This window comes from Odocoileus virginianus, chromosome 22 (genome assembly GCF_023699985.2).
Source record: "Odocoileus virginianus isolate 20LAN1187 ecotype Illinois chromosome 22, Ovbor_1.2, whole genome shotgun sequence".
Classification (NCBI taxonomy): Eukaryota; Metazoa; Chordata; class Mammalia; order Artiodactyla; family Cervidae; genus Odocoileus; species Odocoileus virginianus.
The window spans coordinates 32,572,284-32,644,372 of record NC_069695.1 but is presented as its reverse complement, the minus strand read 5'-3'; the positions used below and the strand labels follow the sequence as shown (position 1 = coordinate 32,644,372).

General features: G+C 40.1%; 1 protein-coding gene and 1 pseudogene across 3 annotated transcripts; one reads left to right on the top strand and one right to left on the bottom strand.

The window, feature by feature from the left end:
• Positions 1 to 26,031: 26,031 nt before the first annotated feature.
• Positions 26,032 to 63,973, bottom strand: MEP1B (meprin A subunit beta). 3 transcript variants are annotated; one of them, XM_020909857.2, is made up of 15 exons: positions 63,799 to 63,973; positions 61,571 to 61,589; positions 60,688 to 60,732; positions 60,558 to 60,601; positions 53,290 to 53,368; positions 43,833 to 43,950; positions 42,144 to 42,322; positions 39,778 to 39,996; positions 38,714 to 38,866; positions 36,004 to 36,219; positions 33,032 to 33,475; positions 30,928 to 31,107; positions 29,444 to 29,567; positions 28,016 to 28,220; positions 26,032 to 26,200 (listed from the first exon to the last, which is right to left on the bottom strand). In XM_020909857.2, the coding sequence occupies exons 1-15, from the start codon at positions 63,859 to 63,861 to the stop codon at positions 26,186 to 26,188; spliced, it is 2,103 nt and encodes a 700-aa protein (XP_020765516.2). In that variant the 5' UTR covers positions 63,862 to 63,973; the 3' UTR covers positions 26,032 to 26,185. The 3 variants fall into 3 exon arrangements, with proteins under 3 accessions (XP_020765516.2, XP_070308893.1, XP_070308894.1); XM_070452792.1 differs by lacking the exons at positions 60,688 to 60,732; positions 61,571 to 61,589; XM_070452793.1 differs by lacking the exons at positions 43,833 to 43,950; positions 60,688 to 60,732; positions 61,571 to 61,589.
• Positions 63,974 to 66,985: 3,012 nt separating this feature from the next.
• Positions 66,986 to 68,288, top strand: LOC139030441 (large ribosomal subunit protein uL22-like; annotated as a pseudogene).
• Positions 68,289 to 72,089: the final 3,801 nt, after the last annotated feature.

Here is a 72,089-nt window from a genome sequence, read left to right as displayed (position 1 = left end):
AAGATTTTAAAGTCCATCTCCTTCCATTTTCTGTCAAAAAAGAAGGGCTAGCGGCTGCTAGTAATAAGATACAGGTAAGAATTCCATGAGTAAGAAGACTAGATGTTTCCATAAATCTCAGAAAGTATTTGTCACTTCACACATTGAGTTATAATACATTGGTATTTTATATGATTCTAAACATAAATACAGGTCAATGAAAATCAATTAACAGTCTACCTCCAGTATGCTGAAACACAAAACAACTAATCATTCACTGCCATTTGGCAATGAACTATAGGTGATAAACATTGCCATTTTAAGAAAGAAAACTCTTCTGTTTGAAACTATTTGCTGAATGAATGTATATGTGAATGAATGGGCAGATGAAAAGAATCACGCAGTTGCATTCAGTGGCATTGAAAATAATTTCTGGGTGAACCTGTAAACAGAAGTTACACTGCACTACTGTCCTACAAGGACACCCTTGGGCCCTGAAATGTGAGTTGGGCCTCAAGGTTTACTAGGCATCCTCACCTGTAAGACTGAACAAAACGAAGCAAGTCTAGAGGACAGTGGAATTGGCCAACCAGGAGATTGTCATTAACGGTCACTGAGGCCCTGCTCCAAGAGAACCCTAAAGGGTAAGTGTTAAGACCCCATGATTGGCTTTTGAAAAGGAGTACTATGTTTCTGGAAGGTGAGGTAGAATTCAGTTCTGCACATCCTTACTGATATTTTTCCTCTTGAAGCTCTCATGGACTCACATCAAAGTCCTTGGGACATGGTAAAATCCAAAGGAAAAACCAAAATAATTATCCTCATGTAAGATCTTTATGCAATACTGGTAACACTGCCACCCACTCGCACCCAGTTTTAGAGAATACAGGACCGCTTCAGCTCATCAGTAGCAGTAGCAGCCCTCCCCAGAACACCTTCAGGGCAGCCACAACCTGGCCTGGCATCACAGCTCTGCCCCCACGACACAGCCGCACCACCAGAGTCCACGGGCAGTGGCAATGAGTGATACTGAGCATCTCGTCTCATACTTACTGGCAGTCTGTATGTCCCATTTGGGAAAATGTCTATTCAGGTCCTGCCCATTTTTAAATCTGATTAGCTTTTTGCTATTGGGTTGTATGAGTTCCTTAACCCCTTACCAGATGAAGTTTTCATATATTTCCCCCCTTTCTATAGGTTGCCTTTTCATTTTGTTAATGATTTCTTTTGCTGTTCAGAATCTTTTTAACTTGACGTTGTCCCACTCATTTCTTTTTGCATTTGTTGGTTGTGCTTTTGGTGGCATATCCAAAAATTCACTGCCAAGACCAATGTCAATGAGCATTTTTCTTATGTTTCCTACTAGGAGTTTTACAGTCTCAGGTCTTATGGATAAGTCTTTAATCCACCCAATGCAAGTTAATTTTTGTGAGTGGTGAAAGACAGAAGTCCAGTTTCATTCTTTTGCATGTGAATATCCAGTTTTCCCAATATCACTTATTGAAGGGAATATCCTTTCCCCACTGAGTATTCTTGGCCCTCTGTGAGGGTTTATTTCTGGGCTGTCTACTCTGTTCCGTTGACTTATATGTCTGTTTTGATGAAAGTACCATATTGAATTGATTACTAGAGCTTTGTAGTATAGTTTGAAATCAGGTAGTATGATATTTCCAGCTTTGCTCTTCTCAGGATTGTTTTCATTAGATTAAATATAAGAAATTCAAATGCTATTTGTGCCAAGCATGCACAATTTGCCTCAGAACAGGACAACAAATGGAGAGAAGAGTTGTTGGAGTAATGAATAGCAGCTTTTCTCAGAGAGCCAGCAGACCAAGAAAACGATGAACTCATGCCACGAAGAACCGTCTCGCCTGAGTTAGAATTCAGGTTTCTTTTATAGCAAAAAAGGCAGGGAGTAAAGTCAAACATCTCCTGGCCCCCATCAGCCTCCAGAGCGATGTGTTCATTTCATCCTTCCTGCATCATCGCAGTGGGCCTAGTCAGGATGTTTCTTGTGAGAAAAACAAAGGTATTTTAGCTAAATGGTCATTAGATGGGAGGCATTAGCCCAGAGATAGGCCATTATGTGTAATTTAAGCTTATAGGCAACATTCCTTTAGTGATTAACTTGTAACAGAACACAAAGGTTCTTCCCTATAACTACAATTGCCCAGTGTCAACATCCATTCTGTAAAATTGTGGGGAAAGGAATCAAGACTACTCTGGCTACTTATAGAGGCAACAAATATGCCTTGGAATATTTATGTCAGTCCTTTATCTACAACTGTTTGAGCCCGATGAACCCCCTAAGCACTTTGTTGCCTAATTGGTAATTCAACTTGGGGTTTGAGTTCCAAATCCCTATATATATATATATACATGTATGTATGTATGTATATGTATGTATATATGTGTGTGTATATATATATGTATATGTATATACACACTAAATTCCTGTGTTATTTATTTGGGCAAAATTAAACTGATTGACGCTACAATGAAATTACCATCTACTTCAGTTAGATAGGCAGACCTGTTGGAGGTAAACACATGAACAGAGGTTGGTATAGTGCCCAAAACTTTAACATAACTGGCAACTGCTAGGTCAGCTGGTAAAGAATCTGCCAGCAATGCAGGAGCCCTGGGTTCAATCACTGGGTTGGAAAGATCCCCTGGAGAAGGGAAAGGCTACACACTCCAGTATTCTGGCCTGGAGAATTCCAGGGACTGTATTCCATGGGGCTGCAAAGAGTCAGATAGGACTGAGCAGCTTTCACTTTCAGGTCTTTTAGAACATTTGTAGATTCTCTCACCTGGGCAGACACCTGGAATGGGCTACCATACAATATTTCAAAGGGGCTTAATTTAAGCCTGCTTCTGGGGGCCACCGATCCATAGCAAGGCAACTAGCAAGGCTTTATCCCAAGTTGTTAGTGTTCATTTTCTTGGTTTTTCCTGTTGATTGTGCTCTCTAGGATGAAGTGGTTCTAATGTCTTAATCCAAATCAAGGAATAATTTCCTTAAGAAGGACTTTAACCAATTAAAAAGTACTAATTTTTAAAAATAACTAGAAGACATACAATGGCTAAAGGCACATGAAAAAATTATCAACAAGGCTAATCATTAGAAAAATATAAATCAATACTACAACAAAGTATCACCTCACACTGGTCAGAATGGCCATCATCAAAAAGTCTACAAACAATAAATGATGAAGTGGGTATGGAGGAGGAATCCTCCTACACTGTTGGTGAGAATATAAACTGGTACTGCCACTATGGAAAACGGTATGGAAGTTGCTTAAAACACTGAAAATAGAGCTACCATATGATTCAGTAATCCCACTCCTGGGCATTTATCTAGAGAAAACATTTTCATATATATGAAAATATACATGTATCCCCAATGTCAACACAGCACTATTTACAATAGATAAGATATGGAAGCAACATAAATATCTTATGACAGATGAAATGGATAAAGATGAGATACATATATGCAATGTAATATTATTCAGCCATAAATAATGAGATAGTGCCATTTGCGGCATCATGGATGGGCCTAGAGATCATACTAAGTGAGGTAAACCAGGCAGAGAATGACAAATATAATATCGTTTATATGTGGAATCTAAAAAAATGATACAAATGAATTTATTTCCAAAACAGAAAGAAACCCACAGACATAGAAAAAACTTATGGTTAACAAAAGGGAAAGAGAGGGAGGGATAAATTAGGAGTTTAGGATTAACATATACACCTTACTATATATAAAATAGATAAACAAGGACCTATTATATAGCATAGGTAACAGCACTTAATATTTTGTAATAAAATTATAAGAGAAAATAATATATATAACTATATATATATAATCTAAAATATATATAACTGAGTCTCTTGTGTACACCTGAAACATGTTATAAATCAACTTCAATTAAAAAATTTTAATAAATAAAAATAACTTAAAACTGCCAAACACAGAACCAATGGCCCACAAAACATTCTTTCCTTCTGAAGATTTTATGACACACGGTTATCATTAATCAGTCTTTTACTATTAAATGGCCAATTGAGACAAGCAGTTCTGAGACCTTCTTCCACCACTGATCACGATGGCACGATTGCCAGAGTGGCTGGGGCACATGGCTCAGAGGGAGGGTTAAGTTTTGAAGCAACATACCCTCCTGGTCTCATTCCCTTCCTTTTCTGATTTTCCCTGATGTAACAGCCCAAATACTTGCATGTAAAGAATTTCATCATCCATCCTTGCTTTTTCACAAAACAGCTCAAGAGTCATTCAAAAGCCACTGTAAAACCATAAATAGCAATTGACCATCTAACCATCAAAAGGATGTCTTCTTGCTTTGGCATCAAACAACAGAATTAGAATGCAATTAAAAAGAAACTTGGTTACTGCTAAGACATACAATTTAAGACAACTACTAAAATTATCACTGATGTTATTTATCAAATATACTTGAATTTTAGGGGTTGCATATGATTTCCAGAATGTGTACATTAATTATGTTTACATACACAACTAAAGAAGTTTTATCAATCATTTATTTGATGATGCTTTTCATGTAACTTAACATAACAAATTAGCCTAATTAATCTTCCCCTCTCTGAGATGGAGTATAATTTGAGGTGTCCCAGGGACCCTTCGGAAAACTTCAAAATTAGCCAGAGATCAAATGAACTCCATTTAGAAGTTGATCTTTGGAAAGTTTGTCAAAAATATCAAAAGGTTTTAACCAACAACAATAAGAGCTCAACAGCAAGTACAGATCACTTAGAGAAACTCACAGTTACCAAAAGTGGTTCAATATTTGAAGAAAATTTGTCCTTTCAGAGAACCAAATGCAGGTTTTGTGCCATTTTACCTTTAAAATTCATTTTCTTACATTCAATCTTAGCGAATCCTGATCGTTCACCAAACTCTTTCAGTGTTCCTCCTCCACAAACCTTCCACAACTTTCCATATCCATATTACTATGCCCCTCCCTTTCTTTCCTATTCAGAAACATTCTAGCACACATCCCCTCTTTGCATATTGAAATGTTTCCCTTATAATTCTTAACCTTAAAACCTTACTCCCTAGTAAAAACCAAGAAGCAAGTACATGTAAAACTGTCATACTAGCATTTCCCAATTGACAAGCTTATGCTTCATTCTTCCTCTCTGGAGAAGGCAAAGGTAGGCAAACTTAGTCCTGCCCAGCAATTAATGTTCTAATGTTTTATCTTATTTGAGATGACCCAGATAGTCAATGAATTCTTACCATTTAACTTGGATCAGTTTCAAGTTATGAAAATCTGGAGAGACTATTTTTAGATAGACATTCCCAAAATAATTATTCAGATAAAGTTTACCTAAAATGCTTAACTCATTTACCTCTATTTTATTTACTTCAAAGTTTTATCATATTGTTATTTTTCTTGCTGACAAGCTTTGTAACAGGAATAAGTTCTTATTTAATTTCTAGGAAACCTAGGTACAATAAATTATATTTAATGTTGAAAAGTCTAAAGGCATGTCTGTATTAATCAAACCAACAAGCTTAAGTTAACTCTAATACCAGATATTAATTCAATACTTCCTAGAATGGACATTTCCTAGATCATATGAACCTGAAATTCATTCCGGCCAGTTTTTTTTATATTTGAGTATTTTACGTAAGCACTTAATTTCCTTTGAGACAATTAGATAGAACTCTTTTTTACCAATTAATTTTGGCAGTGCCACAAATCTGTAACACACACAAACACAAGGACCTCAGTTTCCATTTCAAAAATTTTAGCCATGAATCATGTTCAGTTCAGTTCATTCTCTCAGTCATGTCTAACTCCTTGCAACCCCATGGACTGCAGCACACCAGGCCTCCCTGTCCATCACCAACTCCCAGAGCTTACCCCAACTCAAGTCCATTGAGTTGGTGATGCCATCCAACCATCTCATCCTCTGTCGTCCCCTCCTCCTGCCCTCAATCTTTTCCAGCATCAGGGTCTTTTCCAATGAGTCAGCTCTTCACATCAGGTGGCCAAAATACTGAAGCTTCAGCTTCAACATCAGTCCTTCCAATGAACACCCAGGACTGATCTCCTTTAGGATGGACTGGTTGGATCTCCTTGCAGTCTAAGGGACTCTCAAGAATCTTCTCCAACACTGCAGTTCAACATCAATTCTTCAGTGCTTGGCTTTCTTTATAGTCCAACTCTCACATCCATGCATGACCACTGGAAAAAACCATAGCTTTGACTAGATAGACCTTTGTTGGCAATGTCTCTGCTTTTGAATATGCTGTCTAGGTTGGTCATAGCTTTTCTTCCAAGGAGCAATCGCCTTTTAATTTAATGGCTAGAGTCACCATCTGCAGTGATTTTGGAACCCAAAAAAATAAACTCTCTCACTGTTTCCCCATCTATTTGCCTTGAAGTGATGGGACTGTATGCCATGATCTTAGTTTTCTGAATGTTGAGCTTTAGGCCAGCTTTTTCACTCTCCTCTTTCACTTTCATCAAGAGGCTCTTTAGTTCTTCTTTACTTTCTGCCATAAGGGCAGTGTCATCTGCATATCTGAGGTTATTGATATTTCTCCTGGCAATCTTGATTCCAGCTTGTGCTTCATCCAGCCTGGCATTTCTCATGATGTACTCTACATATGAGTTAAATAAGCAGGGTGAAAGTATACAGCCTTGACGTACTCCTTTCCTGATTTGGAACCAGTCTGTTGTTCCATATCCATTTCTAACTGTTGCTTCTTGACCTGCATACACAGATTTCTCAGGAGGCAGGTAAGCTGGTCTGGTATTCCCGTCTCTTTAAGAATTTTCCACAGTTTGTTTTGATCCACACAGTCAAAGACTTTGGCCTTTGAATCATGTACAACAAGGTAAAACCCATCAGTTACAGAAGAGATCAGATTCAAATCAAGTTTCCAGCAGATGGGACAAATCAAGGTCACCTGTCTAGACTGCTAAACCTTTTTTACTAATACTCATGGAAAAGACACTTCTATTTCTATTTGCGGCTTTTGGTGATTTTAAAAACCAAGCAGAACCTTTCTCTTCTTCCTGGGAATGTCCCACTGTTGGATAAGAACAGGTTTTATTTTGGGGCTTTTTCATGTTCCTTTCCTCCATTTGATACCAGTAAAAGTTTTAAATATCACAAAACTAATTTGGCTGTAAATGGAGAAACAGTACCAAACAAAGTGAAATAAAAAACTCAAAAGACAGAAAATCTTAAACCCTCCAGTTTGGTCTTGGTGGTTTACATACACCTGTGACACAGGAGACCATAACTGATGTAATTAATGCAGCGAAGATAGCAGTTCATGGTTCCCCAGGATCCCAAGATAACCTGGCCTAGACCCTTTATGGAGAGCCTCACAGATACTGTGGCCACACATTTTTTCCAACAAAATGCCCTCCTCTCACCCATGAGTTCAGAGCTGTAATCACTTATCCACAATATGTGTCCAAGAACTTTCCTTAGGGATAGTTGAAATCTTCCCTCTTTTTAGAGACAAGTTCAAAATAAAACACAAATGGCACATACAAATGCTAGTACCGGAAAAACAAACCAGTTCACAAGTCAGGTAAAATCCAACAACTCTTTCCTCTCTCCAGCAGGGTACCCCACTCAAATAGGAAACAAACTGGGCTTATTGTAGGAGGGGAACAAAAAGCTCAAAACAGGAAGGAAATTCCCCTGGCTGTATACACACCAGAGCAACTTACCCTACTGGATGAAGCTCGTCAGGTCCTTGCTCCAACCGCCAAGCGCCGGGACAGCCAGGGCCACTTTGAAGAACTGTGAAGGGAGGATCCTCAGGATGGGCCTCGAGAGTTGCTTGGGTCAAGCGGGTCTGCTAAGCAAGACAGCAAGACTCCTGGCTGGCTGGGCCAAAACCCACTACTGAGTCCAAGAACATACAACTTGCCGCAGGGCGGGCCAATAAACGGAGAGATGGGTAGCGGAGTGGCGGGGGCAGGAATGACAACTTTATTCAGAAAGCCAGCAGACCAAGAAGACGATAGGCCTGTACCCCAGAGAACCAGCTTGCCTGACTTAGAATTCAGGCTTCTTTTATAGTGAAGGGGAGGCGTAAAGTCAAACACTTCCTGGTTCCCATGAGCCTCCCTGCTCTCAGTCACAGCTGAGCCTTGTCAGGATGTTACTTGTGAAACTAGCAAAGCTGTTTTAGCTTAATGCTCATTAGCTGGGAGGCAATGTTCTCAAAGACAGGCCGTCACTTATAACTTAATCTTATAGGCAACATCCCTTTGTAATAGAATACAATGTTCTCTATTACATTTGGGGTCCTTTACAATTTCATATGAATTTTAGGATTGTTTTTTTCTACTTCTATAAAAAATGGCATTGGAATTTTGATAAGGATTGCATTAGATATATAGATGGCTTTGGGCAATATGGACATTTTTTACAGTACTAAATCTTCTGACCCATAAACACATATCTTTCTGTTTACTTGTGTTTTTGAGTTCTTTTATCAGTCTTATAGCTTGCAGTGTACAAATCTTTCACCTCTTTGGTTTAATTTATTCCTAAATGTTTTATTGTTTTTGAGGCTATCATAAGTGGGATTGTTTTCTTTGTTTCTCTTTCAGATATTTCACTATTAATGTATAGAACTCTTCTACATGATTTCTGTAGTTAATATTATATCCTGCAACTTTACTGAGTTTGTTTATCAGTTCCTTGGTGGTGTCTTTAGCATGTTCTATCCTATCATACAGGAACATATCATCTGAGACAGTTTTACTTCTTCCTTTCCAATGTGTATGCTCTTTATTTCCTTCTCTTTCCTGATTGCTCTGGCTAAGGCTTCTGATAGTATGTTGAATAGGAGTGGCTAGAGAGGGCATCCTTGTTCCTGATATTAAAGAAAAAGCTATCCACCTTTCACCATTGAATATGATGTTAGCTGTGAACTTGTTATGCACACGTGCTAAGTTGCTTCAGCCGTGTCCGACTCCCTGGACCGCATGGACCATAGCCCACCGGGCTCCTTGGTCCACAGGATTCTCCAGGCAAGAATACTGGAGTGGGTTGCCATGCTGTCATGATCTTCCTGAGCTCAGGGATCGAACCCAGGGCTCTTAAGTCTCCCGTATTAGTAGGCAGATTCTTTACTATTAGCACCAACTGGGAAACTCGTGGACTTGTTTTATATAGACTTTATTATGTTGAGGTCACTGTTAATGAGACCTTAATTTTACTACCCAGAACAGTGAGATATGTTTCATATGCTATTCTGTTTTCCTCTGTGTTGACTGGAGGAAATTTTAATGTTTAAGTCTCTAAACAGTTTCAAATTCATTGCAGTATATAGAATAAGTATAAATCTAAATTAATTTTCCCATTCTTGACATTACTTTGTCAACAAAGGTCTGTCTAGTCAAGGCTATGGTTTTTCCAGTGGTCATGTATGGATGTGAGAGTTGGACTATAAAGAAAGCTGAGGGCCGAAGAATTGATGCTTTTGAACTGTGGTGTTGGAGAAGACTCTTGAGAGTCCCTTGGACTGCAAGGAGATCCAACCAGTCCATCCTAAAGGAGACCAGTCAAAAATAAATAAATAAATAAATAAAGGAGACCAGTCCTGGGTGTTCATTGGTAGGACTGATTTTGAAGCTGAAACTCCAATACTTTGGCCACCTGATGCAAAGAGCTGACTCATTTGAAAAGTCCCTGATGCTGGGAAAGATTGAGGGCAGGAGAAGGGGACGACAGAGGATGAGATGGTTGGATGGCATCACCAACTCAATGGACATGGGTTTGAGTGTACTCTGGGAGTTGGTGATGGACGAGGAAGCCTGGCATGCTGCGGTTCATGGGGTCGCAAACAGCCGGACGCGACTGAGCAACTTAACTGAACTGAACTGAATCTTGCTATCCAGTTACCACAATAATATTAGTAATGACTTGAGAAGAATTTGTAGTGAGTTCATATTGCATTATAGTCAGAGAAGGAGGAATTCTCATATCCACCTCTGTCAACCATATCCATCCAAGCCTTCCCTTCAGTCTCCCCAAAAATTTGCCGTGAGAAACAAAGAAGAAAGTATCTATTTGATAGAACTGAACAAGTGCCTAATACTCCCAGTGTATATCTATGATAAAACTGGGCTGGAACATGCAATCCTGGACCTCCCAACGAAAGCCTGCAACAGGACTTCCCTGGTGGTCCAGTGGTTAAGAATCTGCCTGCCAAAGCAGGGGACATGGGTTCAATCCCTGGTCGGGGAAGATTCCACATGCCGCAGGGCAGCTGGGCCCATACACTGCAACTACAGAAGCCCCTGTGCTCCACAACAGGAGAAGCCACCACAATGAGAAGCCCCCACACAGCAACGAGAGAGCAGCCCTTGCTCACCAAAACTAGAGAAAGCTGGAGTATAGAAACAAAGACCCAGTGCAGACAATAATAATAATAATAAATAATAATATATTTATTTTATATAATATTTATATTACATTTATATTTATATATTTATATATATTAAATATAAGTATATAAATATAATAATTATATTATTAAAAATAAATAATAATAATAAAAGCCTGAGATAGTGCCAGATGCAGGGTACAGCAGCGCAGCGATCCCCACCTTCAGACGGGTACACAGAGAAGAAAGAGACATGGCAGGCCCTGAGTCCACTTAGCCAAGCGCGTGGGAGATGCTTGACCCTGGAAACAGGGAGGCGGAGAGGTGAGCTGAGGGCAGAATTGCCCACCGGCAGCTTGTACGGCTCTTGTTCTGTCATACATTAATTTTATAGTAAATGAGCACGGAATAGAATCCCCTGGGCAATGCGTCTTCTTTTAACTCAGTACTATAATGTTTTGGTTTTCATTGCTTTCTAAAATGTTTCACTATGATCAATTTTATGTAAATATGTACACATTTATAAATTCATACTGAGTCCTTTAGTGCTCCAGGTGACTATCAAATTGTCAAGTTCTATTTTTTATTCTGTTATAACTTCCCTTGATAAAATGCATCAATGATGCATAAACCCATGTATTATACTTAGGATGATTGTCTCCTTTATTTAAAATTCTCAACTGGGAATATTACATGTCTGTCCATTTATTCTTATCCTCTTATTTTTCATGTTAAGGTTTATATTTTAAATGTTGCATGTTCTTACTAACATATGTATGGAATTTAGAAAGATGGTAATAATAACCCTATATGCAAAACAGAAAAAGAGACACAGATGTACAGAACAGACTTTTGGACTCTGTTGGAGAAGGTGAGGGTGGGATGTTTTGAGAGAACAGCATCGAAACATGTATATTATCTATGGTGAAACAGATCACCAGCCCAGGTTGGATGCATGAGACAAGTGCTCGGGCCTGGTGCACTGGGAAGACCCAGAGGGAGCGGGTGGAGAGGGAGGTGGGAGGGGGGACCAGGATGGGGAATACATGTAAATCCATGGCTAATTCATATCAATGTATAACAAAACCCACTACAATATTGTAAAGTAATTAGCCTCCAACTAATAAAAATAAATGGAAAAAAAATGGCAAAATGCTTTAGTGATCCATACATATCATGTTGATAGAAATTTCTAATATTTGTTCCCACAGTCATCTTATGAAATTGTATTTTCATAGTAAAGTTTCTCTAGACTATAAAAAAAAATAAATGTTGCATGTTCTGAGTTAATTCTCAGTAATTCAATATTTGCACAAACAACAACGACAAATAATCTTTCATTATCATTGTGTATTTTAGCATTACGGCTGCTGCTGCTGCTGCTAAGTCGCTTCAGTCGTGTCCAACTCCGTGAGACCCCACAGACGACAGCCCACCAGGCTCCACCGTCCCTGGGATTCTCCAGGCAAGAACACAGGAGTGGGCTGCCATTTCCTTCTCCAATGCATGAAAGTGAACAGTGAAAGTGAAGTCGCTCAGTCGTGTCCGACGCTTTGTGATCCCATGGACTGCAATCCACCAGGCTCCTCTGTCCATGGGATTTTCCAGGCAAGAGTACTGGAGTGGGGTGCCATTGCCTTCTCTGAGCATTACAGCACACACATACAATAATAAATCTTCTATATTCAAGTTATATATTTTTATATATACACATTTAGGAAAACTTACTACCTCTGAAAAATTTTTATAGATTATTTTTAATTCTTTTGCAATAAGTGACTCATAAAACCTACAAAATTAAAATGTTTATTTCTTTATTTCCATTATGATTATTTTTTCCTTCTTAACTATCATTAGAATTTTTAAATGGTAACTGAGGCTTTTCTGTGTCTAATAAGACTATCCCTAGTGCTAAATTAAGCAATTCTTTTTATTTCTACACATCTTAACATAAGCAATTTTTAAAACTAAATGGAAAGAACATGTGTTTAAATATAAAAAAATTCAAATGGTAAGTGGGAGGCTTTGATTCCTTTTAATGAATTAGAAAATAGTTATCTACCTATTTCTAAAGAATAACTATTTGAGATGGATCTCATAATCACCAACTTTGGGGGGCCATTCACTACTTTCTTTTTCCCTGAAGTCTTCCAGAACAACACAGCCTATAAATGGGGTTAGAGGGCAGGGGAGGAAGGCAGGAATGGTGAGAAGGGGTTCAGAGACCTGAGTGAATTGTGTCCAGAAGAAGAGAAGAGCAGCAGGAAGTCACGCTCCCAAACTCCTCACAGTACCTATATCTTTTGTCTTTTTTCTTTTGTTTTAAGTGTATAATTTGATAAATTTTTAAGAGTCTCTTTCTTTTAGCTATATATATAACATTCTATCATAGACTTTCCTGGTGGCCTAGTGGTTAACACCTCGCCTTCCAATGCAGTGGGTGCAGGTTTGATTTCTGGTCAGGAGCTAAGATCCAACATGCCTTGAAGCCAAAACACTAACACATAAAACAGAAGCAATATTGTAACAAATTCAATGAAGACTTTTTTTTTAAGTTATATTAGTGGCTTTTAAAATAGAAAAGAGGATAATTAATGAGACTAGTTGCATGATCAACTGGTTGGCCTGTAGCATAACTAAACACACCTTATCCTTTTTAAAAATTTTTAAAAAGTGTTTTTGGTCATTCCAACATTAGTTACCTACAGAAGGTACAAAACAGAACGGACACCCAATTGATGGTGATTTCCCAGCAGTCATTCTCTCTGCTCCTTTTGCAACAAGGGTATGCACTGAACCAGACTGGACCAAACAGGGCACCTTACCCCTGGCCACAAGAAACCAGCACATAACCTAAGCCATGGCAATCAAAACCCTTCTCCGTGATATTTCAGAATGGAGCTGGAGGCAGCACCATGTCCTGTCCGGGACAGAACTCCGAGGACATGAGTCTGGTGCACTAACACCACATCCCCTGCCACAGACAAGTAGTTTGGCAGAACAATGCCAACACACGCAGAGAGGTGGAATTGGGATGGCCGAGGTTGAGGCTTGGTTGTACATATGTTCTTGATTCTGTTCATCCCTGGGACCAGCTCAAGCCCAGCCTCCTAAGGTCAGAATATGCAAGCCAATGAAGTCCCGTTTGCTTAAGCAAACTTGTCACCTCTTCACTTATAAGCCAAGGAATCCTGAATTCTACAACCAAAAGTCAAGTTTCAGCAAAGCTGTTTCTTGAATTTGTCTTTCACACTTCTCTGGAATCCCACAGGGATGTCTGTGACTCAAGAACAGTGATGGTGCTTCCTTAAAGACAGCTACACTTTCTTTCTCCTTTCTCATTGACTTTGCCAGGGAGCCATGGTGAAATGCCTGGGGTCTTGAGTCAGAAAGTCCTGGTCAAATTGTTACCCCAAAGTTAGGTTTGCTTCTTGGTATTTGTAGAGCCAAAAGATGTAACCAAGATGAAGAGAAGAGGAAGGAAGAATAACTTGAAGCAAGTAGGGAGAACTCCAGGGATCTTTCCCAGACCAGTGTTTCCCCAAAGAGAAAAACTGAGGAAATTTCAAACTGTATGTATGTACGCATTTATGAAGGGTTTGGGTTGTGTATGCATATTCATAAAGGGGCTTGAGCAGAAGAAAATGCAGCATAGAATTGGGGGAAATGTTACCAGAGTCCAAGCTGAAGTTGACTGAAGTCAGGAGGATCAAAAAGATCAACATTATCATCCTTTAAGTTCCAACAAGTTTGGGGTCTCAGCATGTTGCTACCATCCTCCACCTGGATGGGGGGACCTTAGCTCATGGAGAACTCAGACATGTATCAGATTGATGTTATATCCCGTGAGGAGAAGCAGGTACTTGTTTTATCATCGAACTTTTGTTTCTTGGACCATAAGGTAGGTTGAGCGCCAAAGAATTGATGCTTTTGAACTGTGGTGCTGGAGAAGACTCTTGAGAGTTCCTTGGACAGCAAGGAGATCCAGTCAGTCCATCCTAAAGGAAATCAACCCTGAATATTCATTGAAAGGACTGATGCTGAGGCTAAAGTTCCAATCAATACTTTGGCTACCTGATACAAAGAACCAACTCATTGGAAAAGACCCTGATGCTGGGAAAGATTGAAGGCAAAAGGAGAAGGGCCTGGAAGAAGATAAGATAGTTAGATAGCATCACCAACTCAATGGACATGAATTTGAGCAAACTCTGGGGGATAGTGGAGAACAGAGGAGCCTGGCGTGCTGCAGACCATGGGGTTGCAAAGAGTCAAACACAACTTAGCAACTGAACAACTGTTTCTTGATTGCTTTTCCTTTGTTTCTGCATCCCCTCACTTCCCTTAAGATCATTCATTACTGAGACCTGTGCAAGGGCAGGCATGCAAGTGGCCCAGTTTAGATCACCAAATGCCTTAGGCCAAAAATGGTTTCTCTTCTGTCAAAAAAACTATGACTGATTCTCTTTCTCCAGGGACCCCCTACCCTATCTGTTTATAAAATCTCAGCTCGAGGATTTACTAGCTGAGAGATCAAAGCACAGTGGTGACTCCGGGAGGAAACAGTCTGTTTGAAAGGGTTCTATAATGGGGAGTCTTTCTTTACTTATCCTTTCTCTACCCTATTCCAGCTTATATTGTTGCTATAAATGATCCAAGAAATTTTAACCAGAGGCAGCAGCAGCCAAGAGATGACACAAGTTTGAGGGAGATTAAAAATAGAAAACAAAGTTTCTTGGGACTGTTAGAGCTTCCAAGGAGAGAAATGTATTCCATTCTTTTATAAGTTTTTCTTTTTTTTTTTAATCTTTGGCTGGACGAGGTCTTCGTTGCTGCACTCAGGCTTTTTCTAGTTCCAGCGAGCAAGGTCTACCTCCTCCTGGTGTGGGGGCTTCTCACTGCAGTGCCTTCTTTTGTTGCAGAGCATGGGCTCTAGGCTCATAGGTTCAATAGTTGTGGCTCACAGGCTTAGTCGCCCCGCAGCACATAGTATCTTCCCGGATGAAAGACCTAACCTACATCAGCAGGTGGATTCTAACCACTGGACACCAGGAAAGCCCTATGTATTCAGGTCTTTTCTGATATTAACTACCTTTTTTTATAGCTACCTTAATATTAGCCTAGGAGCTTTCAGACTATGGAAATTAATCCATGAGATACTGCTGAACTGTGGAAGCGGAGGACACACTCGTGAGTAGGTCGCTCCTATGGCTAAGGTTTACAGATAAGCAAGGGTTTGTTGTACATTGATGACACTGCAGCTACCTTATCAGTTAATGCATTATCTCACCATGTGTCCCTTATATGTGACAGTTCTCCAAGGCTCCATCTAAAAGGAAATATTGCATAATCCCAGTTGCTTTTGAGGGTACCAAATCATCCTCATTAAGATTTATGAAGAAGGAGTCACTCCCCAGAAAGGGGACACCTTTGATCTAAAGCTACTAATCCAGAAAGGAAGTTCTTGAGGACCTGGGGATGACTTTGGTTTTGTTCCTTATATGATTATCAGAGAATGATGATAAAAACGTAAATCTTTTTATTGTGACCATTAGAGTAAGCACACAAGTCAACCCAAAAGAACATGTAATATTGGGAAATACTTGGAAAGGGTGGTGGGGAACCAGACAGTTAATTCAACACATTATCTGACATTAACTATACACACTTGAGGTACTTACATGAAAAATATACAAATAAAATTCCTTTAAAAAAAATTCTCCTCACAGTGTAGATGTCCTATTGCAGTGACTGGGAACCTGTGGACAATTTAATCACTTCCAAAATTAAAAAGAAAAATATCTTACCTTTTTTCCTCTTTCTCCTGCTCCTGTCCACATATGCCTTTTCCAAGCCTCTGGGAGACCTATGTGGGGTCCGCATGGGTGCCCGGAAAGGGAGCAGGAGAGGAGCTCTTAATAGCCTTGGAATCTGTTATGGCCACAGGAACAGAAAGACTCAGGAACAGAAAGACTTCCTGAGAGACAGTACCTGGAACCCAGGCCTTAGGTCTTTGGAAGCCCAAGAGCAGTTAAAAGCAGAGATGAGGGGGACTTCCCTATTGGTCCAGTGGTTAAGACACTGAGCTTCCACTGCAGGGAGCATGGGTTTGATCCCTGGTTGGGGAACTAAGATTCCTCATGCTTCATGGTGTACCCCAAAATTATAAAAAACAAAACAGAGATGAGGAAAGACCTTAGGTCTGAGTCCCAGTCCTTGGACTGGCAGGTCAAATAGTAAATTTCTTGGTAAAGCAAACTCTGCAGTTTGAGGAACTCAATTGGAGTCTCAGTGAAACTGTGAGTTGGATTTTCACCCCATGTCCCCATCGAAGGATTCTGCTCCCCATTCCAATGTCAGGAGTGGGGGAGGGGGCAGGAAGGGCAGGTGTTCCACAGGCCACCAAGCACTTCTACACCAGCTGGGTGTCCTACAACTCAACTCAGTTCTGACACTCTCCACCTGGAAATAGCATCAGACTCCACAGGTTAAAGACTTAGGCCTATTTCAGAAGTCAGTTGCAAACCCAGGTTATCACTCATGCTTCTGATCCAATGACCCCCTTTGTTGGGTTTGATTAATTTGCTAAAGGAGCTCACAGAACTCAGAGAAACATTTTACTTACTAGATTACTGTCTTATTATAAAAGGATATAACTCAGGAACAGCAGATAGAAGAGATGTGTCAGGCAAGGTATGGGGAAACGGTGTGGAGCTTCATGCTCTCTCAGAGGCCCACTCTGCCCACACCACCCTGTGTTCACCAACCCCATCACCTTTTGGGGTTTGATGGAAGCTTCATTACATAGGCACAATTAATTAAATCACAATTGATTAAATCATTGACCATTGATTTTTGGCCATTGGCCATTGATTCCACCTCCAATCCCACCTTTCTCTGGAAATCAGGGGGTGGGATGAAAATTCCAACACTTTGATCTTGGTTGGTTCCCCTGGCAACCAGCCCCCATCCTTAGGTGAGTTTTGAAAGTCACCTCATTAACATAAGACTCCTTTACAGTTCTCATTGTTTAGGAAATTCCAAGGTTTTTAGGAGCTCTGTGGCAGGAACAGAAAGACCAAATACATGTTTCTTACTAGAAATCACATTATCACTCACACTTAGCAGAAAATCTCTTTCTGTTTCTTCTGCAAGTAGGGGTTTCATTTAGTTGGGCTTTGCTGGATCATTCCACCTTAAAGATTTAATGGAGGTTCTGCACAGGTTGCACTTCAAGGGCAGACCAGATGAACCATCTCCCTCTCCCGAGTTGTAGCCTGTTCCTCAGTGGTGTGAGGAGACAGAAGGTCCCAAATGTAGTCACTTGTGCTCAACTTGCATCACCAAGCCAAAACTTAATACCTGACTTAATTGCAGTTTCAACCCTTCTGGGAAAGTAACCTGTAACCCAGTCAACCTGGAAATCACCTGGTTAGCACTGGTGAGGTCATCTACCTCTTCCCATCCCCTTAGGAAGGTGGCCTTGCCTAAAATAATGCATTCTTTACTAATAATTTCCTTATTCTATCTCTTCAAGCCTTTAATACCCTTCCCTGGGACTAATCTGGTTGTCCAGTGGCTAAGACTGTCAATGCAGGAGGCCCACGTTCAATCCCTCATCAGAGAACTAGATCCCACATACTGCAACTAAAGATTCCACATGCCTCAACTAAGACCCAGTGTGTATAAATAAATAATTTTTTAATAAAGTTGCCTGTGTTAAAAAAGAAAACCCTTCCCTTTCCTACAACTTGGTGGAACTCCTTTCAAGTTTACAGATGGAAAGTGAAAGTGAAAGTCACTCAGTCATGTCAGACTCTTTGTGACCCCTTGGGCTGTGTAGTCCATGGAATTCTCCAGGCCAGAATACTGGAGTGGGTGGCCTTTCCCTTCTCCAGGGGATCTTCCCAACCCAGGGAACAAACCCAGGTCTCCCGCATTGCAGGCAGATTCTTTACCAGCTGAACCAAAAGGGAAGCCCAATTTATAAGTCATTTAATAAAGCCAGTCTGAGCTTTAAATTTACTCAGTTGAATTTTCTGTTGTCTAACAGATGGGCCACACTGGACATAACAGAGTTAGAATAACTACAAGTTGAAAGCCAAATTGACCTAACTATAAACATAATATTTTTTACCTGTCAAATAAGGATAATATTCATCACAAAGGACTGTTGTGAGAATTAAATATATAAAACACCCCACAAAGCCTAGAATTGCATATAACTAAACGTACCCGGAAATTTTAGTTCTATTCTCCTGACCAAGAAGCTTAGTTCTCCTTCTGATCGTGCTGATCTCCAAAGTCCCAAAAGTTTATGGAGTGTCCATTTCCAGTAGCTTGTTTTCATCTCCTAGGTTGGTTTGAAATGGGTGTTTAACTGGCCAATGATTAATTGTTTCCATAACAGCATTTCCCAGTCATCTGACAGCTCTGATGAAAATTTCCTATAATTGTTAACTCTTATGATGGCAAGCACTGTGTCTCTGATGTAAACTACATCTGAGGACTGGAGTCAATGTTCTAGAAGGCTTCCAGGCTTTAATGGTCAGACTTGACTTCAGTGGTGAAATTTGGATTTATGGTAAAATTCTAGATGTCAAAGGATAATTATTTGTCCTCTCTGCAGTTCATGTTCTTATTTAAATATGATCTTTAAATATTAAAATATTTAATATTTGCTTAAAATTAAAATATTAAATCAAATAATTTAAATAGGTATTTAATTTAATTAAAATAATTATTATTTAAATCAATTAAAATGAAATTGAATTAAAAATTTAAACAAATAAATATTTGATTAATTAAAATTAAATATTTAAAATTTATTTAATATCTTTAAATATTAAAGATAATCAATAAAGTTTTTTAAAATAAAAGGTAAAATAATTTTAATAGTTTGTTTTTTAAAAAAGAGAAATTTCCTAGAAGGAAGCAATGCCACCAGCTCATCATGTCAAAGAACATTTGATCTGAGTTTATAATTTTCACAGAGATTTCTTGTCCTCAATATAGTCTTTCAGGGCTCAAGGCCGGAGTCTCACTTTTGAAGATTTCAGTTTCTAACTGGTCTGTGCCACAGAGGGCTCTAGATCCCTGATGGGAATGAAGTTTCTATGAGCACAAGCTTTTTGACACATGTGTGAGTGTCTGTTGGGTGGAAACATTTAATAGGAATGTTCTAAGACAAATAATAGGACAGCAGAAAAAACAAAATAAAAAATTGTATACAGAAACATGAACCTTAAAAACCTAAAAAAAAAAAAAAATGAAATTAATAAATAAAGATAATCTGAATGGAGCTTCATTCTTTCCAGGCCCCAAGCAGTGGTTTCCATAGAAATACAGGGATTTAAGTTCATTTTGAACCGTAAGATTAAATACAGTTCACTCTCTCCTGGAATTTCAAAGAACAGATTAACTCATCAATATAACCAGGTACCAAAATGTACAGAAGAGTGAGTGAAAGAGTGAATGTGCTTCCATGGGTGTTTAATGACAAGGGCATGATTTTGCCTATGAAATAAGAGGTAATTAAATTCTACGCAAAGTATGAAATTCTTTATTTGAAATAAAGAATCACTTGAAATAGCACAGTATTAAAAGTCTTAGTAGAAAATCTCTCTGTCTCTCTGTGCAAAATTAAAATAATGGGAAACATCTTAAATTTAAAATTCTTTCAGAATCTCTTAATTTTAAAACTAGTGGCCCACAAGAACTGAAAACTGTGATTATTCCCTAACCACAGGGCAGTGCCACTTTAGCTGGTTTCCAAAAATACCCATTGTAACTTGTCAATCAAAACTGGTAGAAACAACTGACATCACAAACTTGCAATCATAGGCCTCACAAGTCTGACTTGACAACCATGCTGCGTGGCAGGCCTGGAACCACAGAATGATGCTTCCACAGGAAGTCTTTAGATGATCAAATGCAACCTCATTTTACAGGGTGCAACAGTCCATTAAAGTGACCTACTATCTTCCTTAAACCAATGCTGAAAATTCTCGAACTGCCCCCACTGGAGGAGTAGTTAGTTACTTAATGCCTCAGTGCTCATGCTTAGTCGCTCAGTTATGTACGACTCTTCGCGACCCTTTAGACTGTATCCTGCCAGGCTCCTCTGTCCATGGAATTTTTCAGGCAAGAATACTGGAGTGAGTGTCCATTTCCTCCTCCAAGGGATCCTCCCGACCAGATCAAGCCTGTGTCTCCTGTGTCTCCTGCATTGTAGGTGGATTCTTTGCCCACTGAACCACTGGGGAAGCCCTAACACCTCAGGCCACATGTCTTAAACAATCACAAGGAACAAGGACCAAGGGAAAAATGACTAAAGAAAAATATCCTGCTGTGAGGATCATGCAGGTGCTGGATCACAACAGGCTGAGATGGCTCCATTTCCCCTCTCACTTTAAAGAAAACTGAGTGTGAAAGGGGAGTTTTTGTATAATTGAAAAAGAGAAGACATTTATGTAAACTGTTACATGCTCCAGTTAAACCATTGGAAACCAGTGTAAAATCAAAAATCCATATACTATTAAAAAGATTAAAGCCTGAGACTAACAGGTAACTCAAATATGAACCCAGTATGGCCACATGATATTAGTAAATGACATTTTACCAAAGTGTATACATACCTACGTGGAGAAGGCGATGGCAACCCACTCCAGTGCTCTTGCCTGGAAAATCCCATGGATGGAGGAGCCTGGTAGGCTGCAGTCCATGGGGTCGCAAAGAGTCGGACATGACTGAGCAACTTCACTTTCACTTTTCACTTTCATGCATTGGAGAAGGAAATGGAAACCCACTCCAGTGTTCTTGCCTGGAGAATCCCAGGGACAGGAGAGCCTGGTGGGCTGCCATCTATGGGGTCGCACAGAGTCGGACACGACTGAAGTGACTTAGCAGCAACAGCAGCATACATACCTACGGGCTTCTCAGGTGGTGTTAGTGGTAAAGAACCTGCCTGCCAATGCAGGAGACATAACAGACTCGGGTTCAATCCCTGGTTCAGGAAGATCCCCCAGAGGAGGCCATGGCAACCCACTCCAGTATTCTTGCCTGGAGAATCCCATGGGCAGAGGAGCCTGGCAGGCTATAGTCCATAGGGTCACAGAGAGTCAGATACAACTGAAGTGACTTAGCATGCATGCACACCTATGTATCTGTTCATTCCCGTGTCTTTATAAAATCTTCATATATACATGAGTAATATGACTATACTCATATATAAGAAATTGGAGAGGTTTTCCTCTATTGCTCCCAGAATTAAAAATACAAACTTCTCAAAAATGTATCTCAACCTCAATTTGGAACTTCCAGATTATGGAATAGTAACAGTTTGCCCAGGGTTCCCTAGAGGCTCATTGTAAAGAATCCACCTGCCAATGCAGCCATTGCAGGAGGTGCAGGTTCAATCCCTGGTTTGGGAAGATCCCCTGGAGGAGGAAACAGCAATCCATTCCAGTATTCTTGCTTGGGAAATCCCATGGACAGAGGAGCCTGGCAGGCTACGGTCCCTGGGGTCACAATGCGTTGAACACAATTTAGTAACTAAACTACATAACAAGACAGCTTGCCCATAATTTGGTGTGTTAATCATCCAAGAACCAAACAATAGGAGACAAATAACATTTGCAACACAGTCATGAACTGCATAGAAAAAACAATGATGAAATCTGCTTTTGAAGGGCCGAACTCTCTTAACCAGGGTTTTAATTGTAAACTGCCATGGATGTGTGTTGTGAGGAGAGGCACATACACAATTATAAAAATTACTTTTAATTTGAAAAAAATCACTGAGAAAAAGCCATTATCATCCAAGATACTTGCTTCCACTTTCTTACCCTCCCATTCATCACCCTTTTGATTCCCTTTTCTAGCAACAGCGGGTCTTACTTACACGGTGGTTATGATGTGCCAGGCACTGTTCCAAGCACTTTGAATATATTATAGTTTATTATTGCAACAACATTGTAAGCTAAGCATTATTACTACTCAGTGTAGAGATGAGGAAATGAAGGCACAGACAGATTGTGTAACTCTCCCAGGTCACACCACAATTGTGTGGTAAGATTTGAACCAGGGCAGTCTGGCTTCAGAGTCTTAACCACCAGCATGTGGGCAACACTGTCTCTTTTGTGCTAAAACAACTCCCTACGACTCCCTTTGATTAGTGGTATATTCATCCAGTGAAATATTATTCACCTGTGAAAAGGAATGATGTACTGATATAGGCTACAACATAAATGAACCTTGAAAATCTTACGCTAAACGAAAGAAGCCCAACATAAAAGGTCACATATTATGTGATTCTAGTTACACAAAATGTCCAGAACAGGCAAATCCATAAAGACAGAAAGCAAATTAGTAGTTGCCAAGGACTGCAGTAGGGTTGTGGGTACTGGAGCAAGGAGGAAGAGAAATAAGTGTTTAATGGATATGGAATGTTCTTTGGGGTGATGAAAATGATCTACCACTGCATTGTGATGGTCGTGATATAACTTTGTGATGTTCTAAATGTCCCTTTAAAATGGTTAGAATGGTGAATTTTGTTGTTTTAAAATTCTTATTGCAATAAAAAATCGGAAAAAAAAAGAAAGAAAGCAATGATAAATAGAATTGCTGATGTCTTAGCACAAATCAAGGCAATGTACCAAACTGTACTAATAGTCATTGCAATCTTCACTGTGACACATTGTGTTAAATAAATCAATAAATGAGTAACTTTAAAGCCAATCTTACTCAAAAATATCCTTAATGAAGCAGTAAATATGATTAACTTTACAAAATCTCAACCCTTGAGCATACATATTTTTTCTATTCTGTCTGATAAAATGGAATGTACTAAAAAAGGCACTTTTGCTTTGTAATGAAGTACGGTTAAGTTAAGGGGAAGAACCTGTAAGATTTTTGAGTTGTGAGATGAATTAGCTGCTTTTCTCATAGAACATCGCTTTTACTTTTAGAAAAAAACAAAACACTTGAAGGGCAAACAATGGTTATTTAAACTTGGTTATTGTACAGATTTTTTTCCAAAATTGAAAGAAGGCTATGATTTTGTATACATATATAATGCAATATATATGAAGTTTAATACATTATATATGACTTTTAGTGTCTATGGCTTTTATAGTGGTTGCTTTAGGTATTACATTAGATATATAACTATAAATCTAATAATTCAAAATGTACAAGTTGGATTTAGAAAAAGCAGAGGGGACTTCCCTGGTGGTCCAGTGGCTAAAATGCTGCATTCCCAATGCAGGGGGCCTGCATTCAGGGGCCTGGGTTCGATTCCTGGTTGGGGAAGTAAGATCCCACATGCTGCAGCTAAAACGAAAAAAGATGCTGCATGCTGCAGCTACAACCCAGTGCAGCCAGATAAATAAATAAAGTATTTAAAAAAAGAAAAAGCAGAGGAACCAGAGATCAAATTACCAACATCCGGTGGATCACAGAGAAAGCAAGAGAATTCCAGAAAAACATCTACTTCTGCTTCATTGACTACACTAAAGCCTTTGACTGTGTGCAAAACAAACGGGAAAATTCTTAAAGAGATGGGAATACCAGACCACCTTACCTGCCTTCTGAGAAATCTGTATACAGGTCAAGAAGCAACAGTTAGAACCAGACATGGAAAAACAGACTGGTTCCAAATCGGAGAAGTAGTATGTCAAGGACGTATATTGTCAGCCTGCCTATTTATTCAATTTATATGCAGAGTACATCAAGCCAAATGCCAGGCTGGATGAAGCACAAGCTGGAATCAAGTTTGCTGGGAGAAATATCAATAACCTCAGATACCACCTTCATGACAGAAAACAAAGAGGAACTAAAGAGCCACTTGATTAAAGTGAAAGAGGAGAGTGAAAAAGCTGGCTTAAAACTCAACATTCTAAAAATGAAGATCATGGCAAATAGATGGCGAAACAATGGAAACAGTGACAGACTTTCTTTTCTTGGACTCCAAAATCACTGCAGATGGTGACTGCAGTCATGAAATTAAAAGACACTTGCTCCTTGGAAGAAAAGCTATGACCAACCTAGACAGCATATTCAAAAGTAGACATCATTTTGCCTACAAAGGTCTGTATAGTCAAAGCTATGGTTTTTCCATTAGTCACATATGGATGTAAAGTTGGACCATAAAGAAAGCAGAGTGTCCAAGAACTGATGTTTTTGAACTGTGGTGTTGGAGAAGACTCTTGTGAGTCATTTGGACTGCAAGCAGATCCAACCAGTCAATCCTAAAGGAAATCAGTCCTGAATATTCATTAGAAGGACTTGATGCTGAAGCTGAAATTCCAGTACTCTGGCCACCTGATGTGAAGAGCTCACTCATTAGAAAAGATTCTGACGCTGGCAAAGATTGAAGGCAGGAGGAGAAGGGGACAACAGAGGATGAGATGGTTTGATGGCATCACCGACTCAATGGACATGAGTTTGAGCAAGCTCCGGGAGTTGGTGATGGAAAGGGAAGCCCAGTGTGGGGCAGTTCATGGGGTCACAAAGTCAGACACAACTGAGTGACTGAACTGAACTGAATTATCAATAAGATGTAACATTATGTGTAAGTTATTTATATATATATATATATAACATGTAATACAATTCAACAGAGGAAATAATGCCAAAATATTAACCTCAACCTAAACCTTACACCTTTTACAAAAATTAACTCAAAATGTGTTATTGAGTTAAATATAAAACAAAAAATACACAAAACATTTTTTAAGTAGGAGAAAGTATTCAGGATCTAGGAGTAGACAAAGATTTCTTATATTTGACACCAAAACCACAATCCACTAAAAAAATAATGATCAGCTGAACTTTATCAAAATTAAAAACTTCTGCTCTGCAAAATATTATTTTAAGTGAATAAGGCAAGTGGCAGAGTGGGAAAATATGTTTCCAAACCACATATTTGACAATGAAATAGATAGATCAAAATATATTAAAAGTTCTCAAAACACTGTAAGAGCAAAAATCTCATTCAGAGCATAAGTGAAAGATGTAAAGAGATAGTCCACTGAAGATGCTATAGAGACAGCAAATAAGCACTTGAGAAGAGGTTCAATATCATAAGTCACTAGGGACCTGCAGACTACAACCACAATGAGATATCACTTAACAGGGATGGCTAAAATAAAAAATAGCGACAAAGGAATTCCCTGGCAGTCTAGTGGTTAGGACTTCACTCTCTCACTGCTGAGGGCCTAGGTTTGATTCCTGGCTGGGGAATTAAAATTCTACAAGCCTTAAGCGTGATTAAATAATAATACAGAAAACAAGGAAGTAGCCAGTTTCGGATGGAAGGGCAGATGTCCCCAGGGAGAACAGAGCTGCCCTCTGCCCCTCTGTCCACTGGGACAGGACAACATGGCAATGGGGAGATTCTACATGGAAGATCATTCCCATTGGGCAAATCTAGGGAATCGCCTGTGAGGCCATGGCACTTGGCCCCCAAAGAGAAGGATCAGTCACTTGGGAAGCTATTCCCGGTTCTTGCTCTCCAACTTATAAACAATGTTTTTCTTCCACAACAGCCTGAATTGCTTCTCCACTTTATCTATTTTTATTTTTCATTTTTTTACCCCCTTCCTTTAAAAACAAAAACAGAAGCAACATCTCACCAATTAGACTTTTACCAAAATAATGATTTATAGTGTACCCAGCTATTTACAGAGATGATCCATTTACAGAAGGAGGAAGTGGTTGTAATATATTATGGGTGAATCCACGATGAAGAGTCTTTCATTTCATTGGCTGGCTGTATTGCAGAGTTAATCTTCAAAGTGCATATTGCTAAAAGGGGGAAGAACAATTGATGACTTAATTTCTAAATTTAAAAACTGTCATTGAAATGCATCACAATGAAACAGTCTACTGTTTCAATGAAGTGCCCTCTGCAGTCTTCTGGCTTCCCTCCCGGCTGGCATCCTTTCAAGGCTTGGGCTGCAGCAAAATGCACAGGCATGTCCCGCTTTATTCAGATGTTCAAACATCAGGGTGAGCACACACTTCCGACTCCGAAAAAAAGGTCATTTCAGTTTAAGATTTAAACTACAGGTAGAGGTTCTGCTATCAGTGAATTAACTGTAGAAATGCTTTGTGACCCCATGGACTGTAACCCACCAAGCTCCTCTGTCCATGGAATTCTCCACGCAAGACTCCTGGAGCGGGTTGCCATTTCCTTCTCCAGGGGAATCTTTCCCACCCAGGGATCCAACTTCTCCTGCATTGCAGGCAGATTCTTTACCGTTTGAGCAACCAGGGAAGCCCCAGAAATGCCTAGACTGAGTTGATTCCTTACTCTTGGGCATGTGTTTAAATGACCCAGGGGCAAAAACAGTTGTGTTGTTATATTATGGTGGTTGTGTGTGTTTGTGTGTGTTTCCATTTAATGGTCCTAATAGTTCCTTTATTGGATTAACTTCCTTCTTTTTCTGCTTATTGTTTTATCATTTTACTTCCAACTTTAGCTTGATAAATCAGCCTGTATAATAGTTCTTACATCTTTCATTTCCAGAGGAATATCTTGGTAGTCTCACCCTTCAGCTAACCAGTCCTCTCCTTTCTAATCACTGCCCCCCACCATAGTTACCCCAACCCCCAAGTACTTCCCTAATGGCCCCGAGTTTCCACCAGGCTCACCTACTGGATCACTAGTTGATCTGTCCCTTTTAAGTCATAAGATAAGCTGGAAATATAAGTTTTTCTTAAAAAAAACCTATTAATATATACATTTTAAGTACTTTTCTAATGAGCTTGTGAAGGAAGAGATCCACTGCCTTACGACTAGCTTTAAATATCTTCCTGAGGTTCAGGAAATATGACAGCTGTATATGAGAATAAAACTGTTTGCTTTCTGTTCATTATCATTGTCCATCTTTTGAATAACTTCACAAAAAAATTTAGTGTCTTTAACAAACAAAGGTCTTCAAACAAATAAATCTGTCCACTTAAAAAAAACCATAACTTTAAAATAGAGCTGCCTGGTCCAGCTTCCCTCACTCCATCAGTGGTGTCCTCGGTAAACATCCTTTATGCCAACACCCATCTCAGAGTCTCTGCTTCCTAGGGTAATTTCAAGAGTCTGTTGCCATTCTGGAGACCATCTGAGGCAAAACTTTAAAATTTCTACTTGAAAACCTTGCCTAAGAGTTATCGCACCTGAAGCCAGAATTAGTTGGGATCTTCTTTAATGCAAATGCCCCAAATGTGCCTAGTGCCCCCTTCCTACAAGCCTGAGCTCAGCCTTTAGAACAGAGACACATGGTTATCTTTCCACTTAACCAGGTAGACTGAAGTGTGTAGGCAAAAATCAGTCATGCCTTTCAGTAGGGTCACAGACTCCCACCCCAGAAAACTGCAGAACCATACACAATTCTGGGTACAGTTTCAGGAGGATAATAAACCTCCCCTCCAAAAGTTTCCATGGATTCCAATTCAAGAATCATTGATTTATAGTGAAGGTAACAAGAACTCATAGTCTCCAAGCCTTTTTACCCAGCACAGGGAATAGAAAAAAAAAATTTTAAGATATTAAAAAAGTCCTAATTTTCCTGTTTATGATTCCATCAGTGGGTTTTGAATAACCAAATATCAGAGTCAACTTACATTTTCCATAATAGTGTTGACTGTCCTTGAATCTGACTCTTTACGATACTTCTTCCTGGTACAGTAGACGCTAACGAGAGTGATGATCAGCATCAGGGCAAACACAGCAGCAGTGGATGATGTGGCGATGACAACGGTGTCTCGTGTTGAGCCTCTCTTTTCACACCTTTCTCCCATGTACCACCAGCCATCCCCCGACCGACACCTACACGTTTGAAACATGGCTGAGTTATGAGCTGACATTTAAATCTGAAAATCTTCGCCATTGAAGGTGTGAGTCAACACTCAGGTCATTGGCAGATGGAACCATTGGTCACCCACTCGGACTGAAAGGATTGGTTAGAGTAGCCCAGGAAGCCAGGCAGGGCCAACAGCAAGGAGCAATGAAATTATTCCTAATCTGGGATTTAAAATAGCAGCTCCCAGCTGGGGAAAAAACGCAGCACAGGTAGTGGAGAAACTTTAGTTCTCAGTGTCCCAGTCCAGAACATCCCAGCTGTGACTATGGCCAGGTTCTTCTCAGAATTTAGGTATCTCCATCTACAGAATGTGGACAGTCACATTGACCACACCAGACTATTGTGAGGATTTATAACTCACAAGGACTGTTTCAGGCAATTAGAAAAGAACATTCAGGCTTCCCTGGTGGCTCAGTGGCAAAGAATCAACATGACAAAGCAGGAGATGTGGGTTCCGTCCCTGAGCAGGGAGGATCCCACCTGCCTCAGAGCAACTATAGCTGTGAGCCTGTGCTCTAGCGCCCAGGAGCCACAACTACTGAAGCCCATGCATCCGGGAGCCCGTGCTCCCCAACAAGAGAAGCCACCACAGTGAGAAGCCCAAGCACCACAACTAGAGAGGAGTGTCCACTCTCTGCAATTACAGAAAAACCCACATAGCAAGGAAAAGGCAATGGCAAGCCCCTCCAGCACTCTTGCCTCAAAAATCCCCTGGATGGAGGAGCCTGATAGGCTACAGTCCATGGGGTTGCAAAGAGTTGGACATGATTGAGCGACTTCACTTCACTCCATACTTTATCACTGGAGAAGGAAATGGCAACCCACTCCAGTATTCTTGCCTGGAGAATCACATGGACAGAGGAGTCTGGTGGGCCATGGTCCATGGGGTTGCAGAGAGTCAGACACAACTGAAGTGACTAAGCATGCACGCATGCCACATAGCAACAAAGACCCAGCAGAGCCATAAATAAATAAAATTAAAAATATATATAATGTACTCACTTTACATTAATAATTTCATTGTTCTACTGGCAGCCCAAACTCCCAAATGGAGAGCAAACAATAAATACCCTATAACAGTTTTGAGATGAGAATCAACTGATTTCACTCATATGAAATATCACATGAATCGTACATTGTGGGAATGAAACAAATAGCTAACAAAAGGATGGGGAGATGGCGCCCTTACCTGCACTCAGCTTTGCCATTCTGGAGAATGCAGATCCCATCATTCTCACACCTGAAACTTGAGCAGAGGTCACTGACGCCCAAGGTTGGAAGTGGGTAATTTTGTTCATTAAGGTGGGATATGTCTAAGGAGGATGGGAGGAGAGCAGGGAGGGAAGTCAGCTGGGGTTTAATGAGCATTTGATATTTAAGTTCTAAATCAAACGTTCAGGGACTTCTGGGGTGGCCTAGCGGCTAAGACTCTGTGCTCCCAATGCAGGAGGCCTGGGTTTGATCCCTGGTCAGGAAACTAGATCCCACATGTCACAACTAAGACCTTGTGCAACCAACCAACTAAATAAATAAAAAGAAAGGGTCAATTAAAAAGCCAACTCCTTAAAAAAAAAATCAAACGTTTAGTTTGTAATACATTCAGGCAATCCTGAAGCACTGTCCAGTAACGTTCACAGGAGTGAAAAAAACAAACAGGTGGGTTGAGAGCTAGCCACAAAGGGAAGCTGGGACAGCCTGTGGGGCTACAACTGAACATGTGTTTGCCTGGGTCTGGGCTCACTTGAGCTCAAAGGGGACCTGTGTTCAAGCCCCAAGGGTCCAACAAGGAAACGAAAGCTCAGAAATGCAAAGAAATGCAAAGAGGGGCTTGCCCAAGATCACAGGTCTCTTGATTGGCAGAGCAAGTAGATAGATATTCAGCTCAAGATACCAGGTCCCCTGACAACCAAGAATCTGTTCTTTTCGGTGTTTTCTGGTCCAGTCAAACAGACATGATGAATATATGAATTTGTCTTGGCTACCTAAAATGTTTTCTCCCTCGATGAAAGTTATTTCTGAATAGTTTTTCCCCTGAAGTATCATCTAGATTTACTCTGACACAGATATCAAAATTTTATGGATTTTAATGACACCACCTTTTGCCATAAAAAATAATTCTGACTTACTGAGATGCAAGTGGGTCTTTAATAGTAAATGAGTTAAAATCCTATCACATAAAACATGGAAATGACCAGTTATTCCTGAAAAGTGTTATTGTTGGCTGCCATGACTAAGAAACTTAAGAAGACAAGAGATTAATGCTGTTACTGACAAGACATATATGCGTGTGCACACATGTGTATACATATTTAAGAGACAACAAAGTCTATTTCCACTTTCATTTTATGTTTTGTGTGACATTTTTACTTCTAGAATCCAAGAATTAAATTTTAGGGTATAATGAATATACTTTAGCTTATTTCTAAAGAAGTCTTCTGGACTAAAGCTTTCCACTGTTGTTCCATGCAGTGGTAATTAATTTGTCCTGGCACTATCTCTGTTTCCATCTAAATTATTTTTATATTGTTAATGATTCATAAAAAAAAAATCCCACTCATGCCCACTTCTTCCCACATCTCTATCTAATATATCTGAAAATAGAACCCAGAAGAACACAGTAAATAATCAGTGACCACAAGAAAAAAAAAAAAAAGAAAACTATTTTTGACATACCTTCCACTGTCAGTAGGATATAAACATCATCTCCTTTGATAAAATCTCTGCTTTTCAGCATTTCTTGGGTCATAAAGTTAGGGAATCCACGGCCCCTACCTCTTTGAAACTGAGTTCCATTAGGGAAAATAACTTGTGCTCCCACTTTGGAAGGCCTGTCCCAAAAATAGGTTCCATTATCTGAAAAAGCAATTTATATTAATGGATTATGTTTAGCATCATCATAGCTTTTGGTGGCAGGAAAATGCAGGCAATGTGAAGCACAATTAAGATAGAGCTCAAAATAATTAAATGATGCTATTGACCTGTGTTGTAGTCCCTGGCAAATCACTGGAGTTTTTCATTTATATTTTCCTGATGGAAATGAGATGGCGCAGCAGGGAGGACCACACTCAGGGTTACTGAAAGTTTCCTGGGTAGGAGGCCTGGGTAGTAAGGTTCTACACTTTTACTGACTGACCAGTGTAGAAATTCAGCTACCCATTAGAATCATTCTGTAGTGGCCTTCTCAGTTACAGACAGCCCTTTAAACTGAGTTAAATCAATGCATTACTGAGAGAGTTATTAATTTTAGCATAGAACAATTCATCTTATTAACTGAATTATTCACCCAACATAGCAAAGTGCTTCAGGAGTAGAAGACAGTGAGAAGCACTGTTTCTGAAAAAACAGGTGATGACCCATCCAACCTTGAGCCATTTTCAACATCATTCAGGGAAAAATGTTTTGAAAAAAGGTAAAGAAATAGTGAACATCAAATTCCCACACCTCTTTGTGGATACTATTTTTTTTTTTCCTATCAGATTAGATTTTTCTCCCCCAGATCACTTAGGTCCATTCTTTTCACATGCGGAATTCAGATTTGACAATATTGACCTTGTCATAATTCCATGTTTTACTTTGTTAGGTTCCCAGAGGACAAAGGATTATTATAATTAGAAATGTGATCATTACTTTCTGGGCACTGCTTCTTTTTCTGGGCATTGCTTTCTGGGCACTGCATCTTTCAGTCTAGAAAGATGGGGAATGATGTCACTATTGGCAAGACCCCCAGGACCCTTCAGTAAGAAGTTACGATCCATTCCCACACCCTTCCCAATACTAAGAACATCTACTTAGCATCTTCTTTCTGATCAAATACCACCCCCATTTCAAAAGCTGAGCTGTTTTTGACAATATCAGTGACAAGACAAGGACAGCATGGGTTAGGAGAACTCAGCATCTGAGACTCTCCCCCTGCCAGGCCCTTCCACAAACTTCCCTCTTTGAACTGTAGAGACACTGTTAATAAAATTGTGGGGTTATTATTACTGTCCTGGTTTTACTGCTGAGGACACTGAGGTTTCAAGAGATTATCAGTGCAAATTCACAATGCTAATGAGAAGCAAACCCTGGATTTGAACCTAGGCTTGTCAGACTCTAAAACCAACAACACACCTCGTCCCAGGTGGTGCTAGTGGTAGGAGAAAAAAAACCCGCCTGCCAGTGCAGGAGACATAAGAGACAGCGCTCGATCTCTGGGTCGAGAAGATCCCCTAGAGGAAGAAATGGCAACCCACTCCAGCATCTTTGCCTGGAGAATCCCATGGACAGAGGAGTCTGGCAGGCGGAATCCCATGGACAGAGGAGCCTGGCAGGCTATGGTCCATAGGGTCACAGAGAGTTGGTTATGATTGAAGTGACTTAGCATGCACACACTCCTCGTACAACCTTGAGAATTCAGGCGTTGTCATCAAATTCCAAAAATACAGCCAGAATCTTCTCAATTTGTTGGCATCTCTGCTGATTACTCCTGACAGTCTCCTGCCTGGGAGACTCTGTCCAGAATTGCTGAAGCCCTTCCCCTACATTGAAGAAGGAAATGGCAACCCAGTCAAGTATTCTTTCCTGGAGAATTCCATGGACGAAGAAGCCTGTCCACGGGGTCGCAAAGAGTCAGACATGACTGAGAGACTATCAGACTTCCCCTACGTAGCTTCTGATCCTAAGGCTTGGGCCTCAAAAATTCCCTGGGTGCCTGGTTGTGCATTCTCTCATTCCCAAATCATCCATCCCTCCTAGAGCAATGATTGTGTATTAACAATAAAAAAGATGAGCCACGAACCGATGGTCAGAAATGGGTCTGTCGTTAGACTCCGCTGGTTGGACATACGCTGTCGAATGTCAGGAGTTTGATCCAAGATTGTTATCGTGACTTGTTGCCAAGGACATGGCCACTCTAACTGATCGTCATTGGCTCCAGAGATCAGGTGGAAATACATTCCTATTTTAGGCAAACTATATAGATCCAAGTAAATCTGAAAGGCATATCCCTTAGAAGAATAAAATGGAGGGCTGAAGAAAGACCCATTGGGGCTGCCAATGAGCTGTGTGAAATTCCTTATATGCCAGACATGATGAGGGCACCATGTTTCTGAGAGATTGATGTCGTCAATAGACAGGCCACCCAGTGAGGCACCAGCGCCTCTGACCCCTTCAAACACCACTCGAAATTTACTGGTCACATTCAGTGTTACGTGGTAAAGTTGCCAGCTCCCAGAGGGTATATCTGCAAAAGAGGTATATTATTTCAAAGAGGATAAAGGACCATGTGGGTCACATACAAATTGACATTAGAGTCCTAATCTTCATGGCCAAAGGATATTTCTAGAGCTGCTGCCTCCTGCAGGTGTAAGGTATGGCTTTCTTCCTCCAGCTCAGGTCCAGTTACTCCAAGGCACTTTTGTAGGGCTGAGTGGCTCTCTGCAATATTTGAATGCTTCTAGCTCATTTTTATTCTTAGATAGATCACCATTTTCCAGACACAGGTGAGCAAACCATAGCATCTAACTCATGAGTACTCCATACCCAACTTATAAGTCACCTCCCTTCAGTTGGTTAAACAGACTAGCAAGTCCAAGACTTTACATTTGTACCCCAGATCCCTGTGGTCCTCAGCCAAAGCCTCCTTTAATCTATCTAAACTTTGATTGGAATATTTCCTTCAGGTGCAAAATTTTCAATCAGTTTTTGGCAGTGTTAGACAGGAATTCATCAGACCCTAGAAGGCCTACAACCTACAATTGACTCCTTACATCATTTACCAGAGTCTCAGTGTTACAAGCTTCCCAGGTGGTGCAGTGGTAGAGAATCCACCTGTCAGTGCAGGTGACGCAGATTTGATCCCTGATTTGGGAAGATCTCCTAGCATGGGAAATGGCAAACCACTCCAGTATCCTAGCCTGGAGAATTCCATGGACAGGGGAGTCCGGTCTGGTGGGCTACAGTCCATGGGGTTACAAAGAGTCGGACATGACTGAGCAACTGAGCATGCAAAGTCCTAAGTATTTATCTGATACCTGGTACCATCTCCTTTCTTCCCAAACCACACATCCCCCTCCACTATTACTCCCTACCCTAAGAACAGCGCACCATAGGACATCTTGTGTTATTTTCTTATATCATACACTCAAATAAGAAGTACATTAAACAATTTTCAGAAGCTCCCCCCACCCAGGGAAAGAATAGCTCAGGAATTCATGTCAAATAGTAGTTAACACAGTGCCTTAACACTTAAATGTATTAATACTTAATGAGAAACATGTTGCTTGAGAATCAGTTAGAAAGATCCAAATTACAGGAAACACTGTTTTCCTTGGAAAGACCCTGGATTGAATAAAAATCTTTCATGAGAGCTTCCCCTTGATTTTTATCAGTACTTTCAGCTTAAATTCTGGACTTCTAGGCAGGTTTCTTAAGTACATTTTGTGCTATTATCTATCAGTAATAACACCCACAGATTGCTAATGCAAAGGATTATATATGTATAGTCATGTATGCATGCAATAATTTTATTTATAATCTTTTGCATATGCATTAGATACATATTATATACATGTATACTATATGATATATATACATGTATGTATAATATGAGATTAAGAACCTCATCTTAAACTGGTCTTAAAGGGAAATATTATCTATATTTCAGATTGTTTCTTCTTGTTAAACAGGGGGGAAATGGCATGATATATGGCATAACATGGATCGATTTTTATAATAGGTTTTAGTCAATTCATTCAAATCAAGAAGTCAATATGTGAAGCAAATAGTAATATAGTCACCAGCCTATAACTCCTCCCTCCCTCCCTCAGGGAACCTTCTGAACCATCTAATAGCTGGTCAACATGACCCAACTCCCAGACACACGATTGGAAGGAAGAGTGGCCATCCCATTGGTGTTGCCCTCTCTCCACTCCAAATTGCTCCAGAAGATACATTTAACCCAAATCATAACAATTAGAATCCTGCATTGGAATTTTTTTTTAGGCTACAAATTAGAGGAAGAGATCCTTCTCTAGTCTGATGGTACATTTGTAATATAAATGTAAAATATAAAAATGCAAACTGGGAAGTGAAACAGCCAAAGCACCAGTTTTCTGGACAAAGCCCCTCTGAGATAACAGGAAAGGTCGCCAGCCATATTCAGGGACAGGTCCCATCCTACCTGCAGCCAGTTTCTCTCTTCTTCATCCTATAATTTAGTTATGTTGAGCCAGAAACTCTTCCCATTTTGCCTAAGCTAGTTTCCATTCTATTTTATTACTTGCCAAGAACTAACTTCACCAACACCAGAGACCAATCTACAGTTTCTTAAGTGAGCATCACATATTCTATAGCACAGAAAGCATTTTCATTTTAGCTTCCTAACCACAGCATAAAACAAGGAGGATCAGGTTCTAGGTTCTAGGATCATAAACCCTACCCTGTTGTAAGTGGCTGCATTAAATAAAACGTTAAGACTGTCTCGCTCTGTTTGGGTTGGACTTGGACACACTGCTATATTTAAAATGGATAACCAACAAGGACATCCTGTATAGCACAGGGAACTCTGCTCAATGTTATGCGGCAGCCTGGATGGGAGGGGAGTTTGGGGGAGAATGGGTACATGCATATGTATGACTGAGTCTCTTCGTTGTTCACCTGAAACTATACTATTACATTGTTAGTCAGCTATACCCCAATACAAGATAAAAATTTAAAAAATAAAAAGATTGCCTCACTTTGAATGCAAGAATAAAAATGTTAATACCGTACCTTTTATTTGTTCCACAAGGGTTAGAGTACTGCTCACATGAGCCACAGAATATTCCCTGATATAGATGTTCAGTTGGTCATCTTCGCTTCCACTGTTGTACAAAAAAAATTCCAAGCACTGAAATCCTCGTTTAGGGTAGAGTATTCTACTTTCCAGTATTGCTGTGGCTCCCTCGTTTACAGAGCTACTGTTGAAATGCATGAAGAAGCCAGAACCTGTTAAGAGGGTAAGAGCAGAACTGAGAAAACAGGTACTGGATACAGGAATGCATATCTTGTGGGCACTCTGCTTCCACTTAGTTCCCACTGTATGCAGGGCACTGTTTTGAGCACTGAAATGCAGATCTTGGAGCAGGCAGACCATGAAAATAGCAACATTAGATCACTTTTTTCTTACTACAGTCGGTAGTTTTCAAAAATGAAAAAAGGGGGGACTTCCCTGGGTCCAATGGTTGAGACTTCACCTTCCAATGCAGGAGGTGCAGGTCCAAAATCTGTTCAGGGAGTTAAGATCCCACATGTCTCGGGCCAAAAAACTAAAACATAAAACAGAAGCAGTATTGTAACAAATTCAATAAGGACTTTAAAAATGGTCCACATCAAAAAAATCTTTTAAAAAATGGAAAAAAGCGTTACCTGCTTAGTCTAGCTTCTCTCTCCACCCCTTCCTCCCTCCTACAGTAGTATCTATGGAGGACCACTATCCACTATTTAAATCTACATTTAAAAAATATTTTTTATTGAAAATATGTGACATGCAGATGGTGATTGCAGCCATGAAATTAAAAGACGCTTACTCCTTGGAAGGAACGTTATGACCAACCTAGACAGCATATTAAAAAGCAGAGACATTACTTTGCCAACAAAGGTCCGTCTAGTCAAGGCTATGGTTTTTCCAGTGGTCATGTATGGATGTGAGAGTTGGACTATAAAGAAAGCTGAGCACAAAAGAATTGATGCTTTTGAACTGTGGTGTTGGAGAAGACTCTTGAGAGTCCCTTGGACTGTGAGGAGATCCAACCAGTCCATCCTAAAGGAAATCAGTCCTGAATATTCATTGGAAGGACTGATGTTGAAGTTGAAACTCTAATACTTTGGCCACCTGATGTGAAGAGCTGACTCATTGGAAAAGACTGATGCTGGGAAAGATTGAGGGCAGGAGAAGGGGATGACAGAGGATGAGATGGTTGGATGGCATCACCAACTCAATGGACATGGGTTTAGGTGGACTCCGGGAATTGGTGATGGACAGGGAGGCCTCACATGCTGCAGTTCATGGAGTTGCAAAGAGTTGGACATGACTGAGCGACTGAACTGAATCATTGTGTAAATTTAAGGTATGCATGTTCATTTGACACATTTATATATTGGCTTCTCATTGCCATCCTGGCAAAAATTTGGTGTTTCTATTTGATACATAGCATCATTTTTTTTGGTGCTGGGAATAGTGAAGTCTAGTCTCTTAGCACATTTGATGATTATAATACAATATTGTTGCCTATATTCAAGATGCTGTACATTCTATCTCTAGGGCTAATTTACTACTTGTTACAAGTTTGTACCTTTAAACAATATCTGTCCTGTTCTCACCAACCCCCATAAAAGAAAAAGGAAAAGCACCTCCATGCTCTTAGAGACCCCAAGGCTTGCCCAGACCATCTGAGCTGTCAAGCAACAGTCCTGGGTTCTGAAGTCTAGTTTTACCTATTTGCTGCCAGAAATTACCAAATAAGTAAAAAATGTGGTATCTGTAGCTAAAAAATGATTATTTGATTCAAAACAAAATTTCAGTAGAAATTTTTTACTCATCTGAGTAAAATTAAATACATTGTACTTGCTACCTTCATTTTAAGTATGTTTGCAACAGGAATGTGTAACCTCAACCAGCTGAAGTTCTGAAATGGATTAATTCCCAGTCTGGTGCTGTTCACTGGAAGATCTCTTGGATTCTGAAAACTTCGAGGAAACAAAACCCCACTTTTCCAGAGGTAAGAGTTCTTCCGGAGAGTGGCAGCCCTGCCTTGCAGTGGGCACATACTATGGGTAGAGGCTTCACAGAGCCCGGGGCTGACCCATGGGGAAAAAAGCAAACTCAGACAGTAAAAGCAAAGACATTAACCATATCCTTATAACATACAGAACCAATTCTTAAGTAGCACTAGTGGGTTATCATTAGTAATTCTAATACAAATAAGAATTCAGATCCCAGTATTTCACAGCAAAGAAAAAGGCTACCTAGAGCCTGTTATACAGAGTGAAGCAAGTCAGAGAAAAATAAATATTGTATATTAATGCGTATCTATGAAATCTAGATAAATGGAACTAATGAACTTATTTGCAGGAGACACAGACATAGAGAACAGACTTTGGACACCGCAGGGGAAGAAAGGGTGTCACAAATTGGTAGGCACATGGAGACATGTACATTTCCAAATGTAAAAGAGCTAGCTAGTGGGAAGTTGCAAGTTGCAGTGTGAAACAGGGAGCTCAGCCTGGTGCTCTGTGATGACCTAGAGGAGTGGGAAGGGATGGGAGGTGGGAGGGAGGGACATATGTATACCTATAGCTGATTCATGTTGATGTATGGCGGAAGCTAACACAATATTGTAAAGCCATTACCCTCCAATTAAAAGCAAATTTAAAAAGAAGAAAGTAAGAAAAAGGCTAGAAGCGCTGAGAATAAAACCCAGAAGAATCTCACTCCTGTTACCTCTGCACCGGCCCATGTTGGAGTGATCGCTCTCTGGCCCCTCAGAGGCCTGGGAGAGCCGCTGCCAGTCAGCACTGTCTGCTGAACTCTGAATCATCCCACACACATTTCCCAGCTCAAAATCGCAGGACTCCATAAAGCTCAAGGAGGAGGCTACCAAGGCAACAGAAACAATTACTGACATGCAGATCTAACTCAGTAAGCTAAGTAGTAAAAACAGCTCAACTAGAAGAACTAGGAATTCTAGGGTGATATTAAAGGGGACTCGTCGCTGAGTCAGGGTGATGGTGGCTTGAAGATCTCTTGATATCTGCAAAACCAAGACAACCAACCAACTGTGAATTCTGTATAAGCTGCCTCCCTGAGTCTTGTTTATCAGATTAACTAGCTGTGTTCGAAACCTGAGTCTAGCCACTTCCCTGGTGGTCTAGTGGCTGACTCTGTGCTCTCAATGCAGAGGGCCCAGGTTCCATCCTTAGTCAAGGGACTAGATCTCACATGCCTCAACTGAGTTTGCACGCCACAACTAAGAGTTTGCGTGCTGCAACTAAGGAGCTGCAACTAAAAAGATCCTGCATGCTGTGATAAAGATCAAAGATTTCAAGTGCTACAACTAAGATCTGGAGCAACCAAATAAATATTTTGAAAAGAAAGAAATATGAGTCTACAATCCTCTAGTTATTCAGATTAATAAACTGCAACTAAAGTTATTTGAACTCTTTTATGACTGTAGACTTCATTTGGACTGAAAAGAGTTTTGAATATAGTTAGTCTATACATTTGAGTTAACAACAGCCTCAGAAACTTGAAGGGGGCATGCTGTGACAGAACTCAGTTGGTTTTTAAATCTGAAGCCCAGAACACACGAGAAGAAAAATGCTACTTCCATGTTGTCATTTGGGATCTGGGTGCTAATCTTTTTTGTTTTTTTTTTCCTTTCTGAACATCAAACTTCAACTATCAACCTATAATTAACTATAATTTCAGAAAACCCAGCACAGAGTAGAATGTTTTCCTACAGAGCCGAAAGGAAGAGAAATCATGTCAAAGAATCTGTCACATACAGCAGTTATACAGTTGATTCAACTTTAAGACATCAGAGTCACTGAAATCCATTCGCTGGCCAATCACATCCATGAAGTCCGGGACCCTTGTTACAATTGTAGGTTCTGATCCATTTCCGAATGCAGTTTTACTGTAGTGCATCACCGAGCTGTAATCATAGGGAATATTCATGGAGTCTATCACTTGATCATCATAGGAGTCAAAATTCCTCTCTTTGCCTAAATGATAAATAAAAATTTTAATTACAAAATTCAGTTTGTCTTACTCCAAAGACTGTTAACTCAGAAATAAAGACTATAATAAACATTGCACAACCTTGGTTACAACTGACGCTTGATGGTATTTCAAGAGTGCTTCAAATACTCCTGTCTTGGAATAGACTATTCAAACTTAGAATTATGATAACACCGTCATGCTGAACTTGTCTAAGCTTTCATTGCAGCTCAAAGTTGGACTTGAGCATTTGGCCTAAGGTTCTAAGAACTGCTAACGGAAAGCTATGGCTTTTCCAGTAGTCACGAATTGATGTGAGAATTGGACTATAAAGAAGGCTGGGCGCTGAAGAACTGATGCTTTTGAACTTTGGTACTGGAGAAGACTCTTGAGAGTCCCTTGGACTGCAAGAGATCAAACCAATCAAAGGAAATCAAGACAAGGAAGGCTGGCATGCTGCAGTCCACAGGGTCACAAAGAGTCAGACATGACTTAGCAACTGAATAACAACAACAGATAGAAAAGGTCTAAAAGGTATTGTTGAAACACTCAGTGTCATTGACTGCAGTGACGAGATGTAGGTATTTTCACTGGATGGAGATGAAAACAAGAGGACTTTGGGAGGCGTGGTGGGATGGGACAGGGATGATAACGCAGGAAGTATTGACATCATCAGTGATTTCTCAGTTACTGGAATGTGTGTAGATGTATGTAAATAAATACACTTAGAGAAGATTCCTGACCACTTAGCATCACTACAAATGGGTCTGATTGTCAATGCATAAAGATGCATTATCAAATCAGGCAGAAGTTTCTACCAAAAATAAGACATTGGAAACCCTGAAAAATGAGGCCATGGATTGAAGCTAAGCACTTCTCTTGCTCTAGAAATCTTTTAGACTCAGTTATAGTATCTTCCCCCAGACTCCGGGTGGGGGCAAAGGCAGGGGCAAGTAATGTGATGTTGGGATTGTGGTGTCAGGGTCCCCCAGCACAGAGCAACCCTCACTGGCCTCATGTGATAGCCATGTCATCCCTCCCCTCTCACTTCTCTGCCTCCCCATTCCCTTCACCATACCCTATGGAGGCAAGACAGATGGGGAAACAAAATGTCACTGCAGAAAACATGAATTCTAGTTGGACATGACTATTAAAATCTTTCTGGGGATTTCCCCGGTGATCCAGTGGCTAAGACTCCATGCTCCCAATGCAAGAGGCCCAGGTTTGATCCCTGGTCTGGGAAATAGATCCCACATACTGCAATGAATACCCCAAGTGGCACAACTAAGACCCAGTGCAGTCAAATAAACACATTTTTGGGGGGAAAAAAAAATCTTTCTGACTTTGAGCACAAAGTCACCAAAAAGTTCCAGCTGTTCAACTACCACAGTGTTTTCCAATATGGGCTCCAAGGGATTATACTCCACACACAACAGATACAACCAGATACTCCAGATACTCCACACACACACACACACACACACACACACACACACACGCCATGATCAAGTCACTTTGGAAAACGCTCCTGCTGGAGATTTGCAGTTTGTGTTAGTTGAGCAAAGACTCTGAACAGTACAACAGTGTAAATAGCTAAGTTCAATTTCTTTTAACCTAGGATTTCCCAAGTTAATTTGACCACAGATTCCTTTCTACAAAACACATGTGAAAAAATTGCGGGACAGTGCTCCATAAAATACTCTTTAGGAAACACTGGTTCCTAACATCACATCCAGCTCAAACTGGGGTTCTGGAAAACTGTTCCCCAATGGCCTTCAGGCACTTCAACTCTTACTGAATTAGAGCCAAATGTGCTCAGCCATGTCCAACTCTTGGTGACCCTATAGACTATAGCCCAGCAGGCTCCTTGTCCATGGGATTCTCCAGGCAAGAATACTAGAATGAGTAGCCATTCCTTCTCCAGGGGATCTTTCCGACCCAGGAATCAAATCTGTGTCTCTTGCATCTCCTGTATTGGCAGGCAGATTCTTTACCACTAGTGCCACTTGGGAAGCCCAGAGCCAAATGAAGATAGATCAAAACATCAGAGTTTTCCCATTATTAATAGACAACACCAGTGGCAGAAGAAAGCACATATTTAGAAATTCAGTATTTAAGTTTAAAATAATGTAAAACAACAAGATAAACATACCTGAAATAATTCTGTCCCAAATTATGCTGACATAGTCATCCCGATCGGACCGTGACTGTTCATGCCAGAACCCAAGGGCATGGAGAAACTCATGCTGAACCGTTGCTATTTTGTCGCAGCCCTCTCCGATCGACAGTTGTTGCATCCTAGGAAGTTGCTTCCCCACTGAAGACCAGCAGCTGACAGGGGAGTTTATAGTACAAGGAGAAGAGGCTTGATGTAGGTTAAGGTCTTAGAGCAAAATGCTTAATGCATAATCTACCTGGTTACCTAAGATCCTAGATCTTTCACTTGTGTCTAAACACCGTGCATTTCTCCCAAAACCCAGTGAGGTATGAAAAGCCTTCCAGATCACATAATCTTTGGAGAACTTGGGCTGACACCAAATGTTAAGGAGTAAATCACCCTCCACTCAGCCTGGCCTGATTTTTTCTGAATATCCCAAAATTTTTCAGATGGTCCTTGAATAAGGGTTTTATACAGATAGAGCAACCACTCAGAACTGCTGACCTTGAATCAAATAACTATCATCTTCTTAGGCAAAGTAGTAAGAGTTCTCGGACAGCAAGGAGATCAAACCAGTAAATCTTAAAGGAAATCCACCCTGAATATTAATTGAAAGAACTGATGCTGAAACTGAAGTTCCAAAACTTGGGCACCTGATGCGAAGAGCTTACTCACTGGAAAAGACCCTGATGCTGGGAAAGAGTGGAGACAGAAGGAGAAGAGGGTGACAGAGGATGAGATGGTTGGATGGTATCACAGATTCAATGGACATGAACTTGGGCAAACTCTGGGAGATGGTGAGGGACAGGGAGGTCTAGAGTGCTGCAGTCCATGGGGTCACAAAGAGTTGGACATGACTGAGAGACTGAACAACAAGAGTTCTTGGGTTAAAATAAATTTAAATACATGTGCTCACATGCATACAGACGCCTTTTACTTGAAGGCAGAAGTAAGGAGCATATTGGAGCTTCCCTGGTGATCTAGTGGCTAAGATTCCAAGCTTCCAATGCAAGGGGCCTGAATTTAATCCCTGGTCAGGGAACTAGATCCCACATGCCCCAACTAAGACCTGGTGTAGCTAAATAAGTAAATATTAAAAAAAAAAAAAAAAGAGGGGCTTCCTTGGTGCCTCAGTGGTAAAGAATCTGCCTGTGAATGCAGGAGACATGGATTTGATCCCTGGTCCGGGAAGACCCCACATACCATGGAGCAACTAGGCGCATGCACCACAGCTATTGAGCCTGTGCTCTAAAGCCCATGTGCCATAACTACCAATGCCTGAGGGCCCTAGAGCCCAAGTTCTGCAACAAGAGAAGCCACCGCAATGAGAAACCCACACACCAAAACCAGAAAGTAGCCCCCGCTCACCACAACTAAAGAAAAGCCCATGCAGCAACAAGGAGCCAACACTGCTCAACTAAATAAATAAAAGAAATAAGGAGTGCAGAAACTACAAACAGGTCAGAGTCTTAGGGTGGATGGCATGTGACTCCACCCTCCTTGTCTTTACAAGGTTGAGACAGTGCAGTCTGGTTTTATGGCTAGAGGGAAACTACCTCCAGCAAATAGCAATGGAAGCCCCAGCCTCCCTCAAGGTTAGGGTCCAGGGCAATCACTCTGATGCAATGTCCCAGCCACAACAATTCTTCTCAGAACACTTAGAAGACAAACTCTTCAATTTACCCACTGCCCTTGAACACTGATATATAGTTGGGTTCTCCAGACCAAGGCTTGAAGTCAATGCATGATTTAAGGCGATAGCGTTCAAATGCCTTGAGGATAACCCCCCTGGCATTCATCTCTGAAGGAAGAAAACAAACAAAAATAAACTTATTAAAATTATCACCATTGAACAATTCACCATGGAAACAGGGCCTGCTATATATTGTTTATCATGAGTTAGTCCCTCTATGAAAATTTAGCATTTTATTTTTACATAACTTAGTTTACAGTATCAATTAAGTATCACATGTAAATATTTGGTTGTTCTTCAGATTATCTTATTTTGCCCCATGTATATTTCTCTAGAGCCAGTATAGGGCAGATAGCAAAAATAAAGGGGGGGGGGCGGAATTTCCTTACCTCAGAGAACACATACACTCATTCACAGGCAACCAAAATGAACCATCACTGTCACATGCTTCATCTAAGAAGCTATAATATATATTTAAAGGCTCACAGCAGAGTTTATAATCTGAGGACCTTGAGATGAGAGGGACCATGAATATGTTGAGATAGTATTCAAAGAATTATGTCTATACCTCTATTCATATCTTCTCAGCAAAGTGCAATTTCTGGGGAAAGCATTCATAAGATTCTCAAATGAGTTCAGGGTCTAAAACACGAATAAGAACCATTGCTTCCAAGTTGACTGATGCTAACAGTTTAGATAGAAAAGTGCTCAAAGAAGGCAGGGGCAAGAAACCAACAAAGGTATGCAGGAAAAGAAGCTCAGAGGGCAATCTGGGGGAAGGGGCTGTATCAGGTGCATACGAAGAGATGGTCACAAATCAGAGCAGGTGCTGGTGAAGTGAAGGATGGTGGCTGCCAGCGGTGGGTGACAGAGAAGATGGTGTGCCTACTGATTCCAACCAGACACACCTAAGTTCTCTCCTATCCTCACTACTTACTTTTTTCCTAAACCAGAGTCAGACACGACTGAGCAGCTAACTTTATGCTTTTTATACAATTAAAACAATGAACAACTGTTAAGTTAGAAATTAAACAATTATAAAAACAACCATTCAAAAGTGAACATTGCAGGGGCAATTTAGTACATGCATTAATGTTCTTCAACACCTTGTCTGTCTAGTTCCAAAACACCTTCATCACCCCCAGAGGACACTTTGTATCCATTAAACCATTGCATTCTCTCTGTGTGGATTTTCCTATTCTGTGAAAAGTGAAAAGTGTTAGTCGCTTAATCGTGCCCGACTCCTTGCAACCCCATGGACTGTAACTTACCAGGTTCTCCTGTCCGTGGAATTTTCCAGGCAAGACTACTGGAGTGGGTTGCCATTCCCTTCTCCAGGGGATCTTCTGAACCCGGGGACTGAACCTGGGTGTCCCGAATAGCAGGCAGATTCTTTACATTCTGAACCACCAGGGAAGCCCCATTCCTATTCTAGTCCTTCCTATTTTTTTTTAATTGGAGGACAATTGCTTTACAATATTGTGTTGGTTCCTGCCATACAACAACGTGAATCAGCCATCAGTATACCTATGTCCCCTCCATCTAAAGCCTCCTTCCCACCACCCCTCATCCCACCCCTCTAGGTCATCCACACCACAAGGATGAGCCCCTTGTGTTATATAACAACTTCCTACTAGCTTTCTATCCATTTACTTTTGATGCATAATCTTTGTCAATTTAATTAATCTTTAGAGTTTTGGTATTATCACAAGACCAGCTAAGTGGGGAAATAAAATCAACTTTGCAGGAATATTGTAAGGCTAGCACAGAAAGACGAGGTGAAGTTCCAAGCACAGTAGTCCCCATGGATATGTGGTTTCACTTTCTGTGGCTTTCGTTACTTGCCATCAACCAAAGTCCAGAAATATTAAATGGAAAACTGCAGATGTAAAAGTTCATGATCATGAAACTGCATGCTGCTCTGAGCAGCCTGACGAAATCTTGTGCCATGCTGCTCCATCCCGCCAGGGATTCCCCAATCTCGGATGTCCATCATCTGCTCTCAGTATCCACTCATCGACTTCATCAACGTTCAATGACCCAGCATTGCCCAAAGCAGGACTATCCTCCTTTTGATGTGTCATCAGAAGGTCAATAGTAGCCTAACGATACATCACAACACCTATGTCATTCACCTCATTTCATTCCATGAAGTAGGCATTTCATCATGTCCCATCATCATAAGAAGGATAATAACAGTTCAGTAAAATATTTGGAAAGACCACATTCACATAACTTTTATTATAGGTTATTATAATTGTTCTATTTTCTTATTAGTTACTATCTCTTACTGTGCTTAATTTATCAGTTTAACTTTATCATACATACATAGATTAGGTAAAAACACAGTATATATAGGGTTTGGTACTCTCCACAGTTTCAGTCATCCACTGGAAGTCTTGGAACATATGCCCCAAGGATAAGGGGGCACTACTATAACATGAGCATTTATCAAATGTTCATTTTCTTCTATCTCCTTACATGTCCATTTCACAGACAATTTAAAGACATTATTCAGAATGCCTCAGTCTAGGTGAAGGTAAAGAACAGGATACACATAGGACCTAAAATCCATGAATCTCTAACAAGCACTCAGAATTCAACCATTTACAATATCACACAAATGATACATGCTCAGGGACCTCCCTCGTGGTCCAGTGGTTGAGAATTCACCTTTCACTGCAGAGGATTTGGGTTCAGTCCCTGGTGGGGACTAAGATCCCACACGCCAAGGGGCAACTAAGGTCACGCGCTGCAACTAAGACCCAATGTAGCTAAATAAATATTTTTAAAGTAACAATAATTTTTTAAAATAATAAGTTTTCTAAAAGTAGCTATGAAAAAATAATATATGGTTATTATAAATAAGTTAGAAATTATAAACACAGAAATAACCAAGCACATTTTCTTATGAATACATGTGCAATACACACAGCCTTCACAATATTTTATAAACTATTTTTTCACTAAACGTTCAGTCACAAAATCATATCTGATTCTTTGCAACCCCATGGACTATAGTCTGCCGGCTTCTCTGTCCATGGAATTTCTCAGGCAAGAATACTGAAGTGGGTAGCCATTTCCTTCTCCACTTCACTAAGTAATACATCTTAAACCTTGCTTCATCATGAAATACTATTTTTACCATTTTAATAGCCACCTTATATGACTGTAACATATAAGTAACTTCCTGTTATCAAATATTTAAACTGTTTTTACGTTTTCTGTATTGTAAATATCACATTTGGATCATTATTTCATATCTAACACGTCCTAAAAATAAGGGATGATGACGCTGACCACCACATGACTATTTTTGAATTGAAGGTCTAAGGAGCTTGCTTGTCTGGGTCTTTTATCAAAGCTTAACGAGGATAGTGTCTATCCTGAAAATTGTTTGGAGACTCAAATAAGGGAATAAATGTGGAAGTTTTGTAAAAATTATATAAGATCCTTATATACCCTGTATCTTTATTTACCAAGTGCTTTCAACTCTGGGAGTTGGTGATGGACAGGGAGGCCTGGCGTGCTGCAATTCATGGGATCGCAGAGTAGGACACGACTGAGCGACTGAACTGAACTGAACTGAATTCACTTTGCATCACAGATTCAGAAAAGCTCCACCAGGGATCCTGCTATCTAAATCCTAGGAGTTAAGTAAACAGTTGTTTAGGATTATTTTCCCCTTGTTAAGCCCCTTCCTGCTCCTGGCACCTTGATCTTCATTTCTAGCCCCACATTTAACCCTTTTCCTTCACTTCTTACTTCCCACCACTCATCTCAAATCTGGCACTCAGGCATGCAACTGTAACTCACGGGAAGCTACACATGGCTGCTTCTTTACCCCTTTCAGGTGAGTTGCCACTAACAGCCAGATGATACCCAAGGCTTAAGCTAAAAGACTAAAGCCCTACTGGCAGAATTTCATATGGAAAACAGTATGGAGGTTTCTCAAAAAAACTAAAAATAGAACTTCCATATGACCACTCCTGTGTATATACCTGAAAAAAACAAAAACACACCACCATCTGAAAAGACACACCCCAAATGTTGATAGCAGCACTATTAACAATTGCCAGGATATGAAAGAAACCTAAATGTCCCTCAAGAGAAGAATGGAGGGACCTCCCTGGTGGTCCAGTAGCTAAGACTCCATGCTCCAAATGCAGGAGGCCCAGGTTCAACCCTTGGTCAGGGAACTAGATCCCATATGCCGCAACTAAGAGTTTGCATTCCATAACTAAAGATCCAGCATACTGCAGCTGAGACCCAGGAAGGCCAAATAAATAAATAAATATTTCTTTTTTAAAAAGTTCCTTAACTTTGTAAAATAAAAAAAGAACACAGATAAATGGATTAAGAAGATTAAGTACATGATGGAGTACTATTCAGTTGTGAAAAAGAACAAATTTTTGCCCTTTGCAGAAACATGAAGGGACTTAGAGGCAATTACACAAGCAAAATAAGTCAGAGAGAGAAACATAAATACTGTAGATATCACTTACATGTGGAATTTAAAAAGTACAAAAAACTAGTTAATATAACAAAAAAGAAGCAGACTCACAGATAAAGAGAACAAACTGCTGGTTACCAGTGGAGAGATGGAAGGGGGCTGGGGTAATATAAGGGTAAGGGATTAAGAAGTACCAACTATTAGGTATAAAATAAGCTACAAGGATATATTGTACAAATAAGGAATATAGCCAATATTTTATAATGAGGCTGTATATTGTTACCCTACTTATTTAACTTATATGCAGAGTACATCATGAGAAATGCTGGGCTGGAAGAAGCACAAGCTGGAATCAAGATTGCTGGGAGAAATATCAATAACCTCAGATATGCAGATGACACCACCCTTATGGCAGAAAGTGAAGAGGAACTAAAAAGCCTCTTGATGAAAGTGAAAGAGGAGAGCGAAAATTTGGCTTAAAGCTCAACATTCAGAAAACTAAGATCATGGCATCCGGTCCCATCACTTCGTGGCAGATAGATGGGGAAACAGTGGAAAAAGTGGCTGACTTTATTTTTCTGGGCTCCAAAATCACTGCAGATGGTGATTGCAGCCATGAAATTGAAAGATGCTTACTCCTTGGAAGGAAAGTTATGACCAACTGAGACAGCATAGTAAAAAGCAGAGATATTACTTTGTCAACAAAGCTCCGTCTAGTCTAGGCTATGGGTTTTTCCAGTGGTCATGTATGGATGTGAGAGTTGGACTATAAAGAAAGCTGAGCACAGAAAAATTGATGCTTTTGAACTGTGGTGTTGGAGAAGACTTTTGAGAGTCCCTTGGACTGTGAGGAGATTCAACCAGTCCATCCTAAAGGAAATCAGTCCTGGGTGTTCATTGGAAGGACTGATGTTGAACCTGAAACTGAAATACTTTGGCCACCTGGTGCAAAGAGTTGACTCATTGGAAAAGACCCTGATGCTGGTAAAGATTGAGGGCAGGAGGAGAAGGGGATGACAGAGGATGAGATGGTTGGATGGCATCACTGACTCAATGAACATGGGTTTGGGTGGACTCCAGGAGTTGGTGATGGAGAGGGAGGCCTGGCATGCTGTGGTTCACAGGGGTTGCAAAGAGTTGGACATGACTGAGTGACTGAACTGAACTGAAGCTACAAGGATATACTGAACAAATGAGGAATATAGCCAATATTTTATAATGAGCAAAAATGTAGTATAACCTGTAAAAATTTTAAATCACTATGTTGTATACTTGTAACTTACATAATATTAAACATCAACTGCACTTCAATTAAAAAGCAAAAATTAAAAAAAAAAAAAGAAACAGGTATGCAAAGCTTATATGGTTAGGATAGCTTTAGGTAAAATGCATGGCAAAAATAACCTAAGAGGTACAGTCAAATTAAAGCTCACTGGGGACTTCCCTGGTAGTCCAGTGGCTAAGACTCCATGCTCCCAGTGCAGGAGGCTCGGGTTCAATCTTTGGTCAGGGAACTAGACCCCATATGCCACAGCTAAGAATTTGCATGCTGCAACTTAAAAAAAGATCCTGCATGCCCCTGTGAAGATAGAAGATCCCATGTGCTGAAACAAAGACCTGGTGCAGCCAAATTTAAAAAGGAAAAAAAAAAAGCTCACTGGTCTTTCATGGAACACAGGAGAATACAGTTTTATATATATAAAGTTTTAATCATGCATATATATATGTGTGTGTGTGTGTGATTTTGAAACGAAAGTATTTTTAAACTTTTAATCAAAAGATTAAAACCAAAAATAAATATTTAAATAAGGAGAGGTTAGTAAAAGTAAAAACTTTCAGCTATAAGATAAATAAGGCCCAAGGATCAAATGTAAAACATGGTGTTATATTTGATAGCACTGTATTGCACAATTGAAATTTGCTAAGAGAGTAGAACATAAATGTTCTCACACACACGCAAGGAAAATACCTGAGGTGATGGATGTGTTAGCTAATTCAACAGGGGAATCCTTTCACAATGTATACACATGTCAAATCACTACAATGTATACCAAGTATCTAACAATTTCACGTCAATTACACCTCAATAAAGCTGAAAAAAAATTTATATTTTAATAAAGTGTTTCAGATCCCCGTCAATTCCGAAAGTCAATGGACATCATTTTCTCCTCATGTTACACAACTCTTCATAGCTTCTAATTCTATGAATGACTGTTGTTTGGCTTTTTCTACCCTACTCTTGGCTTTTTATTTGTTTATGGCCAGTCTTGCCTTCTCAAAAACTTCTATCAGATCTTCCATCTATATCAATTCCAAAATGTTGCTCTCCCAGGCTGAATTCCACTCTGCCATCTAACTCAATACAATCTTCCTGGGTCATCCAGAAAGATCCATTATCTATGGCGTATGTGTGATATGCAAGGTACCAGTGAAAAACTCATCCATACCCATGGTTTCAACCATCTCCCATACCCTTAGCAACTCCCTGTTATATCTCTCTATCTTGAATGGCCACACCAGACACCAAGACATCATATGATGTCTCCACCACAGTGAGCCTGAAGCATTTCAAATTCTGCATGCCAAAAAGCAATTTCCACCATACTTCATCTCACCCTCTTCAAGACATATTTCCTACTCTTGTTAAAGTCATTGCTATCCATCCAGTCACCTAAGAACGAATCCTGGGCACTAGCCCCTCTTTCCCTAGACCCACCTTCTTCTTGATCTCTCACAGTCAATCACTGAATCTAATTGCTTCCTAAGGTTCTCTTAGAATCATTCACTCTTGTCTATCATCACTGAGAGAGTCTTGGTTTAGAAATGTTTTAATCCTTCTCTGAATTTCAACAGTCTAATTGATCTCCCTACTCTTTTTCTGCCCCACTGATAATACATCTTCTGGACTGCAATAAGAGTGATAATGATCTCATTTCTGCACTAAAACCTTTGGTGGTTCCACTTGACCCTTGGTAAACACACCAAGTTCTTTAACACAGGAAAGACTCAAGGCTGGATTCTGCCTACCTGTTCAAATTCATTATCTCCCCACTATAAACCTAATTCTAACCAGCAGTTTTCTCCTTTTCCCATGCCTTTGCACATAGTGATGTCTGCTTAGAGCATCCTTCGCTTGCTGTCAGTGGCTGCACTAGCTCACACAGTGCCTTAGAAAGAAGCACCTCACTGTACACCAGAAACTAACACAATATTATAAATCAAACATACTTTAGTTAAGAAAGGAAGGAAAGAAGAATGGAAAGAGGGAAGGAAGAAACAGGCATCAAATCTGAGCAGATACTGCCAGTACTATCTTGGTAGGTGGATGAATAGCACTTCATTCAGAGATGAATGCCTCTTGATGAATATGACGCAAACTTAATTTCAGTCCCACTTGCCCCCCTCCGCAGGCACCCATGTGTGGAGTACAACTTGCACAAGCTTCACAGCAGCCCTACTGCACAGGGTCACTTGCTCCCTATTGTACATACCTTTATATCTAGTTTGAGTTAAATGTCCTCCAATGGGCTCCCATAGCTCTTTGAACATATCAATCATAATATGTATTCCATTCTATATAATTAGCTTTTGATTTATAATTATCTCTACTGAAATGAGGCTTCCTAGGTTGTGCTAGTGAAAAAGAATCTGTCTACCAATGCAAGAGATGCAAAAGACACGAGTTCAATCTCTGGGTCAGAAAGATTCCCTGGAGTAGGAAAGAGCAACCCACTCCAGTATCTTGCCTTGAGAATTCCATGGACGGAGGAGCCTGTGGGCTACAGTCCTTGGGGTTGCAAAGAGTTGGACATGACTGAGCACACACACTGAAACATGTTAGTCGCTCAGTCATGTCCAACTCATTGTGACCCCATGGACTGTATAGCCCACCAGGCTCCTCTGTCCATGGGATTTTCCCAGCAAGAATACTGGAGTGGGTTGCCATTTCCTCCTCCAGGGGATCTTCTAGACCCAAGGATCCAACCCTGTCTCCAGCATCTCCTGTATACAGGTAGATTGTTTACCGCTAAGCCAGCGGGGAAGCCCAAATAAATGATACGTAAGCGAAAATTTCCCAAATGGCAGTTCCTAAACTGATGCTGGTCAGTGATATCATTTTTACTAATCCATGGGTAAAATGAGAATTTTGTTTAGTGTTTTCCATGACAATAAATTTCTAATACAGAAAACTTGCCCCTTCTTTTGGACTAGATTCTTCTGACTTTTTAGTATTAAAACATTATTTATTTTATAAGAAAAAGGATGATAAAAAGAAAGTGGGTTCTTACTAAATTCCTGACTTGGCAAAATAAAATGTTAGTAAAATAATGATAGTTCCTAGAGTTTTGTTTGTTTATTTGATGCTTGTTTTTCAGTCATGAGTGAAGTCTGAACATAGATGAAGCCTCTCCTTTAAAATAGACTAGCTTCCGAATCTTTATGTTCCAACTGTCCAGTACAGAGTAGGCGCTCCGTAAACCTTGGCTGAATTAATCCCTTTACTGGTCAAAGTGAAAGCTGCTCAGTCACGTCCGACTCTTTGCGACCCCATGGATTATAGAGTCCATGGAATTCTCCAGGCCAGAATACTGGAGTGGGTAGCCGTTCCTTTCTCCAGGGGATCTTCCCAACCCAGGGATCAAACCGAGGTCTCCCACATTGAAGGCAGACTCTTTACCAGCTGAGCCACAAGGGAAGCCCTTTACTGGTCAAAACTCAGCAAATATTTAATACAAAATCATTTAGGTTCTGTTCATTCTTCATTTTGCTGATTTATTTTTACATAAGTGTATGTAGGCAGGCTACAATCCATGAGGGTCACAAAGAGTCAGACACAAATGATAATGCACACATACACTCACACACACACACTTAGCCACACAAAGCAACAAACAAACTGCTTAATGGCCATGTGAGTCTTCCCTTGAAAATACCGTCATCCTATTCTGTTAGGAACATATGTTATTTGTTCACACTCCAAATTTCATACTAACCCAAGCTATCATCTAGAACATATGGAATAGTATGAGGCCACCTATATCTTTCTCCAACGATGGCATTTCTTTCTTGTATCTGTCAAAAATAAGTGGGAAAGGAGTCATTGAAGGTATCAGTCAAAAACTATGAAACAAGCAATAGTTAACCCAGAAATAAAAGAAGTTTTAAGCTTTCCCAAGCAACCTAAGGGCTTCCTTGTAGCTCAGTGGTAAAGAATCTGCCTGCCAAAGCAAGAGACTCAGGTTCAATCCCTAAGTTGGGAAGATCTCCTGGACAAGGGAAAACCCACTCCAGTATTCTTTTTTTTTTTTTTTTTTTAATTTTTATTAGTTGGAGGCTAATTACTTTACATCATTACAGTAGTTTTTGTTATACATTGATATGAATTAGCCATGGATTTACATGTATTCCCCATCCCAGTCCCCCCTCCCACCTCCCTCTCCACCTGATCCCTCTGGGTCTTCCCAGTGCACCAGGCCCGAGCACTTGTCTCATGCACCCAACCTAGGCTGGTGATCTGTTTCACCCTAGATAATATACATGTTTCAATGCTGTTCTCCTGAAACATCCCACCCTCGCCTTCTCCCAGAGTCCACAAGTCTGTTCCATACATCTGAGTCTCTTTTTCTGTTTTGCATATAGGGTTATCGTTACCATCTTTCTAAAGTCCATATATATGTGTTAGTATACTGTAATGGTCTTTATCTTTCTGGCTTACTTCGCTCTGTATAATGGGCTCCAGTTTCATCCATCTCATTAGAACTGATTCAAATGAATTCTTTTTAATGGCTGAGTAATATTCCATGGTGTATATGTACCACAGCTTCCTCATCTATTCGTCTGCTGATGGGCATCTGGGTTGCTTCCATGTCCTGGCTATTATAAACATTGCTGCGATGAACATTGGGGTGCATGTGTCTCTTTCAGATCTGGTTTCCTTGGTGTGTATGCCCAGAAGTGGGACTGCTGGGTCATACGGCAGTTCTATTTCCAGCTTTTTAAGAAATCTCCACACTGTTTTCCATAGTGGCTGTACTAATTTGCATTCCCACCAACAATGTAAGAGGGTTCCCTTTTCTCCACACCCTCTCCAGCATTTATTGCTTGTAGACTTTTGGATAGCAGCCATCCTGACTGGCGTGTAATGGTACCTCATTGTGGTTTTGATTTGCATTTCTCTGATAATGAGTGATGTTGAGCATCTTTTCATGTGTTTGTTAGCCATCTGTATGTCTTCCTTGGAGAAATGTCTGTTGAGTTCTTTGGCCCATTTTTTGATTGGGTCATTTATTTTTCTGGCCACTCCAGTATTCTTGCCTGGAAGAATTCCATGAACAGAGGAGGCTGGCGGGCTATAGTCATAAGGTCGTAAAAGAATCTAGACAGGACTTAGGAACTAAATAACAACAAGGCAACCTAAACAAACTGTCCGTGTGTGTATGCATGTACACATGTGTGTATACACCTACTTTTACATATCATAACAAAAGTTTTAGGAGGAAATCACTAACTTCTCTTTTTTAATAAGGAGAATGGCGAGCATTAATATTTCCTTTAATCTTATTTCACTTCAATTATTCATATTTTTACATATTCTTTTAAGTGTTAGTGCAAGTTTATATGCCCAAAACATCAGAGTTTGGAGCAGAGAAATGTTTACTGAAGGGCCATGCAAGGAGACGGGTGGCTCAGGCCCCTCAAAACCCCTAACTCCCTGAAGGGTTTTGGCAAAGCATTTGTAAAAGCCAGATGAGTGAGAGGGAGGCACAGGATATGTGATCAGTTCATTCAGAATTCTATGATTGCCTGGTGGGAAATCATTAATTACTATCATTAACTTTGTTGATGAAGTTGAAGAAGGAACCATGCAAAATCATGTAAATAATGATTGATGTAAAACTGGGCTACAAATATGGTAGATTCATAGACTAGTTTCCTATACTAAAGATTTAAAAACATATAAGAAAGAAGTGATAGCAAAACTTCAGTCATCTTGATCTCACAATATGAGAAAAAGTTCCACATGAGCTATACCAAAATTTTCAAAAAATTTTAAAATATTGAAATTTTTGGAACAGAAAACATAATATTTCATTAATGTATTCATCCAGTCAATGAAATGAACACTGTTCAAGAGAAAAGAGATCCATTGATGAGAAAAGAGATCCATTGGTAACAAAAGTACCAATGTCTCTACATTTCTCAGGCTCTAGTGGAGGAGACAAACGGCATGTAAGAAAAAAGTTTAAACAGGATCTATTTAATAGTAGCAGAGGATATAAAAAGGGAGATGCAAACAAGAATAAAGGAACTGGGGGGAGTGCATTAGATAAAGTGGTCAGGACAGGACTCTTTGAAAGGATGACATTAAAGATGAACTGAGAGTGACAAGAAATTGCCAGACTTGAAAGGTTCCTTGGACATCACCTGAAGAGCTATGGACAAAGGTTCATAACATTGTACAGGAGGCAGAGATCAAGACCATCCCCAAGAAAAAGAAATGCAAGAAGGCAAAATGGTTGTCTGAGGAGGCCTTACAAACAGCTATGAAAAGAATAGAAGTGAAAGGCAAAGGAGAAAAGGAAAGATACACCCATATGAATGCAGAGTTCTAAAGAGTAGCAGAGAGAGATAAGAAAGGCTTCCTCAAAGCTGTGGTACATATACACCATGGAATATTACTCGGCCATTAAAAAGAATTCATTTGAATCAGTTCTAATGAGATGGATGAAACTGGAGCCCATTATACAGAGCGAAGTAAGCCAGAAAGATAAAGACCATTACAGTATACTAACACATATATATGGACTTTAGAAAGATGGTAATGATAACCCTACATGCAAAACAGAAAAAGAGACTCAGATGTATAGAACGGACTTTTGGACTCTGTGGGAGAAGGCGAGGGTGGGATGTTTCGAAAGAACAGCATCAAAACATGTGTATTATCTAGGGTGAAACAGATCACCAGCCCGGGTTGGATGCATGAGACAAGTGCTCGGGCCTGGTGCACTGGGAAGACCCAGAGGGAGCGGGTAGAGAGGGAGGTGGAAGGGGGGATCGGGACGGGGAATACATGTAAATCCATGGCTAATTCATTTCAATGTATAACAAAAACTACTGTAATGATGTAAAGTAATTAGCCTCCAACTAATAAAAATAAATGAAAAAAAAAAAAAAAGCCTTCCTCAAAACCAGATCTGAAAGAGACACGTGTACCCCAATGTTCATCATAGCACTCTTTATAATAGTCAGGACATGGAAGCAACCTAGGTGCCCATCAGCAGATGAATGGATAAGAAAGCTGTGGTACATATACACAATGGAATATTACTCGGCCATTAAAAAGAATACATTTGAATCAGTTCTAATGAGATGGATAAAACTGGAGCCCATTATACAGAGTGAAGTAAGCCAGAAAGATAAAGACCAATACAGTATACTAATGCATATATATGGAATTTAGAAAGATGGTAACGATAACCCTATATGCAAGACAGAAAAAGAGACACAGATGTATAGAACAGACTTTTGGACTCTATGGGAGAAGGTGAGGGTGGGATGATCTGAGAGAATAGCATTGAAACATGTATATTATCAAGTGTGAAACAGATCACCAGTCCAGGTTGGATGCATGAGACAAGTGTTCGGGGCTGGTGCACTGGGATGACCCAGAGGGATGGGATGGGGAGGGAGGTGGGAGGGGGGTTCAGGATAGGAAACACATGTAAATCCATGGCTGATTCATGTCAATGTATGGCAAAAACTACTACAATATTGTAAAGTAATTAGCCTCCAACTAATAAAAATAAATGGGAAAAAAAAAGAAAGCCTTCCTTAATGATCAATGCAAAGAAATAGAGGAAAACAATAGAATGGGAAAGACTAAAGATCTTTTCAAGAAAATTAGAGATACCAAGGGAATTTTTCATGCAAAGATGGGTACAATAAAGGACAGAAATGGTATGGACCTAACAGAAGCAGAAGATACTAAGAAGAGGTGGCAAGAATACACAGAAGAACTGTACAAAAAAGATCTTTATGCCCTAGATGATCATGATGGTGTGATCACTTACCTAGAGCCAGACATTCTAGAATGTGAAGTCAAGTGGGCCTTAGGAAGCATCACCATGAACAAAGCTAGTGGAGGTGATATAATTCCAGCTGAGCTATTTCACATCCTGAAAGATGATGGTGTGAAAATGCTGTACTCAATATGCCAAATTTGGAAAACTCAGCAGTGGCCACAGGACTGGAAAAGGTCAGTTTTCATTCCAAACCCAAAGAAAGGCAATGCCAAAGAATGCTCAAACTACCGCACAATTGTACTCATCTCACAAGCTAGCAAAGTAATGCTCAAAATTCTTCAAACCAGGCTTCAACAGTATGTGAACAAAGAATTTCCAGATGTTCAAGTTGGATTTAGAAAAGGCAGAGAAACCAGAGATCAAATTGCCGACATCTGTTGGATCATTAAAGAAGTGAGAAAGTTCCAGAAAAACATCTACTTCTGCTTTATTGACTATGCCAAAGCCTTTGACTGTGTGGATCACAACAAACTGTGGAAAATTCTTAAAGAGATGGGAATACCAGACTGCCTGACCTACCTTCTGAGAAATCTGTATGCAGGTCAAGAAGCAACAGTTAGAACTGGACATGGAACAACAGACTGGTTCCAAATCAGGAAAGGAGTACGTCAAGGCTGTATATTGTCACCCTGCTTATTTAACTTATGTGCAGAGTACATCATGTGAAATGCCAGGCTGGATGAAGCACAAGCTGGAATCAAGATTTCTAGGAGAAATATCAATCACCTCAGATACACAGATAACACCACCCTTATGGCAGAAAGTGAAGAGGAACTAAGAAGCTTCTTGATGAAAGTGAAAGAGGAGAGTGAAAAAGTTGGCTTAAAACTCAACATTCAGAAAACTAAGATCATGGTATCTGGTCCCATCACTTCATGGCAAATGGATGGGGAAACAGTGATAACAGTGGCTGACTTTATTTTTTGTGGCTCCAAAATCACTGCAGATAGTGATTGCAGTGAAATTAAAAGATGCTTGCTCCTTGGAAGAAAAACTTTTGCCAACCGAGACAGCTTATTAAAAAGCAGAGACATTACTTTGCCAACAAAGGTCCATCTAGTCAAAGCTATGGTTTTTCCAGTAGTCATGTAGGGATGTGAGAGTTGGACTATAAAGAAAGCTGAGTGCTGAAGAATTGATACTTTTGAATTGTGGTGTTGAAGAAGACTCTTGAGAGTACCTTGGACTGCAAGGAGATCCAATCTGTCCATCCTAAAGGAGATCAGTACTGAATAATCAGTGGAAGGACTGATACTCCAATACTCTGGCCACCTGATGCAACAAGTTGACTCATTTGAAAAGACCCTGATGCTGGGAAAGACTGAAGGCAGGAGGAAAAGGGGACGACAAAGGATGAGATGGTTGGATGGTATCACCGACTCAGTGGAGAGGAGTTTGAATAAACTCCGGGAGTTGGTGTTGGATAGGGAAGCCTGGTGAGCTGCAGTCCATGGGGTTGCAAAGAGTCGGACATGACTGAGCAACTGAACTGAACTGAACTTGGAAAGATCATTCGAGACAAAGGAAACAGTCATTGTTCTACTCCGAGGTGGGTATATGCTTGGTATCACTTGCATGTTTGAGGCCAGTGTCCTAATGAGATGAGACTAAAGAGAGGAGATGGGAGGAGAGGCAGGCAGGAGTTAAATCGTGCAAGGTCCTGGAGGCTGTGGGTCAATCTGGATATTATTCTAAATACAAGATGAAGCCATTGAAGAGTCTCAAGGAGGGAAGTAAAAAGGTGGCATTGCTGATTTAAAAGATCACTTTGTTGTGGAGGACAGGGGACAGGGACAGAGTAGAAACAATTCTAGGAGATCCGCATTTGAAGTAGATTAATTGAAGAAAAGTGGATTCTTAGGAGTATAGATGCACTGGAGATAGAAATGTTAGAACTTACTGAAGGAGAGGATGGCAAGGTGAAGAAAAGGGAAGAAGCAAAGGTGACTCCTGGATTTTTTACTTATTATTCAGTGGAGTGGGGAGAGGGAGTGGTGATGACTTCACTAAGAGGGAAAACTGGAGAGGGAAAGCTTTCATGGGAAATCAGAGTTGAATTGAGGATACAATTATGTTGAGGTATCTCGTAAATATTCCAATGGAACTGATGGATTAGCATCAGGATAGACAGTCGGGAACTTGGGGGAAGGAATGAACCAGAGTTATAAATTTGGAGTCGTCAGCATAGAGGTGACATTTAAGGCCCTGACACAGGATCGGATCAGGAAGGGGAGAAGAGCAGACCAAGGACTAAACCTCAAACACTGTAGCTCTGTTTCTTGAGCTGAAGTTCATATGGGGGTTGAGGGATGTTTAAACATGATACCTGTGTTTATCTGTGTGCTATGATGGCAAGGTAAGAACCAGTACTCTTTATGAATATTTTAGGAGGATCTTTACGTGGCAACACTATCCTCAGCTGTCGGAGTAAAAGTCACAAAATCTCTCTCTTATGATAAAAAGCCAGATTCATTAAATTTACCAATTCAATTTTGCTTCAACTAGCTTTAATCAGTGAGGTTCTATTTAAAACAAAAATATCATGTGTACTTATGTTCAGTCATGTCCAACTCTTTGTGACCCCATGAACTATAGCCCACCAGGCTGCTCTGTCCATGGGATTTCCCAGGCAAGAATACTGCAGTGGGTTGCCATGCCCACTTCCAGGGTGTCTTCCCAACCCAGGGATCGAACCCAGGTCTCCCACCTTGCGGGCAGTTTCTTTACTATCTGAGCCACCGGGGAAGTTCATGAATACTGGAGTGGGTAGCCTATTCCTTCTCTAGGGGATCTTCCTGACCCACGAACTGAACCGCAGTCTCCCACATTGCAGGAGGATTCTTTACCAGCTGAGTTACCAAGGAAGCATTGCAATAATGAAGATCAATTAGATCAAAAAAAAAAAAAAGAAAGAAAATCAATTAGATCAGTCAGAGCAAAGCATGCAAGATGAGTGACAGTCTTCAACTGCAAAGAATCTGAGTAATGAATGATGAAGATACCATTATGTGAATCCCTTAGCACATAATGTATTCATTGACTAAATGTGTCAACTATGATCCTACATCCTTAGAGACAGTTGGGTTTAACAAAGCCCACACTGTCCCATCATTGTCAGGTACTTGATTTCAGCTTGCGGTGATTAATTGAAAGTTCTTCCTTACATTGTTTCAACTCACCCCATCAAGTATGATGTCTCCCTCAAAAAGATCCAGTCCCAGATCTAAGAAGGAAGATAAAAATTTTTGTTAGCAAATTGGATTCAAACTCCCCACTTAATAAAGAATGTAAAATAAAAAATCCACAAACCTTCATTGATATCAAATATATCCCGGTCAAGTCCATTATCTACATCTTTAACAAAAATAACAAAAACACATTGAATGTTGTGTTTATGAAAGAAGAAAATCTTTATCAACCACTGGTTAGAAGTAAGCCAGTTTCTTTTGTCTCAGATAAGAGAGTACCATGCTCTGATTCAATATACATTGATTGATTGATTGATTGATTGATTGAGAACCTCCCTTGAGTCAGGCTTGGGGCTATGGAGTTTTGCATACATATGCTCTTGTTTTATCCATGTCCCTTAAATGACAATTCCCTTCAGAAATAAGAAATTGGTCACTCCATATAATGTTAATTTGAAAGACTAGATTAGATGACTATATAGGAAGCAAATGTTTACACAAGGTAAATTCAGTTCAATCAATCCATATATGTATATTCCTTGCTAATACTGTAACTTGGAACTCTCAAGCAAAATTCCTAATCTATATTTGAATTACTCTTAAGTTTCAAAAGGTAGATAATATGGCCAAGTCTCTAAGCGTACAACTGAATAGGAAGAATATCAGGTTCATCTGATTTGGCACAAAGATAGCAAAAATAACAATAGTAGATATTTATGGGATGCCAATATGTCAGTCACTATGTATGGACTTTCTTATACCATCATCTTTTTTTTTTTTTTTGCTGAGTATGTGGAACCCCTGAGCAGAAACAATAAAACGTTCTTCAATAAATCAAAAGAAGCCAGTGCTTGATCAAAGTTCAGTGCAAGCATGCATTGTGCTTAGCATGAAGTGTGTCCTAAGTTCTTCTGTTCTGGTGTTCTATTATTCACACGACCTTCTTTTACTATTTGTGCTGTGCCCTGCTCAGTCCCATAGGGCAAAACTCAAAATAGACTCACCAAAGATTTCTGGAGTTGGCTGGGAAACAAACACATAAAAAAATGATATTATTATGATGTCTGTGACATAATAGTCTTATTGATTCCAATTTCCATCTAGTCATCTGTGGGGTTTTGTTTTTTCCTTAATATTATGGATCAGTTTCTGGCATGTATTCAAGAGAACTAAATCAGAGTCTAAGATAACTTTTTGACCCAAGGGTCTTCTAGTTTCATATAAAAAATGAAACAGTCTGTTGTATGAATTTGAAGGGATGAAGCAAGAAGCCAAGTTCTCAGATTCAAAAGAAGGCAGAACATGAGTCCTGCCCTCCAATAAGTGTTCTCATTAAACAGGATTTTCTAAAGAATTCATGGAGCTTCATTTGAAATATCTAATGGACTTATTCTAGGCATTAAAACATTATAATTTATAATGGTGCTTTAAACAGAAAATTTTATTGAAGACCTCATTAACCATGGTTTAATTTCACATTTCACTCAAGACTCTGTCTTCAAAGTCAATACCAAATACTTCAGGGAAAAAAAAAATCTATGGCTATACTTTGCACATGAAAAAAAAAAACTGAAAATAGATTCTCTACATGTGACCAAATGAAGGGCTCCTCGGTGGCTCAACGGTAAAGAATTCACCAACAAAGGCAGGAGACACAGGAGACACGGGTTTGATGCCTGGGTCAGGAAGATTCCTGGAGGAGGAAATGACAACCCAGTCCAGTATTCTTGCCTGGAAAATGCCATGGACAGAGAAGCCTGGTGGGCTACAATCCATGTGGTTGCAACGAGTCAGACACAACTGAAACAAGTGGGCAGCTGCAGACCAAATGAAACCCAGACCACATACCCAGTGGAGAAAACTAAGTAAACCTGAGATTTTGTAATGAAGTCCAGTTTAAAAAGCTCATGGACTTGTAGACAGTAGGTCTGGCTTTTATTCCTGCTTCTACCAATTACCAGCAAGTCAGTTCACCTTCCTGGTACTCGGATACTTGGAGTATCTGTACAATGTGGTCAGTGCTGGCTTTCTGGGTATTATGACAGTTAAATGATATAATGTGAAACAATGTGGCAAACTATAATAAAATGTCATACAAATGTAAGGGACAATTTTATTTAAATACAGATTACCTGTAGCTACTAGAATCTCCATGATAGAAACAATTGGGGTATCTGGCAAGCAGTGAAGATAAATAGGTTGGATGGTGACCACGCTTTTTTATATTAATTAGTGTCTTGTCTCACACCTTGGCCACACACAGGCACACCCTCACAGACGAATGCCAACACACCTCCCGAAAAAACGTTACCAAGCATTCATTCATAATTACAGTTTTAATGAGTCTCCCATGGTATTTCTTGTTCTCACTGCAGTAGTTCTGTTCACCAAATATTAGCTCAACATAATAATTGTTATTTAAAAATCACAACTAAAGGTTCTCCCCAGGCATTTGAAACTTCATTAAAAACCTCAATAATGGTTACCAGGGGATGTTGGAGGGGGAGATAAGTCGGGAGATTGGGATTGACATGTACAAACCACTTATATAAAATAGGTAACTAATAAGGACCTACTGTATAGCACAGGGAACTCTACTCAATACTTTGTAATGGCCTATATGGAAAAAGAATCTTTAAAAAAAAAGGAAAGGAAAAGAGTGGATTATATGTATATGTATAACTGATTAACTTTGCTGCATACCTGAAACTAACACAACGTTGTAAATCACCTACACTCCAATAAAAATAATAAATAAAACCTCAAGTTGGTTTGTGGCACCAACTACCTGTCATTGTAGAAAGACTGGTCTAACCTGATGAAGAAGAAGAGAGATTCCACGCTACAAAACTTAAGTATTGGCTGTGCCCATGACATTCATTATTCACTCTGTCACATCTCGCGTTCCTATAACAGCAATACATATCACATTCCTTAGTAAAAAGGGAATGATTTTCAAATTTCCATCTTATCGTAAGAAAACTTGTTACACAACAATGAAACTGCAGAGAAAACGTAATTTTATCTCATGTCCCTGACTTTTCCTCTGGTACATCTTCTTCTCACTCCCAGTACTCTGCCTGCCCCTGCTCACCAAAAAAACAAAAAACATTTAATTTCATTAACATTTTGAAATTCCTTAAAAAAAACAAAAACAAATAGGTTGTTCTTTAGTAATCAGTATCAATTATCCCCAGTTTTTCTAATTTTTTTCCCTACATTGTTTCCTTACCAAGCCAGAAACCAAGAGGAAGGCAGCAGGACACAGAAACCAAGGCAGATACCAAGAGTTCATGCTGTCACTTCCAGCTGAAAGCTGTGAACTATGAAATTCAGCATAGCATTTACTTTTTAAAAGGCAAACATCATAAGGTATAGCCTTTGATCTTAATGATCCTTCTGGCAGGTCAGCCGACTGCAGTAGTAATACCTCCAATCAAAAAGTTAAAGTCCAAATCCTTAGCACAGCTCTGCAGAGCTCATTGGTTGTTTTTTGTAGGTTTTTATTTCCCCTGTGTCAACATTCAATAGCCAAGCGCCTGACTGAGAACTGTTAACGAAATAAGTTCTCTAATGTGCAATACTGTGCCCCAAGATTATTAAGTGCCACTTGAGAACAATAATACCAAGTTAATTTCTAATCTCAATCTTTCAAATATAAACATTTGTGAAGTTCTTTCTGCTTTTCTAGCCCTGAGCTGCTTTAATATATCTAGTTATGTCCATCACTGTTTGTTGTTCATTCATTTAATAAAAATGTATTGATTTGTAACACAAAATCCATTAATATCCTAGAAATTTGGCCTACTTGACATTCACATTTAAAGTAGCAAAACCGCAACACATGTCCCTCATGAATATTCCCATCAAACAAAGTCAAGAGAACACTGAAAAACCAATGTTTCCAACCCATCTCTCAGTTCTTGCTCATTTTTTCTTCTTGGGGTAATTTCTCTTTAGAGACAATCTGCTCTCTCATTTCCCAGAGTTTCACTCTTAACTTAAGTGTGATGTAGGATAATACTTTTGAAATGTGAATTTTCTCCCCCCTCAGTATTTCCTTCATTCAAGACTGGTCTTTGCCGCATTCTGAGCTAATAAAAAAAGATCGGAGGACTTCCCTGGTGGCTTAGTGGTCAAGAATCCACCTGCCAATGCAGGAGACATGGGTTCAATCCCTAGTCCAGGAAGATTCCATGTGCCACAACTACTGAGTCCAAGGCCCTAGAGCCTGTGCTCTGCAAAAAAAGAAGCTACCGCATGAGAAGCCTCCCTTACTGCAACTAGAGACAAGCCCGTCAGCAATGAGGACCCAGCACAACCATAAATAAAATAAAGGATATGAAAAGACATGATGCAGAGACAAAAGATTTCCTTTGTGAAGGGAGGATTCTTTGTGAATATAAGCAATCAGCCCACCCTCTGAGAATAGGAAAAGAGTTAAAAGGGAAAGTTAAAGATGGTGGGGATGATCAATTTCTCACTTGTTCCTGGGGAACACGCAGATAGTTTGTGAGATCCAAAATCAAACACACCTATTTCCTGGTGAGAGATCCAAGGGAACAACAATGCTCTACAAAAGAAGTCATGTCTTCAGTGTGTGTGTCTGTTAGTCTCTCAGTTGTGTCCGGCTCTTTACAACCCCATGGACCATAGCCTGCCAGGCTCCTCTGTCCCTGAAATTCTCCAGGCAAGAATACTGGAGGGGTTGCCACTCCCTTCTCCAGGATATCTTCTCAACCTAGGGATAGAATTCGGGCCTCCTGCATTGTGGGCAGACTCCTTACTGTCTGAGCCACCAGTGGAGGAGAATAAATCCTTTGAGGCCAAGAGTACCCAGAAGTAACAAAGAAAGGGACCAGGTCTGATGGGCCATGTGGATAGGAATGTCTCCACAGCAGACTGCACATAATGACAGCCAGCCCAGACAGAGGGATGGAAGTTTCAGAGGATGCTTGTGAAGATAGATGACATCAGGAGCAGATGGGGCCTCGGCTGTTAAGTTTAGGCACAGGCCCCTTTCTTAGGGGTAAAAGAAATCTTGAATTTGCTACAATTAAATGTCTCCACTTGTATGGCTAGGGACCTAAAATGATAACTTTGTTTACAAAAAACTAAAGGTATTTATTACATGTGTCTGTTTTGTGAGCCAAGACATGAAGCTGAGACTCCTGACTGCATTCCATATGTGTCGGGACAAGCAGTTCACATTTGAAGTTAGGGAACTAGAAGCAGGAAGAGAGGAGGCAGCATCCTAGGACTGATGGAGTCTGTTTTGAACCCTAATTATTAATACAACAAATGGACACAGCCTCGCTACGAATCTCACAGAGTTGTAGAGGCACAGCTGAAATCCAACTATAATGTGTTTTGACAACAATTAATGGATAGCTTTTACATTTCCTTCTTTCTGGGGTTGTCAGTGATACTCTTTAATGCAGAAATTATACTTGACCTGGTCTAACACACCTGTGGTTTTATCCTGCCCCCTAGGAAAATTTTTCAAGCTCATCTCGGAACCTGCAGTCAGATCCCGGGAAAACATCTGTCTCTGGTTCTTGGTCCTCCCCTGGTCTTCCTTTCTCCCAGGTAGTATGGAAGGAACAGGGATTCATAAACAGGGAATCCTGTGCTTGAGATTCTTGGCCTTATGAATTGTTCTGAAAGCATCTCAAACCATTGGGAAATCATATTTCTCTTAGAAATGCAGTTCTATACATCCTCAGGGAATATGAGTTCATTCTAGACCTGAGAGTAGCAGACCATGAGTAAAGAACTTCCTAACAAGAAGTAGCAGAGAGATTGCAACAAAGATCCAAAAGACTTTGTATCTTCCTTCTTGTGATACCTGTTTCCTTCACTTGATTTTCCTTTCAGGAAAATTTTTTTTTTTCAAAACAGACTCATAGATACAGAGAATAAACACACGGTTACCAGAGGAGACAGGGTGAGGGGAGTAAAGAAACAGATGAGAGAGATTAAGAAATACAAACTTCCACTTGAAAATAAATGAGTCATTTGTATGAAGTGTACAGTTCAGGGAATACAGTCAGTAACTATGTCATATCTTTGTCTGGTGACAGATGGTGACTAGACATGTGGTGGTGAACATTTTGAAATGTATAGAAATACTGAATCACGATGTTGTACAACAGGAACTAACATAGTGTTGCAGGTCACAAACAAACAAACACATTCATAGAAAACAAGATCAGATTTTCAGTTCCTAGAGGCAGGAGTCGGGGAGGGAAATTGGATGAATACAGTAACAAGGCACAGACTTCCAGTCATAAGATAAATAAGATCCACTCACTTTCTGAGACAGTCAACATCCTATCCATGGAATATGTATCTCTCTAGACAAACTTTCACTTAAAAAGAGATAATAATCTCCTTCTCCGATAAGCTGACCCCTAAAAATGGTGCGCTATTCACTTGACCCAGAAAACCCCACAAAATCATGCAAATCAAGAGGTTCAAATCTTCGTGTTCACTTTAAGAACACTCGTGAAACTGCCCAGGCCATAAAGGGTATGCATATCCGAAAAGCCACCAAGTATCTGAAGGATGTCACTTTAAAGAAGCAATGTGTGCCATTCCGTCGTTACAGTGGTGGAGTTGGTAGGTGTGCACAGGCCAAAGAGTGGGGCTGGACGTGAAAGGTTGTTGCTGAACGATAAGACGCCAGGATTCTTGGCCTCCAGAGGAGACGAATTCAATCCGGGGACAGAGACGAGGCTGGATCGCTCAGAGTTTTTGTGTAATACAGTTTTATTAAAGTATAAAGGAGATAGAGAAAGCTTCTGACATAGGCATCAGAAGGGGGCAGAAAGAGTACCCCCCTTCTAGTCTTCAGCTGGATGTTATATAGTCACTCGCGCTCTGTTAATGAAAAGAAAGGAATGTCTTAAAGTTTAGAATGGCACCAGATAATTCATCCCCGGCCATAAACGATTGACTTGAATCTTGTAGAAGGGCAGATTACCAAACAAATAGTTTCGTTTACATAGATTAGGGGAACAATATCTGAGTAAGTAGGTTGGGCCATTTGGCGGAATTTACAGAGTCTGGGGTTAATTAACATATCTTAAGACAAACATTTCCATAAGACAAAAAAATGTATTGGTTAACTGAAGGTTTGAAAATAGTTAGCTTCAGAGGTGAAACCAGGTGTCATGGCAACACAGCATTTTAAGAGAAACCTCCTTTCAAATCATGGCAACATAGCATTTTAAGAGAAAACTCCTTTCAAATCTGTATAGAGAAGAAAAACAAAAATATCGCTAGTTGGTTTCTTCCTGCCGCTTAAGAGAGAGAAAAATGTCTGGCACTTGCAGCCTATTTCTTCCCTTTGGAGACCCCTGGCCTTCCTGCTTGTTACCCTCTCTGACGCAGGGTCGGTGGCCCAAACAGAGTGCTGAATTTTTACTACACATGCTCAAAAATGCAGAGAGTATGCTGAATTTAAGGGCTTTAGATGTAGATTTAGATGTAGATTCTCTGGTCACTGAGCACATCCAAGTGAACAAAGCCCCCAGGACGCGGCGCAGGACTTACAGAGCTCACGGGCGGATCAGCCCCGACATGAGCTCTCCCGGCCACACTGAGATGATCCTTACTGAAAAAGAACAGACTGTTCCTAAACCAGAGGAGGAGGCTGCACAGAAGAAAAAGATATCCCAGGAGAAACTGAAAAAACAGAAACTTATGGCCCGGGAATAAATGCCACAGAAAATAAATGCAAATAAAAGTTTAAAAAAAGAGAGAGAGATAATAAGTACGAGGGATATAATGTACAACTGGTAAATATAATTAACACTGATGTATGCTATATATGAAAGCTATTAAGAGTAAATTCTAAGAGTTCTCATCACAAGGAAACTACTTTTTTTCTACTTCTTTAATTTTGAATTTACATGAGATGATGGATGCTCAGTAAACTTATTGTGATCACTGTTTCATGATGTAGGTAAGTCAAATTATTATATATGTCATCAAGACACCTTAAATTTACACAGTCCTGTATGTCAATTATATCTCAGTAAAACTGGGTGAAAAAAGTTTTGTAAGTTATTATTAGTTTCCCAATATTAGACTTTTATGAAATCTTATAAGCACTTGTATAATGTATTGGGGATGTACACAAATTTAAATTTAACTAAATGGATCTAGGAAAAACTAAAAGAATGGGGAGTGTGGTGATGATAGAAGTCCCTGGGCAGCTAGGGGACACAAATTCAGTAATGTCCCAGCCAAGTGAAGGGCAGAGAGCTCCTAAGACATCTGCATCCCCATATGTTGAGCAGACACAATCACATTCTTCACACGAATCTTCTAAGCCCCTCCCCAAAATTACCATTTCTTACCCCATTTTCCAAAATCATGGTATGTTTCTGTATTATTCAGGATTCTCCAGAGAAGCAGAACAGATAGGATATATATATATATAGATAGAGAAATTTATTTTAAGGAATTGGCTCATGTCATTGCAGAGGTCCAAAATCTACAGAGTGGGCCAGCATGTTGGAGACCTAGAGAAAAGCTGATGTTGCAGATTTTAAAAAAGAAAAAGAAGTTCAAAAACAATCTGCAGGCAGAATTTCCTCTTCTTCTGAGGACCTCTGTCTCTCATTGCTTCAATCCTTCAATGGATTAGATGAGGCCCACTCACAGTAGGAGCAAGTCGTCTGCTACTCAAAGTCTACTAATTTAAATATTAATATCACCTAAAATACTTTCACAGGGTCATTTATATCTGAGTTTGCAAATATCTGGACACTGTGGCCTAGCCAGGTTGACACATGAAATGAACCATCACAGTTTTGCTGCTCTTCTTTTATTTGCAGATGACCATCTGTTTACGAGATGGCTACTGGTCACACCAGAGGTGACTACTGTTGCCACTTAATACAAGTGTCTTGACTGTCAGCTATAACCCTGGCTGAAGACAAAGATGTTATTTATTACAGTTCATGAGGAGCACCAAGTACAATACAGTTACATCTTTGATGCTAGAGAATATCAAAGGACAAAAAGTAATCTTTCAGATTTCAAGCAGCCAGTAGGCTGAGACCCCGAGGAACAATTCTGTTCTCGGGGAAACAGATGATCCTACTTCAAATCTCTGTACTTGTTTTATACTAAGAGGCAGCCCACAAAGAAAGAGTGGGGGGTGGGGGTTGGAAATTGCTGTGGCACAATGAGATAAACAGCTTCCTCCCACCACTACAAGAGGAGCACCAGGTAGAGCTTGTAAAGTTCTGCAACCCTAGTCTAGTTCAGTTGGCTTGGTGTCATTAAGAATTCACCCCAAGCTCAAACAGGTCCACAGGAGGCATCCATTCACTCTGTGATGGAAATGGTCCCAACTGAGATGGCTCCAAGCCAATACCTGTTCATCTACTTTCTGGGACTGTTCAAGAGGTTTAATGGCCTCAGGGACTTTCCTGGCAGTTCAATGGTTAAGGACTCTGCCTATCAGGGAGAAGGGTGGGGGGAAAGGATAATTAGGGAGTTTGAAATGGACATATACACACTGCTATATTTAAAGTAGATAACCAAAAAGGACCTACATGTTCCCAACGGGGAACTCTGGCTCAATGTTATGTGGCAACCTGGATGGGAAGGGAGTTTGGGGGAGAATGGATACACATATATTATGACTGAGTTGCTCTGCTGTGAACCTAAGACTATCAGCTATACTCCAATATTAAATAAAAAGCTAAAAAAAAGTTTAAAAAAACCACTCAGCCTTCCAATGCAGGGGGCACAGATTCAGTCTCTGGACGGGGAAGTAAGATCTCATAAGTCACATGGTGCAGCCCAAAAAAAGTTATGTCCTCCAACTCCAATCCAGTTTACTACTCCTGTATCTCAAGCCTGAAAAGACTTGGAAGAAGGAATCAATCACTCCTTTGTGTTCTGGTTGCACTTATGTATGACAGTCATTACCCAAAGTTATAGTTACTATATATATTATATAGTTACTATTTATATATACTACATATAAACCACTCACTGAAATTTGTAAGTGCCAGTGCTTGGCACTTAATAGGTGTTTGGTAAACACTTATTGGAAGAAATGAGAATGAACTATTGAAAATCAGTATCTAGAAATCGCTCTCATTATAAACCTACTGCAATGACACTAGTCACGTAACATGTTTTTATGGGCACAGAGGCCAATAAAACCACATGGTTTTGTCCTGTATGTTTTTGTCCAATAAGAACTAACATTTCAAAAAAAAAAAAACCTAACATTTCCCACTGGGAAGAAAAGTAAGACTTTGTTGTGACCTATTGTTCTGGGTTGCCTGTGCACAGATGAAGTTTTCACAGTTTCCTTGGGCCAAATCAGACTTACGTGCAAAGTGACATAAGAGTCCTTCCCAGGGGTGGGGTTGTGTGTGTCCAACATGAACACAATGTAAAAAGCTATTCATCAATACGGCAGTATTCAGTGTAAGCTCACTCCATTTATTTTTGAGGAAATTTTTGCCAAATACCCAATTACCATAGTTTGTCGGTTGTTCTTTAAGTAAATATGGTTTTTTTTTAATCTAATGAGAAAAGCAGCTAGTTTAGTTCATATGTCAAAAAAACACGTAAGTGTTTTTCCTCAAAACCATGTATGTTGAGTGCATGGATCATTGGCTTTTTGCGTTAGCTAAGGTGACACTCTTAGGCCCTTAGATACAATCACTGAAGTGCAATTAATCTGATTAAACAAGGAGCAGGTGACACCTTCCATGTGCCCATGCGTCATCATCTTGTTTTCCCCTGCATTGGCTTTTTGCTTCATTTTGTTTTACAGTGTCCTGCAAAGATAAGCCACCCAGACATGTGCTAAAGTGACAACTACTTTGCAACAAATACATAAATGACACTATCTGCCAAGGAACAACAAGAAGAGAGCAGAGGTAAACAGGGTCTCACACAGTCACAAGCCTGGACTGGTGCTGTGGGGGAGGAACTGGACTCGGCTGCGCTGGGTCTGAGCATCAGCAGCACTGCTCAAGCCTTCACTCCCTCTGGAGGGAGAAAACTTGCTGGACAGAAGCAAAGGACATTTGAGAGGTTAGTCCTCTTTCCTCCTTCCGTTCTCTGGGCTCCAGCTTTGAACACGCAGTAACATTCAGCCTGAGCCACTTAAACCACAAAAACTACTAAGAAAAGCTTGATTGTATGATTCACTTCATTGTCGTCAGCTGTGAATAGAAGAGATTCCCTGAAGCACTTAGCCATGTGTCTGGCTCCTGGTCCTTCTTGTCACGTGTGCAGTCCTCTATAGATGTCCACCAACCTTTGCTCTTCTTTTCTTTTTTTTCATTAATTAATTTTTATTGCAGTGTAGTTGCTTTACAATGTTGTGCCAGCTTCTACTGCACAGCACAATGAATAAGCCCTATGTCCCCTCTTTTGGACTTCCTTCCCCTTTAGGTCACTACAGTGCATTAAGTAGGGTTCTCTGTGCTACACAGTATGTTCACATCAATTTTATACATGGTCCATTTTATACCTGGT

Excerpts from the sequence above, each read along its gene's own strand:
- MEP1B (XM_020909857.2), bottom strand. The coding sequence starts at position 63,861 with ATGAACTCTTGGTATCTGCCTTGGTTTCTGTGTCCTGCTGCCTTCCTC. Across the intron at positions 53,369-60,557 it reads GAGACATCATACTTGATGGG|ATACAAGAAAGAAATGCCAT; the intron begins GTGAGTTGAAAC and ends TATTTTTGACAG. Across the intron at positions 33,476-36,003 it reads CCTTGTGGAACAAATAAAAG|ATATACCCTCTGGGAGCTGG; the intron begins GTACGGTATTAA and ends CCTCTTTTGCAG.